Source organism: Alosa sapidissima, chromosome 20, assembly GCF_018492685.1.
Source record: "Alosa sapidissima isolate fAloSap1 chromosome 20, fAloSap1.pri, whole genome shotgun sequence".
Taxonomy (NCBI): Eukaryota; Metazoa; Chordata; class Actinopteri; order Clupeiformes; family Clupeidae; genus Alosa; species Alosa sapidissima.
In genome coordinates this window covers 1,102,211-1,174,299 of record NC_055976.1, presented here as the reverse complement: position 1 = coordinate 1,174,299, position 72,089 = coordinate 1,102,211, and the positions used below count along the sequence as shown (strand labels likewise).

At 39.4% G+C, this 72,089-nt stretch overlaps 3 protein-coding genes across 4 annotated transcripts; 2 read left to right on the top strand and 1 right to left on the bottom strand.

Moving 5' to 3' along the window:
* Positions 1 to 50,234: 50,234 nt before the first annotated feature.
* Positions 50,235 to 55,448, bottom strand: slitrk4 (SLIT and NTRK-like family, member 4). Of its 2 annotated transcripts, none has more exons than XM_042075563.1 (2): positions 54,703 to 55,448; positions 50,235 to 53,958 (listed from the first exon to the last, which is right to left on the bottom strand). In XM_042075563.1, the coding sequence occupies exons 1-2, from the start codon at positions 54,776 to 54,778 to the stop codon at positions 51,713 to 51,715; spliced, it is 2,322 nt and encodes a 773-aa protein (XP_041931497.1). In that variant the 5' UTR covers positions 54,779 to 55,448; the 3' UTR covers positions 50,235 to 51,712. The 2 variants fall into 2 exon arrangements, with proteins under 2 accessions (XP_041931497.1, XP_041931495.1); XM_042075561.1 differs by having other exon boundaries at positions 50,235 to 54,254; positions 54,703 to 54,783.
* Positions 55,449 to 60,557: 5,109 nt separating this feature from the next.
* On the top strand, positions 60,558 to 64,228 carry LOC121694999 (zinc finger BED domain-containing protein 4-like). The gene is made up of 3 exons (XM_042075469.1): positions 60,558 to 60,806; positions 61,913 to 62,550; positions 62,734 to 64,228. Exons 1-3 carry the CDS (start codon positions 60,633 to 60,635, stop codon positions 63,800 to 63,802), a joined length of 1,881 nt encoding a protein of 626 aa, XP_041931403.1. The 5' UTR covers positions 60,558 to 60,632; the 3' UTR covers positions 63,803 to 64,228.
* Positions 64,229 to 66,593: 2,365 nt separating this feature from the next.
* Positions 66,594 to 68,357, top strand: LOC121695000. Its single transcript, XM_042075470.1, has 4 exons — positions 66,594 to 66,748; positions 66,937 to 67,095; positions 67,283 to 67,381; positions 67,985 to 68,357. The coding sequence occupies exons 1-4, from the start codon at positions 66,605 to 66,607 to the stop codon at positions 68,300 to 68,302; spliced, it is 720 nt and encodes a 239-aa protein (XP_041931404.1). The 5' UTR covers positions 66,594 to 66,604; the 3' UTR covers positions 68,303 to 68,357.
* Positions 68,358 to 72,089: the final 3,732 nt, after the last annotated feature.

Sequence of the window (72,089 nt, the reverse complement as noted above, 5' to 3'; positions counted from 1 at the left end):
TCTGCTAAACCACCTATTTAAGTGTTTCATAGTTATTAATGTGCGCGTGACAAGTTTGCCGCTCAAAAAGTCAAGCTGCTAGCAAAGATCCATTAGAACACAGTCAACCGTCTCTGCCTCTAGCTACTAGCTAGCTTTCGACCTACCCTGTTAGCAACCTAAGATAATCATAGAAATGCGAACCAATTTGCAGGCTACAAACAGTTTACATTTACATTACACGACATGTTCTCTCGTGGCCAGCTAAAATAACATCGAAACTGAACATGAACCAAGACTTCTGTGCAGCAAGCTAACGCAAAACAAAAATGTGTGTCTTTAAGGCATGCTTGCCATTCGCTGCTGTAACGTTAACGTTAACCATAGCAGCCTTGGGGAGTTTAAGACAATATAAGGCTAAACTACCTAACATAAGTACACATGGACATAGAATTCTCTAGGCTTATCGAACTTACCTTCAATTTAGAGGAAAGCATTAGGTTATATCACCAGCAATGCAGGCTGAAGCTGTGCCGTTATTTCTTGCTGTGCCTCGAACACTTCGCCAAAGCCTGATGTGAAGAGCCGTTATTTCAATGCTTCGAACACGCTGAATCGCGCCAAATGTCTGACGTGTTGCCTCGACCAATCAGAGTGGCGTTTACATGATGTGTTGCTTCAGCCAATCAGAGTGACTTTGACTGTTTTTTTAAATATTTGGTTGAAATCCAAAGCCTTGGCTGTGACTTTTCTGCTTTTGGTTATTTTGAGATCAGTGGCCATCGCCCCCCTACCCCCCCCCCCCCTCTCGGCTACTTAAAATGTATTTATTAATTTAATATACTTTATTATTATTATTATTATTATTATTATTATTATTCAGTAGGTCATTTTCCTGTTTTTTTTTAACTGGTTTATAAAAACAGGAAAATGACCTACTGAATAAATAAATAGGCATGCACATAATAAATCATGTTTATAAATAATATAGGCTATTCATATGTATTAATCATGTTGATGCAACGATGTTAATTTGTAAATAAACATAGACCGTAAACTTCCTGCACCTGTCATAGACGTCCAAATGACGTCCAAAAAAATTACCCAGTTCAAAGGTCAAACTTTGAACGTAAATATGACATCCAAGTTGGGTCATGGTTGGACGTCCAAATAGTGGACCTAGTATGGACGTCGAATAGATGTCCAGAATTGGTCATGGACCGACGGACCCAATATAGACATGATCTGCACGTCTATCCGACGTCCAATGTTTAGTGGGTTCCCTTGCCTACCCCGTTAAACTTCAGGCTCTCGTGTTTTGCTGAATGATATTACTCAGCAGATCACCCTAGTAGATAACCAGAATTACAGTCTCTAGAATTGTAGGTCAGAATGTAAACTGGGCCACAGATGGTAAGCACAATTGCATTAACTTAAAACTATCTAGTCGAGTATAACCTAAAACTAGCTTAATTAAAATGCCACAGCCCATACTGATTTTTCCTTTTAGAATATAGATATTAAGAGAATAAATCATTATGCAAATACTTTTACTTTTAATACTTAAAGTACATTTAAAAGCAGGTACTTTTTACTTTTACTTAAGTAGGGTTATCATTGTGGTACTTTTACTTTTACTAAAGTAAATATTTCTCTGTGTATTTGTACTTTTACTCAAGTAGGCTACTGAGGTTCAGTACTTCCTCCACCACTGATTGGTAGAAATGCTTGTCAAAATGTTAGGAGCTGGATGTGTGGATGAATGAAGCACAAGTGTGCTTTATGTTAAGCATGCACACTGTTTTAGGCTACACGGTAAACTACAAGTAAACCAAAGTTAAATGTAACTTTTTTAGGGCTGGATAAAGTTGACCAAATGGATATAGGCTGTTAGGCGTGAATAAAGTAGGCTACTTTGTTGCTCCAACCCTTCCAAAGTTAATGGATACGAATGTTGACATTTTCCGTATTTTGCGTGGAAATCTCCCTTATTTTCATTGTTCAATGTTGACAGAGCTATGGAACGAAAGAGAACGTTATATGGCGACAGGAATCAACAATCAAACAAGCCACTTTGACTTTTTGCTGTTTTCATTAATACAAAAGATGGGTGACCCTGCCTCCTAGACAAAAAAAAGTTAGGTGACCCTCCCCTCAACAAAGAATAAAAAGACATGACCCTCCCCTATTTTCTTCCGGTGGCCCCGTTTATAAATAACGAACGGTCCCTTAGCAGCGTGAATCAAATCGCGCGCAAGGCAGCATGGGAACACCCAGGCTAGGTTTTATTTATGCACATTTGGACAATGCTAGCACTCGCTAGCAGATCTCTCAAGTCTCACGCATTGAGCGTGAGACACGCATTTCAATGACTTCACACGCTCACACGCCACACATGGCATTTCTCACTCCGAAAAATTATTAACTTGCCCGCACAGAAATTTCTAAGGGCTATATTTTACAAACGTGTCACACAACGTTGCTGTCTGTGCGCTCATTGAATGATTCAGTTCAGAGAGCTGCTGTTCAGTTAGCCTACTAACCTATTGGCCAATCAGAAAATATGATTTCTCAACCAATCAGGAAATAGTTTTGTTTTGATGTGGGTCCGCAACGTGGCGACTGCTGGTCCGCGGAGTCGTGGAGTGAAATTAGGCCCGGTGCTTCGTCTGATAATTTGCTGCGCAGTTGATCAAGATACCGCGGACCGACAAAAAAAGAAAACAAACGTTTCTGCTATCGATGTAATTAAACATGGAGCCGTACAAAAAAGTGGTGGTAGGCTGTGAGCGTTCATTCAATGCAGGCGTCTGCGCGAGAGAAACTGAAACTAATCGATAACGTATCAAAGCTCCGCTTCAACCTGTTGATAATTGTTTAACGACACTTAATAGAACAACGATGATTTTTGGAACTTCCATAGAAACAGAGCAGAGACTGTATATACACTGTATACCACTGAGTATTGTATAGTCAAATTTGAATATAACGTGGCCAAAAGCTAGCCTTTTTTCTATTAAAAGATTTGTTTAAAGATCAACAGATCAGTGATTTACGTGATATGCTCGCCAAAAAAGCTGTTATTGTGTTTCCTGAATCCTTACATTCAGGCATTCAAATTAAACTTCATTAAAAAACATGTATTTTCTTTCTCCATTTCCTACCAATGTATGATGCTTGCATGAGGGAACATCCCAAAACAATAGCACCCATATCATTCTTGCTGTTTTGAGAAGTATTTCTTTTCTTATGCAAGCATCATGCAACCATGCAAAAGCAATGAAACTAATTATATCTTACATTAGTAGAGCAGTCCTCTGATGTGCATGTCACAAAACATTTAAGTGAAAGTGCATGTATAACAATATAGGCATAATAATGATTGTGATAATGAAAATGACAATTTGATTTGGAGGGAGTGGGGTTGGGTACGTGTAGATGAGCCCTATGACCCCAAAGTCTGCCATGACTGGGCCTCAGGTCAAAGAAGTTTGAGAAAGGCTGGTCTACATAACCTGCATCAGATTGAGGTTTGCAGTGATGCGCCTGAAGGCACGGGTTGAGGACCCAGTCAGTTACGTCACAATATGCACATTTGTTTAAATTCATACCTACGTAATCACCATGCATGAACAAAATTGTACTTTTTTTTTTACTTTGAATCTTGAAAAAAAAATATTGACCTACCTACCGACCCATTTTTTTTATTTTTTGGCTGTTACTGCAAATAAGAATATTTTTAAGGATGGCCTCATGACTGTGAAAATGGCTGACATTGAACCACAGTGCTTTAAATGGGAGCCCCCAGTATCAGTCATCAAGGCATCAAAATCTGCCACAAACACTTACAACACACAACATCACTCATAAACACACACACACACACACACGGACAGAACCACCACTGTTCAAGAGACCATTTTGGGGCTAAATGTGCTTTTTCTCATTTGGTTGTTTTCCGTTTGTTTATAGAGCAGAATGAGCCACTGCTTTTCAAAGGGCCCATTTGGGTGAAATTATTATTATAATTTATGTTATTATTATTTATTATTATTTACTATAGGGTTCTAGAATAAATAAAACAGTGAAGTTTTGAAGTAATGGAATTTGTGCTCTCTCATGAAGCTGGGTCTATGGGACATGGGGAGGGTGGGTCTCTGTTGATCGGGGGGAGGGGGCGTGGCGCCACGAGTAGTTCAAGCAGATGTAGGACTTTCATGTACTTCGATCAGGGGGGAGGGGGCGTGGCACTGTGCCAATGCCACGGCCCCTCCCCCCTGAGAAACAAAGTCTCACTCCTTGCAAACTTCAAAACTTGAGAGCCCTGCTCGCTAGGCAAGCAAAGTTCATGCCATGAAGCTAAAATTAGTTGATAACAGCTACCATCGCGGCAGTCTACGACCAGTGCAGTCCGTAAATAAAACGTTATTGTCAACTCAAGAAAGTTTTATGTTATACAGGTGTAATGCACTCGCTAGCCTAGCAGGTTTTATTTATGCACATTTGGACAATGCTAGCACTCGCTAGCCAAGCTAAGTTCATGCCATGAAGCTAAAATTAGTTGATAACGGCTGTCATGTTATGGACGAAACTTACAGTACTAGCTGTTAGCCAATCAGAGTCAAGCAGCTTAGCTCGTTGAATATTAATGAGAACTGGCGCAAATCAAGCTGAGTCTTCATGCAGGCTTTCAATACCACGGTAAAATGGCTTGAAACAAGGTAACCAAGGCATGTTTTCCACAAAAAAATGTACAGACTCCATGGTAGAACTTCAGACATTACCACAAAGTAATGAAATACGTGTGGCAGGGCATCTTTAATCCATGCCTAACCCTAGCGCCTTCCAGACAGCGCTGCCTTGAAGACAACGGTGGGGGCATAAAACACCAAGAAACGTTTGGGGTGTAACATCATTTGAACCAATGAGAATGACATCTGTCATTCCCTTTAACGGTGCAAAGCGCAACGTCAAAGAATGCATCGGTGTTTTGACAGTCAACGGCACATTTGAAGGAGTCTGCTTGCGAGAGCGTATGGGACAGTCATTCCACTAAACCTTTTTTGCTTTACTAAAACCTAGCATAGCCTTTACGCATTTGCACTCGTCTATTATTTGAACTCATTGGCAAAGTGAAACTAACTTCACCATGGTGTCAGTCAACGACAAGACAGTTATATGCAGTAAGCTACTTTCCCTATTGACTGACAATGGGTTACCATTGAAAACATAGGCTGGAAAAAGCAACACTTACCCTAATATTTTTCAAATGACTGAATAAAACAACGTTTATCCTGCAGAGGAGTTGCTTACAGTAAATCTCGTGATAGTGCGTCTTCATCTGTTGCCTAATCACTTTTAACCGTCATTACCAATTTGCAAATGCACTGTGAGATAGATAGATAGATAGATAGATAGATAGATTACTTTATTCATCCCCAGAGGGAGATTATGGTGTAACAGCAGCAATTAATATAAACATATCACACATAAACATACATACAAGTTAAAAAATAAATACAATTGGATATAGTCTCTGTTAAAGAGGTTGTAAACTGCATTGTCTCTCAGCATAAGAGTTGTTGTAAATAGTTAATGCAGTGGGCAGGAATGATTTTCTATAACGGTCCTTGTTACAGCGAAGTTTGAGCAACCTCCAGCTGAAAACACTCTGTTGTTTGACCAGTAGTTCGTTCAGTGGATGTAAGGTGTTGTCCATAATGTTAAGGAGCTTTTGCAACATCCTTCTCTCAACAACTAACTCTAGGGGTTCAGGTGTACTTCCAATTATACAGAGCCAGCTCTTTTAATCAACTTGTTGAGTTTTTTGGTGTCATTTGCCCTGATACTGGTACCCCAGCAGATGGCTGCAAAGAAAATGGTACTAGAAACAGCAGACTGGTAAAACATGTTCAACATCCTGCTGCACACATTAAAAGACCTAAGCTTCCTCAAGAAGTATAGTCTGCTCTGTCCCTTCCTATAAACAGCCTCAGTGTTGCACTTCTAGTCCAGTTTGTTATCCAGATGTACACCCAGATATTTGTAATTTTCCACTACCTCCACTTCTTCCGCCATGATGGAGACAGCATTATTAGAGATGTATTTCATAATATCTTTACTGTAATTATGTTTCCCATTGTAGCCTAATCGTGGCATTTCTAATGTTTTGAATGGATTTGCGCTGGTGCGCGTGTAGCAGGGGTAATTATGCTTCCCTGAATTTCCCCATTTTCCTCACATTTTACATGCACATTTTGTAGTTTCCCACGCCTCTGAAGTACAGTAGGTAGTAGGGGGGTATGGCTTGGGTGTGGCAGAAGTTAGTTCCCACGCTGGGGACCCCTTAAGTTTTCATGTAGCCCCCTCCTCTGCCTCTTTTGCAACTGTTCTGAGGCAGTGGTGTCATATTGAAATGTGCGATCTCATACAGTAAAACTGTGAAACGTACATATTCAGTGTCTTGTACTTACTCCCCTATCTATAGCAATTTGTAACTTTACTGTAGTTTTCAAATGGCTGTACCAGTACTGTATAGTGATGTCTTGAGCATTTTCAGGTAGTGTCGCGGAGTTCTGACCTTTTTTGCATGGGAAAACACTGAGAGCATAAACTGTCGTAATGAAAACATGAGAAAGCCATTTGACTATCTTGTTCATAAACGATGGTGCCAAGACTTCTCATTTTGATGACACTGGCAGTACACTTCCAATTTCGTGCAGTTTTGACCATGTCAGGTCAGAGATATTGTACCTGCGATTACAACATCTCATTTTTGCTTTTTCATTTTTAACTAGGTGGCACTATACATGACATGAGTGGTTATGGGATGGGTTGACATAGATAGATAGATAGATAGATAGATAGATAGATACTTCAAGGTCTCAGTAGCATACAGACATCACACACAACATCTACGTACAGCAGAAAAAGTAATATAAGTATATAAATATAAAAAACTCCACTGCACAATAGAGACAGTAGCAGCTAAAATTTAAAATACTAAAATACTTACTTAAATATTATAATATACAAAAAGAAATCAAAATATCCAAATAGTGTGCTTAAGGATGATCAAGCATACTACCCTTAAGTGAAGCATTGAACAGTTCAATGGCCCTGGGGATAAATGACTTCCTCAGTCTGTCAGTTGTGCAGTGAGCGAAGTCTCCAGCTGATCAAGCTCTTCTGCTTTGTAATAGTGCTGTGGAGTGGATGACATTCATTGTCGAAGTTGTTGAAAGGTGGTCCTCCTAGGCCCTACAATTCTCGAGATATTCACAGAAAACTGTGTCCACCCTACCCTACTTTCGGGGGGTACAGTCCGGCGACGGGGTGACGGATCAAAACGAAAAACAATGGTTCCATGCTATCCTTGTGGGGCTACATGCCCACCAAGTTTCGTGCACCCCGATCTTTCAGTGTCCTAGGAATCCTTGACGGAAAATTACACATGCGGAAAAAAAAGGGGGAAAAAAACTGAAAGAAAAAACTCTGACTTCGCTGTGCGGCGGTCATAATAATAAATATATTTCTTATTAACACATTCATGTAAGGGATAATCACTGTTGATTACCACGGTGTGGAAACCGTGTGTTTAATCCTTCCCAGCTTCATCCAAGCCTGCTTTTGACATACAGTAGGCCTGGTACAATGGAACAAAACTGGTACCCTACTGATTCTGTTGTCTAATTGATGGTTTTAACTACGATTCGGATTAGGCTACACCTAATTTTAAAGGCGGAACTTTAAATTAAGATTAAAAGGTGGAACTTTTTCACCGCAAAATGTGCACTGTATCATGTAGCCATGTGCTTCTTTTTATGTTCACGTCCACATTAAATCCATTCCACTCACGTTATCAGGAGCATAAAAGGAGCCTAAAGTTTTATTTTGAACGCTTAATTTGGTCTCACTGCATCCAAATAACAGAAATAGTAAACTCCAAGTTATGGTAGGGTAAGTTAAGCTATAAGCACATAGCCAATTAAACATGAAGAAAAAAGTGAACGGGACACTTTTTGAAACTATTTCAGCTTGTATAGGCTTATCAGTGCTTTCTGAACATAGATAGATAGATAGATAGATAGATAGATAGTCTTTATTGTCATTGATACTTTTTGCAAAGGTACAACAAGATTTGAAAGTGCTGTCAACTCATGAGGTATGCATAAGAACAATAATAAATAGTTTAAAAAATGCACATATATAAAAATATAAAAAGAATATAAACATATATTGCACTGGTTATGAACAGGAATGGTTCTGTACAGATTTCACTGGTAAAAAGAACATTACTCCACCATAGAATTTGTACAGTGGGTTAGGGGCCAAGAACAGACTATTTCAAATTTGAAGAGTTAAGGGCCATGATTGCCTTCGGATAGAAGCTATTTTTTTTAAACGGTTTGTCCTGGTTTTCATTGTTCTGTATCTCCTGCCTGAAGGCAAGAGCTGAAAGTGACAGTGACCTGGGTGTAAAGGGTCCTTTGAAATGTCTATTGCCTTCTTACGGCATCTGGAGGCGTAGATCTCTTCCAGCGTGGGGAGGGGGCAGCCTATGGTCTTCTGAACACACTTTTAGAAATACTGTGATAATACCGAAAACCGTGATAATGTTGGTCACTATAACCGTGAGGTTACATTTTCATACCGTTACATCCCTATACTGTACATAAAAATGCACTGGATTACAAATAACTCAGTTATATAAATCATCAGCAAATTTTCTGAAAGAAAGATAGGTACTCTTTAAGGACTTTGAAAACTATTCCTGGTGTATAACTTTTTTGAAGAGCATATGCAGTACATAAAACTTATGTACAAAAAACATAAAACAAATTTCCTATATTTACACTGTTTTGTGTACTACATAACCACACATGTTATTTCATAGTCTGAGTTTACGAAAGTTACAAAAGTCAGATAAATAAAGGGTAGATATGCAGTATATATATATATTGTATAATAGATATATAATAATAATAATAGTAATAATAATAAATATAGTGTTGTTGTTGTTGGCGGTGGTGGCAGTGGTAAATTCGAGGGGAAAGATATTTCAAACTTGTGCTTAGTGGCATTACACTGACTATACAGAAGGAGAAACGGGCTGTGGCAGGTATGGTGATTGTAAGCAAGTCAGAGGACAATTGAGGCCAAATGAGTCTAATTATGCTGCAGTCCCCTTTCAACTAACCTAACACAATAAGGTCATTGGTCCTCAATGAGAGATGGCATCTGCTCCTGTCTGGCTCCACCACAGGAGGTGGCAAGGGCAGTCATCTTGGTCAAAGACGACAAGTGCAAAGGGGCAAGTGGGATTAAGGAGGTTTAGATTATGTATGTGCAGCTGTGCCATTATTCAAATTTACAGAAATGTAAAAGAACATGACCCAGACACTGCCTGCAAGATGATGGGTCTCTTTTAACAGACCCTCTCTGTCTTGTTTCTTCTGTTATAATAAATACATCTCATAGTATCACTTGATCCACTGGGAGATGGCATAATGACACAATCCCCTGCCAGAGAATCTGTGAGTCACCCCTACAACAGTACCAAGCTCTGCTGTAGATGTCAAAGACTTAGAGGAAACAAGACTAAGGAGAGCGACTAACCACATACCATTATATACAGATACCACAATTTCAAATACATCTCACTTAAATGCAACCAACAAATACAGGCACTCACCCAGTGTACAAAATATTTTTCTGCAGCACATATAAGCATGTAAATAGATGCAATTCATGGATGGCCCTTGTGGTGGGTTAATATAATGCCATATTTAACAAATTATGTTATGTCTCTGAAAAAAGTGATACAATTACTATAATATAGGAACAGGGGAAAATATTAATAATTTTGCTGTAGGAGTGTGTCAGGATTTAGTTTAATTAAAGCATTTTGTTTGCATCTTTGCAGTCATAAATTGGCAGTAACCAACTGAAACCCCTGTCATTGCAGACAGTGGACAGCCCAATATAGTCTTTTGCTTTTTAGTCACAATCAGCTACCCAGAAAAGTCCTGTTTTTCCACACAGTCAGCAACACTGTGTAGCCCCTGTCCTTTTTCCTGTCAGAATCCATAAGTAAGCTCTCTTTTAAAAGTCAGCTAGCAGTACAGCAAATTATTCTTTACAGTAGCTAAACCAAGTAAAGCTATTCACTTACAGCCAAAAGCTATCTGCTATTTAGACAAAGCCAATAGAGACTTCATCGATTGCTGTTTGGTGAGGGGCATCTCTAAAAGGCAAAATGTATAGATGGTGATTGGCTCACAAGAGGCGAATCCTCTGGTGGATCCCACTATGTCCCTTTATGGTGTGCTAAGGAGGCTGAAATTGTCAATGATGAAGGAGAAGTAATAGGATATATTGAAGGTATATTAGATGTCACCTTAATCGGCATTCACAAAAGGCATTCATTCACAAAACAACGATGCTGACCAAAACCCAAATGGTTTAGAGTCTTGCAAATAGTGAGAATGAAATGTAGCTAGAAATGTAGCTCTGTGCACTTAATAGATGATTTAAAGATGATTTACAAAATCTAAGATTCATCTGATAGTTTCTGCAAATGTGTTTTAAATAACTCTTAGATGATATTACATTAGTTTTGCTAACCAATAATTTCATATGATTCTAAAGGTTATTATAGCCCATACCAAATAAGCACTGTGGAATTATAGCTGTGTTTATGTCTGTGTATTTCAAAGCAGTGCTTTTCAGTGCGACATATAAATAAAAATAAACAAATAAAAAATACAATAAATCTCCAACTTTTGTGTTTAGTCTAATTGTGTCTTTTATGTTCATGTTCCTTTCAACTAGTACATACAAACTGCAATAGTACAGCAACATTCATAGTCTACTTACTGTGGTTTTACTAGAAAAGCTGAAGGAAAGGCAAATGAATGGATCGAGATACATTTTACAAACAGTACAGTACAGTGCAGTGTATAGTATGGCACATTGAAACATGGTAAGAGTGTGACTGTATTTTGCAATAAACACAAATAGGAAATAAATATGAACATACAATGGCAGAAACATGTCTGCTTTCATCTCATCAATGTACAGAGAGGAGAAATAACAGTACTTTTTGGAGTGTGTTTGGAGTGACCATTTTCGGAGTATACATTTAATAAATTTCAAAATATTTCTGATAATAACAGTAACAGTTAATAATAACAGTTGATTAAATGTGTGCTGAAAAGGATATGACACAAACAAATGGAAAATCCTTTTTATTATCTGAAAGCCATCCTTGCCCCAAAATTCCCTAATGCACCATCCTTCATCCAACCTTCTCATCTCATTATTTATCTGTTGAGTAAAGTTAAATTGAAGTCATCCAAAAATACCAATGTGACCCCGTGTTTAATTGCTTTATATTATTGGAATTTTCACATTTCTCAATAATCTCTGTGGGCAGCAAGAGCCTTAATTGAATTCTAGAATAAGGCAAGACCCTGTTTTTTCCTGCTATTGGGAATATAGCTCTTGTGTCTCTTGTTCTAGGGAGCTGTCCTTTTTGGTGATACATCTGACTTTCATTTGTGTTTCTCAGTGCAAATTGAACTAGGAGGCAAGTGGATGGGATACAGTTTTGAGTTGCACCACACTGAGGGACATTTGAAAATAAAGGTGCCACATAGCAGCTCTTAAGCTTAATCATGTGTATGTGGCTTGGTAAGAGCAACTGAAGAGGTCTGTATAGGAAAGATTTTTTTTTTGCTCATTGGACTGAAACATGCTTTGGTCTTAACTGATGCGTACATTTCTAGAGAAAAGAGTTGCTGCCTACTATGAGGGGTGGGTGCTATCCTTTTTCAAAAGCCTAAACTTAGATTGTCATTGTCACATTCTCATTGTCACAATTATTAATAATATGACTTAGCTTCTTGATAAAGTTTATACATGAGGCTGCCTGTGTAGCTGGGAAGGGTTACTAACACATAGCCTCTCAGTTCTCAGATCTTTGATATCTAAATGAACAAAACTGTTGTCACTTGTCATGCTCGCTAATTTAGCCCTAGGTTTAACATGGATCTCCCATTTTAGGACCCTATGTTGGTTAAAGTTAAAGTTAACTGATATTTAGTAAATTTATCCAAAGCAACATGGACTCACCATCAAACCAGGGTCAAGCGATTGTCAGTCAGTGACATTACCGCAGCTCCACCACGCCCGCAGGTTGTATTCTCATTATACAGCTAGATAGGTATTGTTCTGTTGTTCTGTGCAGCATTTGGTACAATACAAAACAACATTTTCCATCTATTTCAAGAGAGCAAGTGAAAAACATGTCACCATCCAACTGTCTCCAAGAAAAGAACATAGAGCCATGAATCTCCTTCAAAATAGACTAAATGCATAATAGAAGCATTAGTGAACCCATGCCAATAAATTGATTACTGCACATACTATACCATGTTGTGGGTGCTGTATAAAAAGACAGAGGTCTGCAGTAGTTTAGTCAGACAACTTCTTGTACCATCTTGTACCCTCTACAGATCTACCCTCCCTCTCCTGGCCTGAGAGATTCATTCCTCATGTGTAGGAGATTGGCCTCAGGTTTAATATGGATCACCTGTGACCCTAGATAGGCCAGAATCATTAAACTTGTTCCACAATGTTTCATAAAATGCATAAAAAAACAAATAAAAAATATATGAGGGTCAGAAACTACACTGGGCCTTGTAAGGAAAGTAGAGACATCAACAAACTACACACAGTAATCCATGCTGTAACATAAATACAGAGAGGGGTGTTTGCAATAAGCACATCTCAAAACGGATATTTGCCACTGTGACCAGTAGGCCTGGCATAATGAAACTGAAGAGGGCTTTGGAAATTATATAGTATATGCTTGAAGGTCAAGAAAGAGTGCATATCAGTTAATGTATCAAACAAAGTAAATCAGCATTAAAAACAAAGAAATAGTATAAGACATGTAAGCGTTATTGTGCAACACCAAACTAATAAGAAAAATTACAGTAAGTCCTGCACCTCCAGCTAAACCCACTCCTTGTGTTATGGCAATTAGATTAGGCACAATACCGTTGCACAATACTAAGCATCACATTCAAATTCTTGTTTCATTTAAATGTATTTATACAAGGGGATTTTTAAATCTGAAAATAACATTAAACATTCACTGAAATAAAATATTTATAATTATCATTAATTCTATGAATTCTTTAATAATGAGTACTTAATATGATTGATTAATCAGAAAATATGGATTTTTTTATTTGGTGTTCAATTGCGTATTTCCTTTATTATATTTTATTTTTTTGTTATTGTGCAACACCAAACTAATAAGAAAAATTACAGTAAGTCCTGCACCTCCAGCTAAACCCAATCCATTCATATAGCATGCAATAGAGGGTAAAAAGAAATCCAAAATGGCTGCCTATATATTTACCAACTGTTTCAAGGATACTACAGTATAAACAGAAACACTCAAGCACCTCAGGCACACCATACAATTAGGCACACATGTTCTTAGTGTAACATTACACTAAATTATATTAGTCCTAGCCTACATACTGCATATTTGCATCTATTCACAAGCACACTGGGATAATGCTGTGCAAGGCAACCCTGGATGGATTAGAATGACCACAGGCTCTGTGCACAAAATCGGAATGGGTCACCCCTCCCTCCCTGCATGCAAGCACATATTCACGCATGCAGGCAAATAGTAGCCTACAAGCCAACTCTCATAAAGAGCACACAGAGTTTACAGCGCATAACATAGAAACCCTCAATCTAACAGGCTGCAGATATGGTTTGGTGTTATTTGTTTCTCATGGATTACCATTTTGAAAAACTGTGAAAATGGTGAACAATATCCTACCTGCAACAGCTAGTGCCTTTTTTCTGACCCTCTTCGCAGAAATTTCTTAATCAGGCCAACAAAGTCCAAATTACTGAACCTTTTAGGATAGGCTATGCTACTACATTTAGGCTAGGCTAGCCTACTACAATATTTAAAACACAGAAAACTCCTAGCATAACACTTTTTTAAACTCAAATCAGCATGCTGTTTTGAAGGATCGTTCAGGGGCGCGTTTCCCAAAACCATAGTTGCTAACTAAGTTTAGGAACTTTGTTGTTTGCAATGCAATTTCCCATTGCCAACCAACTAAGTTGCTAACAGGTACAAGAGTACATTAAAACATGTTTACAGAAGTTGTCAAATAAACATTGTCAATGCTGTCACTTTTCACATCTTTTTTTCTATTGTCAACACACTCCCAACCTCTACTTCAGAACAGGGACCATATTTTCAAGGAATGATGGATGTACTAGCAATGTATTACAGTTTTTTTCTGATTGCTTAAGCACATTTTCTGTAACTATGGCTTTTTTTGCAAAACTCTACACACAAATAGGAAAACCTTTCACCCAATCAGCAAAACATTGTACTGTAGTTCTCTTGCAAAAGCTAACACACCTTGCTTAACTCTTCCCACCTTCGTAAAAATGGTGTTTTCAAACAGTAAACACAAGCCATCACAATAGTAAGCACACAATGTGCCAACTACACACTGATGGTACTGCATGAATAAAAAACACATCTGGCTTTTGCTTTCTTTGTGCACAAGGTAGACTATGTCAGTTTGAGGTCATACTTTTGTCATAGTTCTGTAAACATACAGGGATCCAAACTTCAAGTATTGGTGTTTATTTACACACATCAAAACAAACACAAGTGTGTTTTTCCAAAACAAATCAGTCTACATCGGGTCGTCTTTCTCAAAATTTTGTCTACATCACATGCGATGTCCTAGTCCAAGGCACCGGGGAAAATATATTCTGGAATGCGGTATCCAGGCCTGACATGACAATATCCCCACATGTAGACTGATTTTTTGCCTGTAAAAGGGCTATTTCTTACTCCTTGTCCTTGTCATCCTCTCCCACTCGCTTCTTCACCTCCGCGTCCTCTTCCTCCTCCTCTTCCTCCTACTTCTTCACCTCCACATCCTATTCTTCGGCATCTTCTAATTCTTACTCTTCTCACTCTTCCTGCTCCCTCCATTGTACCCATTGTACATTACCTGTGGCTTATTTATAGTGCTTAGGCTGATTGCAAAGTGAACTAATTATCTAAAACAGTTTTCACATGAGAAAGTGTGCCAAAGAGTTGGCAAAATAGTGTAAATAATAGCCATACATGTGTATAGATTTGCTAGGAGTGTGTTGATCATTTGGAAATTGAGTGTAAAGCAGTGAGTTGTGTTTACAGCTCCGCAAAAAGAGTGCTGTGCAGTGAATGGTGCCTACAGTTGTGCAAAGTGTGTGTTACAAAATTGCAAACTGAGTGCAAAGCAGTGTTTGTGCTTTTAGTTTTGCAAACTCAGTGAGTGGTTTTGCTATAAGTATTAATAGTTTTAGAAATTGTGCTATAAGAATCACGGTTGTGCTTAAGTATTCAGAAAAAACTGTAATCTCAAAACAAATTTCATATTTTTCCGTCATTGTCTTTTGATGAACAAAAAGATCAAGTAGAACTAGAATGTAATGCCAGAGGAATTACAATAGTGGATGGAAATCTGCTGGCTTAATGTTGGTGGGGAAATTCCTTGAAAAAAAACAAACAAACATTAAATCACTTAATCTTTGAGTTCATACAAACCCTCGTACCAAAAGACCTTGTGTGTCAAGGCGTTCTTGAGATATAACACTCAAGGTGTTTTTCACCTTGACATTTGACCTTTGACCTCCAACATCAATTCACTTCATCTTTGAATCCATACAAATACTCATACCAAATTTCAGGCATGTATGTCAAGACATTCTTGAGATATCGCACTCAGAGTGTTCATTGACTTGACCTTTGACCCCCAACATCAACTCACTTCATCTTTGAGTCCATACAAACACTTGTACCAAATTTGAAGCACATGCGTCAAACCGTTCTGAAGATATAATGCGCAAAGCATGAGATATGGCTGTGACTTTTATTTTGACACAAGGGAAACACTTAAACAGGATGTGTAGTTTTAGAGAGCACCAGATTGTATGCATTAGAAGCTGAGACAGTTGATTTCACAGGTGACACCTGTGTCAGTGTTCTAATTAGCCCGGGAACTACTCTGGGAGCTTAACAAGCGCAGCTGCCTTTAGGCCATTATGACATCACAGCCTTTGAAGTCTAAGGGGGAAAAATGAGCTTTTTAACATTTTTAATCCCCTATTTCTCAAAAAGTATATATTTTTTAAAAAATCTGAAAAAGTAACTCTCTTGCCCCACTCCAGACCTTCACAACGGTTATTTCAACATGTCTGTACGTTAAGCGGTTAGAGTCGCATTAATTCTTGAAAAGGTAAAAAGAAAAAAAGGTTATAATAACTAGAAAAGCATTTCCTGAAGGAAATACAGTGCATGAAAATGCAAAAAATATGATGTAAAATATCATACAGAGTAAAAACAAACTATATTGATTGCTAGGTAGATGAGGTTTAATATAGTTGGAATGACTGAACAGTTAAATAGGTGGATAGTTTATATAGTTAAATGATTTGCTTGGTAGATAAGGTTTAATATAGTTGGAATGATTGAACGGTTAAATAGGTGGATAATTTAAATGGTTAAATTATTTAGGTAGATAATTGACGATAACTGACAGTTGGAACGGCTCTAATGTTTGCTAGCAGTTATGCTAACTATGTTATCAAAGATAATAATGTTAACCAAGTTACTTAACTTAGTTAACTTAGCTAATGTTTTCATTTTTAGTAGTTATGCTAACTAGCATTATGTTAACCATGTGACTTAGCTAACCTATCTAATCATTTTTAGTAGGTATGCTAACTATTTTAACTAGCATGTTAACATGCTAACTATGTTAACCATGTTACTTAGCTAACCTAGCTAATCATTTTTAAAAGTTATGCTAACTAGCCTGCTAACATGCTATGTTAACCATGTTACTTAGTTAACTTAGCTAATTATTTTTAGCAGTTTTTCTAAAAATGCTAACTAGCATGCTAACATGCTAGCATGTTAACTATGCTAACCATGTTACTTAGCTAACTTAACTAATCATTTTTAGCAGTTATGCTAACTATGCTAACTAGCATGCTAACATGATAGCATGCTAACTATGCTAACCATGTTACTTAGCTAACTTAGCTAATCATTTGTAGCAGTTATGCTAACTATGCTAACCATGTTACTTAGCTAACTTAGCTAATCATTTTTAGCAGTTTTGCTAAAAATGCTAACTAGCATGCTAACATGCTAACTTTGCTAACCATGTTAACTACACTCTAAAAAACATTGGGTTAAAAACAACCCAATTTCAACCCATCCACTGGGTAAATAGTGGTCGAGCCCAGCACTGAGTTATATTAGCCCCGAAAATTGGGTTGTTCGGTCAACCCAATGAGTTGGGTTGATAGTCTAACCCAAACATTGGGTTATCGTAACAAAACTGTTAGGTTAAACCTACATAATTGTTGGGTAGGCTATCTTATACAACCCAGGATTTATATTATTTTCACTGTCATCTCTGGGTTATGTTGACCTAATTTATGGGTTATTCTAAGTATCTTATTTTTCTCCTTAATACAATCACTATTAATTGATAATAATTCAAATAAATGTTTGCAAATCATTAATGTTACAATATAATGTTTTAAAATCCATCCAATGGGCAACAATAGCCATGCAATGAAATAAAACAGTTCGACATTTATTTATTTGGCAGTTTATTTTTTGAACAGATAGCTAGAAAAAGCTTGTGATACTTCCATGAAGGCAGGCAGATTCCACCGTCCGTTTTGGGGATCACCCCTGTGAATCAAAGAAAAAAAAAGAGTGCATTAATCACTGTTATTTACAGAACTTTATCTCAAGATTTTCATGAACCATTATCATTGAATGATGTTGACAAACATTAAAAATCCACCAGGAGTCAAAATATTAGCGCAACACACTCGGAAACCATGACCACCTATGCAGTTATAATAACTTCTAGCTTCTAGTTCTAGGTGCTAACGTTATCTAAATGACTGTCTGATAGTGCTACTACAACCAGAGCCCGTCTTCTCTGCTACAACCAAAAACACCCAGTAACGTTAAGTTACATGGCTATAATATGAAGCTACCCTGAATGAATTAATAAGATGTTGTTTGCCATTATTATTACCGTATGTGTGGCTTGTGAGGAGACTAACATTACTTCAACTGTGTTGGCTAATATTAGCTGACAAACGTTAGCTGCAACCATAGTCTAGGCTACAACCACCACGAAGAATATTTAATTAGCATTGATGCTAGCTATATGGTCTGCTAATATCAACCAGCTTGGTATGCTCATTTTAGTTCGTTGTAAAAGTTCGTTTTGTTTCTGTCAGCAGTTCATACCCAGTGAACAAAGAACTATGTTTTTATGAGTCTGTCTTTGTGTATATTTAACATGAACAGTAATTGTAAGTTAATGTTAGCTAACGTTAGTTAGCATGAATGACACAATTGTTAACCTGTTTGAGGCTGAACGAAATTGGCAGGCAGAATATCCATTCATATCATGAAGGGTAGCTTCTACATCTCTGGGTGGACTTTTAAAATCAGTCTGGATAAAACATTTTAAAAAAAGTTAAAGATACATACCTGACGAAATTGCCTGATTTCCATTGCATGCTGACAGCTGGTGGACTGGACGGTTGGAAGAATAACGATGTTTTTTCGAACTTTCAAATAACTATGCAGCTGTGTTAAAGTCACCCAGGTGCTGGGTAGTGTACTCCACGTCAGGTGGGAGAGAGGAGGGGCGCTGTCCTAAACTATCAACCCAACAAGCTGGGTTACAGAAAATAACCCAACATGAGTAAAAACAACCCCACAAAATGCCCTGACAGCCTCAACCCAACGTTTGGGTTGAGAAAATAACCCAGTATTTTTTAGAGTGTAGCTACAGTGGGTAGGAGTCATAGTTGATGAAAAGTGTTGACAGTTGATGACAAGTTAAAAGTTGTTGATAGACAGCTAGTAAATGTATATAGTTTAAAAGTTTAAAAGTTGAATGTAGATAGTTTAAAAGTTGTTGATAGAAAGCTAGTTTAATGATAGTTTAAAAGTTGAATGTAAAAAGTTCAGTAGTTTAATGGGTTACATTGTTTAACAGTGGATTATTGTAGTGAGGACTTTTATTTTGAAACAGTCTTGGGCAGAGGAAACAGTTGAATAGGATGTGTAGTCTTAATTGACCCAGATTGTATGCTTAAAGCCTGAGGCTGCAGGTGGCCTGAACACCTGCCATAGGATTCTAATTGCTTAACGGCCGTATTATGATGTCACAATCGGCAATGTTAAGTCTATGGGGATTTTTAAAAAGTTTTTCTTTAATAGTTTAAAAAGTATAAAAGTTTCAAAGTTGAAAAGTCATACCAACCCGATCTGTTTGAAGACCTACGTTACAAAGTTTGAATGAAGTTTCTAAGTTAAACTGTTCAAGAGAAATTGCGTACGGAAAAAGTGGTAAGCGGAATAATAATAAGAAGAAGAAGTTGCCTAGGAAGAACAGTACAGTGCATTTTCATGCACTGTAATAAGAAGAAGCCTAGGAAGAACAGTACAGTGCATTTCCATGCACTGTAATAAAAAGAAGAAGAAGCCAGGAGATTTCAAGATAGTGGATTCCATCCACTATAACTACTTTGCTTTGCTCTTTGCATTTTATGTTCTTCCTCCTCCTGGTACCCCTATTTTTACAGTACCCTGTATCTCACAAACTTGTCCTTTGATTCTTGTTCTTTGTTGATATGAACTTGCAACCAGTCAAAATCTATTGAGCAGTATAATAAGCATAGAGCTTTACAGAATGCTAACTGATGAACTCAATAAAACAGTGAAAAATAAAAACTGCAGTGTTTTATATAAAGTACACTAGTGTGTTGCTGCTTATCTGAAAGTGTATTCATATGATGCACTTTGGTGATGGTGATGTCCTCTCGGGCTAGGCAACGGGGAAATTAGTGGTCATATACTTCATTCACTTCATTTGCCCACTGAAAATAATTATTCGATAGGATTTAGAAATCGGGAGCAAAGGGGCAAAGAACTGTGCACGGGTACTCAATGTAAAAGTACACACTTGAACAGGTACACAATAATTTACCTGAAGTCTATTTGTAGTGCTAAGCCTCAGACTGATTGGTGTTCAGTTTTTACCAATTACCAGATGTGCTTGCATTTTGAGTAGAAGTGCTTTCTCAATGATAACAGGATATTTCACTTTTGAACAAAGTGTCAAATGTAAGAAATCTTGTGTAGTGTTTCGCAATAAGTGTGTTGCAGAATTGCAAACAATGTGCAAAGCAGAAGATGTGTTTAAGCTAAGGTTAAACAGTGTTTAAAGTATTCTACAAGAAATTTAGGTATTGGGGCTTTGGTCTAAGCATTCATTTTTTAGTGTGTACGCAATGGGCAAAAAGTGTAACACAGATGTTTGCTGTTCAGACCTACACCACTGTTCCATGTGCTTCATTACTGCTCCTTTATACGTATTTGTAGTAGTTGAGCTGGTTGATAAACATCCTGTCTAACAACGGGGGAATGGGAAGCAAGCAGTGTACTTTGTGATGGTTGTTACAGTAGGCAATTTTAGATACTGTATATAACTGTTACTAGCAGAGTGAATGCAAGATTGTGTCATCTTTTCACATTGCTCTGGTTAGTATAGATGTGATGCTGTACAGTAAGTCAGAGGTTTTATTTCGCACATAGGTTATTTTTTCTTTATCAAAAGTGAGGGGGGTGAATGCTGCCTCTTCAAAACAGTGGGGGACAAATCCCCCGCGTCCCTGGACCTCCTGTGCCCTTGCTGTGTGGTGCTGCCTGTACTATCAAAAGAAAATAAATTACACTTCACAACTTCTTTACAACTCCTTTTACAGTTTTTTCTGATTGCTTAAGCACATTTTTTGTAACTATGGCTTTTTTGCAAAACTCTACACACAAATAGGAAAACCTTTCACCCAATCAGCAAAACATTGTAGTTCTCTTGCAAAAGCCAACACACCTTGCTTAACTCTTCACACCTTCGTAAAAATGGTGTTTTCGCATCAAACAGTAAACACAAGCCATCACAATACAGTAATAAGCATGCAATGTGCCAACTACACACTGATGGTATGAATAAAAAAACACATCTGGCTTTTGCTTTCTCTGTGTACAAGGTAGATTATGTCAGTTTGAGGTCATACTTTTGTCATAGTTCTGTAAACATACAGGGATCCAAACTTCAAGTATTGGTGTTTATTTACACATATCAAAACAAACACAAGTGTGTTTTTTCAAGTCAAAACACAAAATAGCAATTTCACTGAGACAAAAAAAGCAGTCTACATCGTGTCGTCTCTCTCAAAATTTCGTCTACATCACATGCAATGTCTTAGTCCAAGGCACCAGGGAAAATATATTCTGGAATGCCGTATCCAGGCCTGACATGATGCCTGGTCAATATCCCCACATGTAGACTGATTTTTTGCCTGTAAAAGGGCTATTTCTTACTCTTCTTACCCTCCCTTTTCCCCCTCCTCGTCCTCCTCCTTATCCTCTTCCTCTAACTTCACCTCCTTGTCCTTGTCATCCTCTCCCTCTCACTTCTTTACCTCTGCATCCTCTTCCTCCTCTTCTTCCTCCTACTTCTTCACCTCCACATCCTATTCTTCGGCCTCCTCTAATTCTTACTCTTCCCACTCTTCCTGCTCCCTCCATTGTACCCATTGTACATTACCTGTGGCTTATTTATAGTGCTTAGGCTGATTGCAAAGTGAACTAATTATCTAAAACAGTTTTCATATGAGAAAGTGTGTCAGAGAGTTGGCAAAATAGTGTAAATAATAGCCATACATGTGTATAGATTTGCTAGGAGTGTGTTGATCATTTGGAAATTGAGTGTAAAGCAGTGAGTTGTGTTTACAGCTCCGCAAAAAGAGTGCTGTGCAGTGAATGGTGCCTACAGTTGTGCAAAGTGTGTGTTACAAAATTGCAAACTGAGTGCAAAGCAGTGTTTGTGCTTTTAGTTTTGCAAACTCAGTGAGTGGTTTTGCTATAAGTATTAATAGTTTTAGAAATTGTGCTATAAGAATCACGGTTGTGTTTAAGCATTCAGAAAAAAAACTATAAACTGCAACTCCCTCTCTCCCCCTGGTTTCTCAATGATTGTTGAAATTCAAAATGTTGCTTATTTATACATATAAAATTCACAAAATGTATATTTTTACTACATCATCAAGGCACGTCTATATTACACACTGTTTATAATGTCTAGATTTTTACCATAGTGTGCCAGTATTAAAGTGCAGAGGTACTCAAATGTAAACCTGAAAGGTCCACTTATCAAATTTCCATTTACTCCAAGGTCCGGAAGAGCTACAGTAGGCTACAGAACTCCAAAAAGAGCCGGTAAATCCACATAAGTCTCAAACTACACAAAACAGTGGTGTATAATGGGAAAAGTGACCACCTGTCATTCAGAACTGTGTTTATCTCCATGAACTGTGTCATCAGATCAGATGCACCCTTTCTTGTCCTCAAAACTGCTACAGACACTTCTTAGTAGGCTTCTGCCTGGTCCTCCTGCTGAAGGCATGGAGATAATAAACAGCAACACAGTTCTGTTCAGGATGATCAGAGGGTCATAATAATGTCACCCAAAGAGAATTGTTGATAACAGCACAAGTGATAATAATAAGCTGATTGCCTGGTGTCAGGCAAACTATCTCCAACTGAATGTTAGCAAAACCAAGGAGCTAATTGTAGACTTCAGAAGGAGGCAGCAGCAGACTTATCCCCTCTCTTGATTGATGGAACACAGGTAGAGAGAGTTAGTAGTTTTAAATATCTGGGAGTACACATCTCTGAGGACCTGACCTGGGCTACTCACATCCAAACTCAGGTTAAAAAGGCCAGACAACGAATGTACCATCTAAGACAACTCTGGAAATTCAGGTTCTCCCCCAGTGATTTTAAAAACATTTTACACTGGGGTCATAGAGAGTATACTGACCCAGTGTATCACTGTGTGGTAAGCCAACAGCACTGAGAAAGACCGCAACGCCTTGCAGAGAGTGGTGCGCTCAGCCGAGCGCATCTCTAGGAATTCTCTCCCCTCCCTGCATGATGTATACATCAGCCGTTGCAAGAACAGAGCCACTAAAATCGTAAAGGACACCCATCACAGTAACTGTCTGTTCAGTTTGTTGAAGTCAGGCAAGCGCTTCTGCAGTTTGAAGGCCAAAACTGAGAGACTAAGGAAAAGCTATTTCCCTCAACATGGACATGCCAACTCTTATGAATGTCATGGTCTCCATCCCATTTTAATAACATTATTATTATTATTGATTATTATTATTATTATTCATGTCACTTTATTGTTCTATTATTTTGAATTATTTATTATTAACTTCTGCATTTAATCTTATCTGTTTACTTAGATTATTTCTACTTTACACAGTCATGAAGCTAACCAGACTTACATTTCACTGCTTGTTATATACTAATATGACTATGTATGTGATGAATAAATCTCTCTGAATCTGAATCTGAATCTGAATCTAATAACAGCTCACGATTAAAGAGATTTAAAAAAAATAACGTGTTATGCTCGGCCCTGAATCTCATAGCGATTGACGCATTTTATGCTGCCAGAAAGGCCTATTTCCCCGTCCCAAATAATGTGTTATGCTCGGCCCTGAATCTCATAGCGATTGATGCATTTAACCCTGCCAGCCAGGCCTTTTTTCCCGTCCCCTAATTCCAGTGGTGATTGCTGCTCTTTGGAATTGGGGAAGCTCTGATAAAAATGGTCAATTATTAAATTAATATTATTGAGGTGCTATATTGTTCTTTGAGGGCAAAAATGATTCCAAAACCCAGAATAGACCAAACAGTATAGAGTTCTGAGACATGGCAGCTTGGGGGGAGTTCAAATAGGCTAGCCTAGAGTTATTTCTCTGTGACTATTTTGTACATTCATCTGCCTTGCTGTTTCATTTTTATCTCCCCTGGTGGACTTTTAGCCAGGCTACACCGTTATATAGCGCGCTATCTAATTTAGCCTAAATACTGAAACAAAAGCAAGTCACAAACTCTGTAACTCCACATTACGGTTTTATTTACAGCAGACCTCTCAAGTCTCACGCATTGAGCGTGAGATACACGCATTTCAATGACTTCACACGCTCACACGCCACACATGGCATTTCTCACTCCGAAAAATTATTAACTTGCCCGCACAGAAATTTCTAAGGGCTATATTTTACAAATGTGTCACACAACGTTGCTGTCTGTGCGCTCATTCAGTTCAGAGAGCTGCTGTTCAGTTAGCCTACTAACCTATTGGCCAATCAGAAAATATGATTTCTCAACCAATCAGGAAATAGTTTTGTTTTGATGTGGGACCGCAACGTGATGACTGCTGGTCCGCGGAGTCGTGGAGTGAAATTTGGCCCGGTGCTTCGTCTGATAATTTGCTGCGCAGTTGATCAAGATACTGCGGACCGACAAAAAAAGAAAACAAACGTTTCTGCTATCGATGTAATTAAGTGTGCTTGCTGAAAGCAGCACACTTATTGTTCTTCTTAAGTTTTCTTATTCCCGTAAGCCCAATTTTTCGTCAGCTCCTGCTCCTAGACCTTTTGAGATATCGCCACCGGTCCAACTCTAGAACGTCCGGCCAGAACCGGTGTAGTGTGGAAATTGAAAAGGATGTCACTGACCCTTGTCATTCTTCCGCCATATTGGATTGAATAGAAAGCGAAACTAAAGTTTCACAGGTCACAAATTTGGTCCGAACTTCACGAAACTTGACGTACATGATCCTTGGACCAAGCTTCACAAAAGTTACAGAAAGGATTTTTGATTTTCAAAAGCGTTTGCCCGTCACAGCCAAACGAAATCGGCGGCGAAGCTCCGAAACAGGAAGTCGTCCATATCTCAGGAACACTGTCACATTATCGATACCAAATTTTGTACATGAACTCGGGACTCCAATGTGAGGGTGCATAAGCTAAAAAAAAAAAGAAATATTCCAAAAGTTTCCAACATTCAGCATACCACCTGCAGGTATTTGGTAACTATCACTCTTTCGCCTTTGCAGTTGCACTTCTATCACAATGCCTTCCAAGTATGCACAATGTCTCAGAGCAGCCACAATGTCTCATGCCCAATCATGAAATCCTTGCTCTGCCATGGGATAGTATGGACTTACGAACTGAAATAGCAGGGAGAACAGTAGCTATATATAGCTTACATAATAGAGTTGTTTTCACATTGACGGTATTCAAATTAAATTTTTCATTATTGTTAAATATCATGATGGGAGTGTTGTTTTGTTATAAAGACATGCAAGGCATTCTGGGCCGTAATGAACAGTGGTCGGCAGCACTCCATAGGCTACATATGGACCCTTTCAAGAGAGTTCCATTATCAGCATCATAGTTGGCCCCACAAGACTTCCTTTTTAACATTCCATATGTTATCTTAATGCAGAGGAAATAGATTGGGGCCCAAATAGAACGTTCAAGCATTGTTTTTGTTGTTATTGTTGAAAGGGTCTATTAATATGAATAGGTGTTTCTGTAAACCTAGGGACAATAAACAGCTATCTCTGTTACAAAAACGAGCTGGTAATCGCTCATTGAAGAGGGAACTATGATAAAAAGATTGTTTTCCTAAAAGCACTTTGTTGACGAAAGAATAAGCAAGCAATGACGCTAGGTGGCAACTTTGTATTACATTTCACTAGGTGTGAGCTTCACAAGTAAGGAAGGTGCAAATATTATGTAATTTATCATGGGAAATTATTGGAAATGTTATTTCTTGTTTATTGTAATTGCAAACCACACACATCCATTCGTAATCACACGTACGCTTTTAATACCTTGAAAAGATTCTCATTTTGTTTATTTGATGTTGCCTAGCAACGGAGCGTTCAGAGCAAAGATTCTAGAACAGAGCTTCAGAGAGACACGTTTTGAGTTCGTGGTCAAGTAGCTTCTACCTAAAATATCGGTTTCCATGTGTATGTGCTGGATGGCGTGCTTCCTTTATGAAAGTAAGTGTTTTATAGAGTTACAGACATAATGAGTCATGTTGTAGTGGTCAACATAAATGTGCCCCTTCTGTTATTAGAATGCTAAGCGGAGATTTAAAATCATTCATTTCTTGTGTGGCTAGAAGCTAGCTAGCTATGCCATAGGGAGGAGATGTTGCTGTAACGTTATGGGATTTATGTTGCTTAGCGTAATGCCATGGTCATTTGATATGAGATGCTTGTACTCATAACTTCGCCACTCGTAACTTTAGGACTCCTATTTGTTTTTACTAAGAGTAATTCAGGAAGCATTTTAGACCTAAAAGTAGCGCCTGAGTCTGTGACAGCTTAAGCGAGGACTCCTAATAAGACCGATTCACAAACAATGTTTTGTGGTGGCATTTCACGTCGCGATGTTTTGAAATGCGTCTAACAATCACGAACAATTTTGCATTGTAGGCATAACTAACCCTGCTGGCATTTCAACATTGATTCAACGGTAAATAAACGTTATAAACGTTTTAAAAAAACACATTATAACGGGTGAATCAACGTTGAATTATGTGTTGGATTTGCAAATTGAATCAACGTTGATATCGCAACATTATTTCAACAAAATCAGCCATTTCAACATTGGTGCTGATTTCCTTGATTTCTTATTTTACAACCATTTGTCAACATTTTACAATTAGCATTAAAACAGTGTTTCAACATTGACACAATAACTGACATTATTTCACCTATAATTCAACATTGATTTTCTTGACCTTTTTACAACCAACGTTGTTTCAATGTTTGTCTACATACCCTTTTACAACCATTTAGCATTAAACATTGTTTCAACATTGTTTCAACATTGACGCAACAACTGGTTATTTCCCCTATATTTCAGCGTTGAAGGTCGGTCGTGTGCCGGCTGGGAAGGGATGCAGTAACACCACCAACAACAACCAAAACTAGCCTACTCATTGTTTACATGTACATTAAATGTAACGTTTCATTGTGAATCAAATTAAAAGATTATCCTCTTTGCAAACGTTGGCATAGGCATATGGTGACAGATTAATTTAATAATGTTGCTGCGTGAATCACGGTAGGCGCGAATGAAGTGGCCACTTCTTAATGGGACTCACTGTATGGAAGTAGGCTAAGTAAAATAGAGATGTTTAAAATAAGATAAAGTTAGGATATGCCCGCTTGACAACGGCAGAGATAACTGGCCTTTGGCCATAGCAACCATCCATTTAGAACGACTGGCCTTCATAGCAACCAAGGATCTTAGCTATGATTCATGTAGCTACAGTATGCATGCATGCAATGTGATGCAAAGTATAGAAAGGTGATGAAATATACAGAGACAGGTCAAGAAATATAGTGCAATGTAGACAGTAGTATACAGTTGATTTACAGAAGGTGGTTTAGAGTAATATGAATTAAATATAAATATGTGCAGTGTATTAGCAGTTATCTCATACAATAAGTAGAATAATGTATGTAGATGTAGCAGTAACATTATAATAGTAGAAATAATAATATAGATATATGCAGTGTATTAACAGAATATAATAAAACAGAATAAATATGGATATTCAATATGACAAATATATAACAGATATGTACATAACATACAGCTATGTGCAGTGTGGAAACAGTGTCATTGTAGTGCAGAAACAACATTATAAGAGTAGTAAGAATAAGTCTATGTGCAGGATGAATAGTATAAAGATCAGTAGAATAACTATGTATAAATGTAATTACAGTAGGTCTATGTACATTTGTAAATAAATAGAAAACTATGGGTGAGAGGGATAAATTAATTTTATTTAATCGTAAAAGTAAATTGCATTCAATTAAATTGCAATTAAAAATCTTTCCAGTAGGCTTTAATGTCACGCAAAAAGTACAACCAAAGCTGAGCTTGATCACCTAGAACGTCTAAAGAACCAGAACTTAAGTGTAGTTTTTTGCTGGGTCCCAGGCCATGTTGGTCTGAGGGGAAATGAGAAAGCGGACAGTGCTGCTAAGCAAGCCCTCAATGAAGAAGTCACAGAATGTCAAATCCCTGCCCCAGACCTTAAACCTATACTGAACTCTTACATCTCAGATAAGTGGCAATCTGAATGGGATTAATGTACCAACAACAAGCAAGGAATGTGAATTTTGGCACATTTTCATGATCCACTGGGTCGTTATGGGCCACACAAAATACGGTGTTGCTAAAATTACTCCTATTGTGGCTATTAGAGACATGCGTTCATGAGTATCCAGCTACATTCAATGAGTTAAGTAAAATACATTCACACACACACAAAAAACATCACTAATGTTGTGGACATTCCTTTATTCTGAGATACATCAATAGGCTCTCAAAACAATCCCAAACAGACATAAGGTCTTTATAGAGCAAATCCATATAGATTATTTGTCAAATAAACCAGTAAAACAGAATTAGGGGATGGAATATATAACATTCACACTCATATCTCATATTTTTAAAATAAATCAGTGAAAAAGTATCCTGACAAACAAGCAGCATTTTAATGCCTTAGTCATATTTTATAATGTCAAATTTTTCTCTAGGTTACCTGATAGCCCAGTTTGAGAGGTGCAAGACGCGTGACATTATTTATTTTTGCAGCCAATCACTGCTGTTGTTTTATTTTATTGATTTGATTTTAGTCATAGAAGCTAAATTCGAAGGCAGGCCACAGGTAAAATCCAACGAACCACATTCACCCCGCAAGGCAATAGTTGAATAGAGCTTTTGAGGTATTGCCACTGCTCCAACACTGAAAGGCACTGTTAGAATGCTTGGATCAAGCCAGGTTCAGCATAGCGTATGTCACTGTCTGCTCACGTTGGTGACCGGACCAGGGCAAGCACACTTTCGCAGTTCCCGCCGGAAATGCAGTCTAGTTAAACATGGAGCCATACAAAAAAGTGGTGGTAGGCTATGAGCATTCATTCAATGCAGGCGTCTGCGCGAGAGAAACTGAAACTAATCGATAACGTTGGTATCAAAGCTCCGCTTCAACCTGTTGATAATTGTTTAACGACACTTAATAGAACAACGTTGATTTTTGGAACTTCCATAGAAACAGAGCAGAGACTGTATATACACTGTATAGCACTGAGTATTGTATAGTCAAATTTGAATATAACGTGGCCAAAAGCTAGCCTTTTTTCTATTAAAAGATTTGTTTAAAGATCAACAGATCAGTGATTTACGTGATCTGCTCGCCAAAAAAGCTGTTATTGTGTTTCCTGAATCCTTACATTCAGGCATTCAAATTAAACTTCATTAAAAAAACATGTATTTTTTTTCTCCATTTCCTACCAATGTATGATGCTTGCATGAGGGAACATCCCAAAACAATAGCACCCATATCATTCTTGCTGTTTTGAGAAGTATTTCTTTTCTTATGCAAGCATCATGCAACCATGCAAAAGCAATGAAACTAATTATATCTTACATTAGTAGAGCAGTCCTCTGATGTGCATGTCACAAAACATTTAAGTGAAAGTGCATGTATAACAATATAGGCATAATAATGATTGTGATAATGATAATGACAATTTGATTTGGAGGGAGTGGGGTTGGGTACGTGTAGATGAGCCCTATGACCCCAAAGTCTGCCATGACTGGGCCTCAGGTCAAAGAAGTTTGAGAAAGGCTGGTCTACATAACCTGCATCAGATTGAGGTTTGCAGTGATGCGCCTGAAGGCACGGGTTGAGGACCCAATCAGTTACGTCACAATATGCACATTTGTTTAAATTCATACCTACGTAATCACCATGACCAAAATTTTACTTTTTTTTTACTTTGAATCTTGAAAAAAAAATATTGACCTACCTACCGACCCATTTTTTTTATTTTTTTGGCTGTTACTGCAAACAAGAATATTTTTAAGGATGGCCTCATGACTGTGAAAATGGCTGACATTGAACCACAGTGCTTTAAATGGGAGCCCCCAGTATCAGTCATCAAGGCATTAAAATCTGCCACAAACACTTACAACACACAACATCACTCATAAACACACACACACACACACGGACAGAACCACCACTGTTCAAGAGACCATTTTGGGGCTAAATGTGCTTTTTCTCATTTGGTTGTTTTCCGTTTGTTTATAGAGCAGAATGAGTCACTGCTGTTCAAAGGGCCCATTTGGGTGAAATTATTATTATTATTTATGTTATTATTATTTATTATTATTTACTATAGGGTTCTAGAATAAATAAAACAGTGTGTTTGAAATAATGGAATTTGTGCTTTCTCATGAAGCTGGGTCTATGGGACATGGGGAGGGTGCGTCTCTGTTGATCGGGGGGAGGGGGCGTGGCGCCACGAGTAGTTCAAGCAGATGTAGGCCTTTTAATGTACTTCGAACAGGGGGGAGGGGGCGTGGCACTGTGCCCCCCCCCCCCCCCCCCCTGAGAAACAAAGTCTCACTCCTTGCAAACTTCAAAACTTGAGAGCCTTGTTTACAGTATGCTATTTACAAAGACAAATAGAAACCGACAGTATTGCTCACAAATTATGAGAATTTGAGCTGCAACTTGCCTTGCCTCTCGACTTCACCTTCCAATATTAACGTCAACGCATCCACTGAACTTACTTGAAACACTTCCTGTCAGATCGTGACATATGCTGTCAATCAAAAAGAGTCCAGCCTCTATGACGGTTCCTCTAATCATCATACAGAAGCTTGGCGTCCAGGCCATCCCACTGTCCAATTCACTCCCAGAGACGCCGGGCTTCCCTGGAAATGACGATTTTGCAGCGCTTGTCCAATAAACGTCTAGCTTTTCTGCACTGAGATCAGCCCACTCTGTAGTGCCATTGAAAGTCCTGTGCAAAACCTTATTGCTGAACGAACTAGCCATGAAGTTGAACACGTTTTTAGCATGTTGTAGTTGGAATAGTAGGCTAATGTAATACAGTATTATTTGATGCAATTTTCTGTGATATTTTAGAGGCTGAGCTTGTAGTCTTAGGGCCTTTTTAGGTTAAACGCAGAGGTTTTGCTTCGTCTTGGCCGAGCGTCCAAACGAATCCTGTAAACGCACTGCCCGAAACCGCACTTTTCTGAAACCTGGTCCCAGAGTGGAGAAATCTGAAACCGTAGCCCATTTGAGTTCGTTTAGACAGCGAAACCGCACATCCTGCTTGCGTATTGATGATGTCATCGCCACACCTTAGCTGCCCTGGACTTACACTTATAGTATTGCCTAACAATACTAGTTTTCATACATGACATTACCTACGATTACACTACGTTAAGATAAATATCACAACTGATGCTGCGCAGCGCCGATAGCTTATGACTTGGTGGACTGAACACTGTTTTTCCCGGTGTTTTTTTTAATGGATTCTAGCTACTGTCAGTGACGCGAGAGAACTTAAGTTATCAGGAAAGTGCGGTGTAAGTTTAGGCTACATTCATTTGTGCGTAGTGCCAGTGTCATTCATTTATTTTACATGTCTTACAACATATATACATGCATTCACAGTCGAGTGAAATCAGATATAAGCATACAAAGACGCTTAGAACTCACGGTAAGCCGATGGTAGCACACTGAATGCAAATGCGCGATTTGATTTGATGCAGGCAAACGTATTGTTACTAACGAAGGTTTTATAGCAATATTATAAATGTGGTGACAGAATAGCCTAGAACTTGGGTAAGCCTTGCGTTTAGTAGCCTAATTGCGGTGATAGCCAAAACTAATGTGAATCACGGACTATCCTACAACCAAAGAAAGTAAAGGTGATTAGTAGGCCTACCTGTGTTAGCCAAATAAAGGACGGGACTGCACCCTTCACAAACCGTAAAATAAAGTTTATTAGTTTTACAGTTGACAGTTCACCATCAGTCCACACAAACAATTCTGGTTTCCTTGCACTAGCCATTTTGTCATAGCTTATTCTGTCTGTTTGTAAAGCACAAACTTTGGTCAATTTCTGTAAAGAAACAGTGCCACCTATAGGCCTGGGGTATGAAGTAACGTGTTGAGTCGTGTTGAGATGGATCCGTTTGGACGCAAATATTCTTGATACGGTTTCAGGGAAGACGGAGGAAAAAAAGATTGGTTTCGTACGTGTGGACTAGCCTTTAGAGCAATCGCCTCTGCCTCATTCCTAAACTCGGTTTTCACAATCAACATTTTTTCCCTTGCTGTTGTCCAGTTTTGAGTGAGCCATTTTCACAATTTCAGAAAGAAAAATGTCAATCGTTCAGTTTGTGTCTCTCTGTGTGTTTGTGTATATACTGTATCTACTAGTGTGTGTGAGTCAGTGTGTTCATCTGTGTGTGCGTGTGTGTATACCTGTATATGTGTGTGTGTGTGTGTGTCAGTGTATACTGCAAGTGTGTATCTGTGTGTTTGTGTATACTAGTGTGTGTGTTCATCTGTGTGTGTGTTCGTGTACATGTGTGTGTGAGTGCATGCGTGTTTGTGTGTGCCTGTGTGTGTGTGTGTGTGTGTGTGTCTGTGTTTGTGTATATATCTACCAGTGTGTTTGTGTGTGTGTGTGTGTGTCAGTGTGTTCATCTGTGTGTGCGTGCGTGCGTGCGTGCATGCATGTGTGTGTGTGTGTGTGTGTGTGTGTGTGTGTGTGTGTGTGTGCATGCATTCATAGTGTGCATGCATACCTGCATGTGTTTGTGTGTGTGTGTGTGTGTGTGTGTGTAAACTCGTGTGCACTGCCATTGTGCCTGTGTGTGTGGGTGCTTTTGCAATATATGTGTTGTAGGCAGCACTAGCAGGTTTAGCACAGGGGTCGGCAACCCGCGGCCCTTTATCCACTCTCTATTGGTTTCCTGGCTTTGTTTAAAAATATAAATAAATAAAAAACCTTTTACAATTTCATTTGATCAATGCTAAGCTTTAAGACATCCTTATATTATTAACCTATGAAAATATGTACCCTATACGCCGCTTAAAATGTGTATAAAAAACATTGCCTATGTTGTTTACTTGAACGCACATTTATATGTCACATCCTTTTGTCCCTTTACCAAACTCTGCCATGGCTTGAGTGGACAAGCAAACAATGGTGTCTCTACAAACTCCCCAAAAAGATAAGTCATGGTCAGTAAAACAGATTAATTTAATGTTTGAACGAATATGTTTGCCTTCACCACCGCGACTGAAAAACCAGTGGTATGTCTGATCTATAGTACATCGAGAGGGCATGCGAAATGTAGCATTATTTTAAAGACGACTCGTAAGTATATCATTCTGAGAGCGCAGATCAGGGCTCAACGTAAACTTTTAAAAGTGGTTGCCAGCTTGGCAACCAGGCATGAAGTTTTGGTTGGCAAAGCTAACCAAACCTGGTTGCCACATGTAACAATTTGGTAGCCAAGGGCAACCAGGCAACCATAATGTCGAGCCCTGGCGCAGGTGGGCTATCCATGCAGGCCAAATGCTGTCATGAAACATTCTGAAGGTTAAAGTTGCTAGATGATTCAGAACTCAACATTTAAGGGATTCTTCCTTTGTCCTTGCTACAGCTTTCCAACTTTCCAACTTTCAACAACTTTTTTGTGTGATCCTCAGGGAAACAAAGAAATCGCCATGCAACATTGCATATGGACACTGAGCAAAAATGTCAAGGTGATTGCATGCTTACATAGCTAGCAGCAAGATCTGAATAATAATTGTATTGTTATCATTATTATTATTATTATTATTATTATTATAATGTGGAGCAACTGTTACTTAAAGAAGAAGCATCTATTTGTGACCACTCCTCAACTTGTTTGATTAGCCTTTTTGCTAATCCCTGATTCAGGTGATGTTGAAAAGCTAATTCAGACGAATAGGCTAAAGACTTCTTGCATTAAAAAAGGCTAAATATTGTTGCGGCCCCCAGAAAGTTACAATAACAATAGCTTGTGTACTGTCTTAATTGAAACATGCTTCGCACACAAATGATAGCCTATGTTTAGGGCAAAGAGAATGGACATCTCAACATAAGGATACATTAGAAGATGATGATTGGTGTAAACTTTGTCACGACATGGTAAGCAGTTCTGGCGCTTAAAAATGCAACGTTACATTCAGTCATAAATCATTGAAGCGTAGTGCTCGTCATGAAGACAGCAGCTTAATATTTTTCAGGTGTTTAACAGTAAAAGGCGCACTGTTCTTAGAAGTTGTGCTGAAGGCAGTGAGATTAGGCATAGCATCCTACAGTCACTCTGTTTGGAACATCGCAGTTTGGGTTACAAGATTGATCAAATTCAGTTAATGCATAGAGTATGGATCATCTCAAAGTTCTGCTCAACCAAACAGCAGTGTAAGCAAATCTTTATTGTTAGGTTACCATAATAGTCCATGAGCCACAGGGGGTCGTCACTACCACTTGGGGGGGGGCAAATTCTCACTATATTTTTCTGAAAGCTACATATCTCTGGAGTATAAAATGGTATGATAGCAAGTTGGATCTTGTAGCTTTGTGGCTGTACAGGCCTTCAAAGTTGACCTCTGATTTAAAAAAAAAGGAAATTCCGCCTATTGGCTTTTTTTGTTAAAACACTCATAGGAGCCCAGAAAATAATCCAAATCTTATTATTACTGATGCATATGTGGTGTTTGATGTTGGCATACATATTTTGACTCATTATGTGATTTTGCTCTTCATTTTGGTTGATAAAATTCAAGATTTATGTGCAAAAAAAAGCTAATTTGAGTTTTCAGAGCAACATGTTATGGCAATACCTGAATGCAGACCTTATTGATCATTACTATTCTAGGGCAATTCCATGCAAAGGTCATCCTTACCATGGAAAAAAAAAGTTGTGCATACGCAAATAGAACTGTTGTTAAAATCTTCATTTAGGTCTATATTTTATTGTTTGTAACTGATCTGATTGAATTTGATGGAGAATGACACTCTTTTTACATCATAAATATGGTGTGCAACCATACAGAAACAACTTTTTTTACATGGTAATATTATACTATTTCAAAAGTGGATAAATGGACCCAATGTTCAAACAAATTGTGTCATTTGACAAATTCCAGATTGACAAGGGAATGGTAGAGCAATGTCTATGCTCAGCTTGCCTTTAAGAGCACAACTCCTTACATTTGTAAGGCTTTTGTTTTTAAGTCAGCAAGTTCCATGGCCATGTCACATCCATAACGTTTTATAGGAAAAGTTTATGCTACACATACAGTGTTGATGCGACAATGTCCGTGTCTGTGCAAAGCTGATTTATATCAATGTAAAGTGTGATGACCAAATTGTGCCCCTTTCTTACTTTTAAAACCTTTAATGGTGCGTTATGGATGTGACGTTATGGATGTTACATAATGTGAATTTACAAGACTGGGGACTTTATTATACCTCAAAGCCGATAAAACGTTCTGGTGGCATGTCAGTTTCAACGCATTTCAACTTAGTGTTTACAACTGACATTTCAAAGATTATTAGGTTGATCAAAACCACAGGGAGGCCTTGCCTAACCATTAGCAAAACAAACATAATATTAAAATACCTCCAGTGATTAGCCTAGCCATAGCCTATTTTCAAGTGGCCTAATAACGAAAATCTGAGCGATTATCTTCCTGTAACTGTCATACTGATGTTGTACAGTTACTGGATTATCGTGTTAGCTGGTGAAGATGGCTGACTTTGCAGCTGGAGTTAACATAGCAACCTCCTTCTGTTGCAGATCTGTTCAGCCTGCCGTTCACGTCTGCTTAACACAGTCTAATTTTAAATGTGACGCGATATGACAGCATTTGAAGTGTCAGGTCCTCTATAGCTAATACCCACAGAGTAACATGAGTAAGGGGCAGCAGTAAACTAGATGTACTGCATAGCGGTACAAAATATGACCGCCTCTCAGTCCTGCATATTCTCTTCGCAAAAATAAATCACGCTTGTCAATTTGTCTCCATCTCCTACTCCTGCAACTTATGTGCATGTAAATGAGTGTATGCATATGTGAGTTTGCTTTTGTTTATAAGAGTGTGTGTGTGTGTGTGTGTGTGTGTGTGTGTGTCTGTGTGTGTGCATGTGCGTATGTGTGCCTGTGTTTGTGTGTTTATGTGTGTGTGCGTTTGTGTGTGTGTGTGCGTATGTGTTTGCATGCCCACATGCGTATGCGTGCCTGTGTGTGTGTGTTTATGCGTCTGCATTCATGTGGGTGGGTGTTTGTGCATGTGTGTGTGTGTGTGTGTGCTTGCCCGTCTGTATGTGTTTATGTGTGTGTGTGCTGGCCTGTCTGTATGTGTGCGACTGTGCGTGCGTGCGTGTGTGTGTGTGTGTGTGCGCATGTGTATGTGTGTGCATGTGCGTGTGTGCACGTGCGCGTGCATGTACTTTATGTGTGCAAATCACAAATGAGTGGGTATGGGTTAGGTTCATGCGGGCTCTTGAGACTAACATACCATAAATATTTTGTCATCTTGGATGCAACGGTTCAGGTAGGGCTAGTTATTTAGGGGAGTGGCCACCAAGTTTCATGTTCCCTGGTGTTTCAGTAACCCGGGAATCACTGACCAAAATTGATGACGGTAAAAGAAAAAAATAAATTTCTTATTTATATTTTAACTGACTTGTTGTCCTGATTCTTCCTGTGGATCTTAGTGGGCACTGAGGAAGCAATAATTTCATCGCTAGCTTTTCATGATTACCATTTCAATTGTTTCATATCAAAATTCACTACTTAATTATGTGTTTTATGTAGTTTGTTGAGGACTGGTTCAGACACGTCACATCCATAACGTGAAACCGTCACATCCATAACGCCAGTTTTTCCTACATAATGCATTACGAAAATGACGCATAGTTTCAAAAACACACTTTTTGTGTTCATTCAAGTCTCCTTCATAGTACATATATCATAGTTTCGGCAGTTTCCTTTAAAATTCACAGAGTTTGTAGAAAACCTGTAATCTCTCACAAAAGTGTGTCCATTTCATGTCACATCCATAACGCTGATAAAATGCCTTGTATTCTTAGGATGAAATTGATTATATGAAATTTGAGGATTTCTCAGTATTCAGAGGACAGAGGTTACATTAAAAGTTATGCAAATTAATTCACTGATACTAATTTTGCCCCCACTCTAAGGCATTTTGTTTACCAATATGAGTCCAATTGTCACATCCATAACGCTGGAATTGCCCTCTACCTTCCTTACTTTCAATTGCGAGTTGAAATTAATGTTAAATGATGACATACATAAGTCTGCAGTACAAATGTTTTTTAAATTGTAGCTGAAACGAGTACAAAGGATCTTTAATCTATTCATTGAATTCATCGTCAGAACAGGAGCACAGAGGATGCCATCTCTATGACACTTCACTCTGCCCTGTCCCACCTTGACAATAGCAACACCTATGTAAGAATGCTGTTCATTGACTTCAGCTCAGCTTTCAACACCATCATCCCCTCCAAACTGATCACCAAACTCAGTGAACTGGGCATCAATACCTCCCTCTGTAACTGGATTCTGGACTACTTGTATTGCATTCATTGTGTCTACACTTGAGATAAATAAGTTTGGTTTTTCTTTTATCACATACACATATATTGGTATATGTTTTTTCTTTACCTTGACATGTTTCGACGTATACTTCCATCTTCATCAGAAGGTCACACGGTGGAGTAGTGTGACGTGTTTTTATCAGCTGATGTTGTTACGGAGGTTTGATCCACCTGTCAGTTTTTTGACAGGTGGACCACACCTCCTGCTGTCAGTCAGCCGCCCCCCAGGACGGCACTCCAGGTATGGGAGAGCATATATGCTCCCTCATCTCTGTTCATCGTCTTTGGGCTTTCCTATTTCAATCGCCTCCTTTATCCAGCGGTGATATCGGTTGTTCTCCTGCTTAATGACTCTGGCATGCAGGAGGTGTGGTCCGGAAGTATACGTTGAAACATGTCAAGGTAAAAAAAAAAACATCTACCAATATATGTGTATGTGATAAAAGAAAAACCAAACTTATGGATTCTGGACTTCCTAACCAACAGACCTCAGTCTGTTAGGTTAGATAATCGCACCTCCTCAACCATCGAACACCAGTGTACCACAGGGATGTGTGCTGAGCCCTCTCCTCTACTCCCTCTTCACCTACGACTGCACACCTGTACATGGCTCTAACACCATTGTCAAGTTTGCAGATGACACTACGGTAATTGGGCTCATCAGCAATAATGATGAGACGGCCTACAGGGAGGAGGTCCAGCACCTAACATCGTGGTGCACTGATAACAACCTGGCTCTCAACACCAAGAAGACCAAAGAGCTCATTGTGGACTTCAGGAAGTCTAAAGCTAGTACACACACACCCATTTTCATCAACAGGACTGAGGTTGAGCATGTCACCAGCTTCAAGTTTCTGGGTGTCCACATCTCTGAGGACCTCTCTTGGACCCTCAACACCTCTACCCTGATCAAAAAGGCTCACCAGCATCTCTTCTTTCTGAGGTCCATCTGTCTCCTCAGATCCTGGTGAACGTCTACCGCTGCAACATCGAGAGCATCCTCACCAACTGTGTCACAGTTTGGTATGGCAACTGCTCTGCCTACGACGGAAAGCACTGCAGAGGGTGGTGAATGCCCAACACATCACCGGTTCCTCACTCCCCTCCATCGAGGCCATCCAGGGCAAGCGATGCTTGCGTAAGGCGCGCATCATCAAAGACTGTTCTCACCCCAACCACAGACTGTTCACCCCACTCCCCTCCGGGAGGCGTTACAGGTCTCTCCGCATCCGAACCAGCAAGTTCAGAGGAAGCTTCTTTCCTGCGGCTGTCACCCTACTGAACTCTAGCTCTGCATCCCGGTGACATCCAACAAACTAAGCCCCCATCACCCCCTGCCCCGCCCCCGCCTGATGCCTCCTTGCCTGTGCCTGTTGAGGTGTCCACGACCATGGCAACCTTGACAGGGACAACAAGGAGGCGGACATCCCCTAGCCCCCTCCCCACAACTGCACTACCCTATCCCACCCATCTATTTATTTACAAATGTACATACTGTAATTACACTTATACTGTACATAGCCATATTCTACTGCTTTTCATCCTGCACATACACTTATTATTAATACTATTGTAATGTTACTGTTTCTGCACTACAATGGTACTGTTACCACACTGCACATAGTTGTACATACTGTACCTATCTGTCTATATGGTTCATACTAAATATCCATATTTATTCAGTTTTTCTGTAATATATTCTGTTAATACACTGCATATATCTATATTGTTCTTACCACTACTATAATGGTACCGGCACTACATTGCACATACCTGTACATGTTGTTCATACATTGTTCATATTACAGTACATAGCCATATTTATTCTGCTCTTATAAGGTAACTGCTAATACACTGCACATATTTATATTTAATTTATGCTACTCTAAACCACCTTCTGCAAAACAACTGTATACTACTGTCTACACTGCACTATATTTCTTGTCCTGTCTATGCACCACCTGCCTATACTGTGTATATCACATTGTACTTTTCTGCTTTTTTGCACTTCTGGTTAGACACAAACTGCATTTCGTTGTCTCTGTACTTGTTCTCTGCACAATGACAATAAAGTTAAATCTAATCTAATTTAATCTAAAAAATGATCTGCCTCTGCTTTGCCTCTTTACGGATCATGCTATGAATAGCAGCAGCAATGTCTGCATAAGTTGAGACATTGTTATTGACCTTCTGGACCAGAGACATTCCATCAATGATTGTTGCTGTATTATATTCATCTGGAAGATTATCTGATAGTGATGCAAGTTTCTGCAAATGCTTTGCAAGTGCTGCTTTAGAGGTTTTCCTTGGGGTCCCCTCAGGTGTCGCCAATGACCATGGTTAAGGTCCAAAGGGTGACAAAAGACTTCTCTCATGTCCAGTCTTTAACATGATGGTCTTGCCATGTGCCTGTGCCCTTTCTTTTTTGACTCATGCTCGTAAATGTATTTAATTTTTGCTTTGCTTTGAGCCTGAATCAGATCATCCCTAACCTCTTGTATTGCTTTGCCTGCTGTAGATATGCAAATGAACTCATGTTCCTCTGAAAATGGATTGATCCAATTTCAGTTTCTGTCTCATCAGATCTAACTGTGTAGAATTTTTAAAACTGTTGTAAATGTATGTACTTGTAGATCAAGTCTTGGAAAATAGTTATTATTTCTTTTCAATGGAAATTATTTTAACATCAGATGAAAGACACTTTTAAGTATGATAATAATAATAATAATAATAATAAAAATAATAATTGTACATAATGATAACAATGTGTAAAGTATGAATATTTTCACCAACCAGTTCATCTACATCTCATTCCCACATTCTTACTAGTCAAAAGTACAACTGAAATGTATAATGTAGATCATTTTAGCACCTGTGATGCAATTATCATTATTTCCCAACTACTAGCTGCAGCTTATACAATGATTTTGCAAAATTTCTTCAGCTATGAGGTTAATACACGGGGGCAGTTAATATGGTATATGGTTTTGTTTCTTTTAACTTGCATAAAACACTGTCCTGTGGCTTATACACAATACGGCTAATACACTGGAAATTACTGTATGTATTTCATGTGCCCTGGACATTATACAATTATAATATTTATGTTAAGCTGGGTACATGTGGTGATGTGAACAATTTTCATATGGTATTCCTTGAATGTAAAGGTAATATGTGATTGGTAATCATGATGTTTTGATCTCTTGGAATATCTCTTATGGGTAGTTTCAATAAAATACTAATTTACTGAATTTTGGGGTGTTTCCGAATAGTACATTTACAAATAGTAAATAGCATAGCAATGCAGACCTATGTAATCATTTGTATTTCAAGCCTCTGCTGGGAGGTAGGAAGGTATAAATACATTGATTAATGAGGTAGTGGGCATTTCAATTAGTGCTGCAACACTTTGTGTCTCTGAAAACGTAGATTTGCTCATTATTACACATAAATCTTGAATTTTATCAACCAAAATGAAGGGCAAAATCACATAATGATTCAAAATATGTATGCCAACATCAAACACCACATATACATCAGTAATAATGAGGTTTAGATTATTTTCTGGGCTCTTATGAGTGGTTTAACAAAAAAAAGCCAATAGGCGGAATTTCCTTTTTTCAAATCAGAGGTCAACTTTGAAGGCCTGTACAGCCACAAAGCTACAAGATCCAACTTGCTATCATACCATTTTATACTCCAGAGATATGTAGCTTTCAGAAAAATATAGTGAGAATTTACCCCCCCAAGTGGTAGTGACACGCCCTGGCCTGTGGCTCATGGACTATAACTGTCTTTTATCTAGGCCATAAACTCATTGGTTCCTTTTTTTCTTTTCTTTCCCTTGTTCGCATGTTGGGTAGTGAAGCGATAATGCATTTAAAGTGTAATACCAGCGAAAATTGACCAAAAGGTGTTTTTTCTGACCCCTGATATAGACAGTTCCAACGAGTTCCACAAACTATTTATCAGCCTAAGTGGCCCACTAATTAGTCATTAGGCTAGGTCTACATATCAACATAAGACTAGCTTGTGCTAGTTTCCGCCTCGCAATAATGTCAATGCTTTAGCTCCGCTAACCTTTCTCTCTGCCTTCCATCCATGTGTAAAACAGCAAGCAACCACGCAAATCTGTCGACTGTTAAAATTCCTGTAGTTTTCCTCGAACTTGATCGTTTGTAGGGTCATGCCATTAGACGAGGGGCCGCTCATTTATCCCCCTACATTTCTGTAAATAGACTTGACCTGCAATCGGTTCATTGGATAAACCAGAAACACATTCCCCATTCCCAGGAGGCTTTGCTCCATTCTAGCTAGGCCTACGTTAATTTGAGAACAAACAAACAAATTAAATTATCATTTTTTTTATTTGTGACCATGAAAGTTCTGTAACGCCTAAATAAGACAAAAATAATTAAGATAAAAAATTAAGGCTAGCCTACACAAAAATCAGCATGGGAGAGATGAGTGTGCAGGGTAACCATGAATGACATATAGACAGTGAGCAAGTGGTATAAATATTGGTTAGAGTTCTTCTGGCGTATAGAACTCTATAGTGTAAATCTTGGAGATTTTCACGGAAAATTCATAATGAATCTATCATTTCGATGGCCGCGATAAAAGCTCTATGGGCCGGCCCGCACCGTGCACACTCCTCGACCGGCCAACCGGGAAAACTCCTGATCGCCCCGATTGCCACTCCGCCCCTGTTGAACATCATAGGACAGAACAGTGCATCAGTGGTGAATGTTGAAAGAAATTATGTACAGTAGTGGTTCAACTGGTTTGCCCTGTCCAGATCTCCCTCCACAGAACTGCTACTCTTCCTCAGGCCAGTGATGGTCTTCATTCCATCCCAGACCTCCTTCACATTGTTTTCCTGCAACTTCTGTTCCACCTTCTTTCTGTATTCCTTCTTAGCCTCTTTCAGCCTGGCTTTGAGTTCCCCCTGTACTTGTATACTACAACAAGTTACAGGGGGGTGGGCTCAAGAGCAGAATGGCCTTCTCCAGTAGAGCAAAAGGAAAGAAGCCCATCTCTCCAGATTCAGGTATTTTTTATCCTGAATATGCCCCCCAACCCAATAACAATGTCCTCCTTCCAGCTGGCCTGTTGCTAATTAGTCAGCTAGTGTGAAGGGATAGGTGTGAAATTTAAGTACAGACTACAGTGTAGTTATTTGTTTACAGCTATGCACAGATACTTCAGACTTGCCCACAATACAAGGATCAATTCAAACATGAATATATTACATTCATACCATACATTCAGATCACAACCAGAGGTTCTCCAATATATAGGTGTCAATTGCTTATATGGTAATTAGTTAAGCTTTGGCCAGACCCCCTATGTTGAGGTCACACAATGAGTCACACAATGAGTTGGGTGGAGTATCACAGTGTTTCTCAAACCAAGGACCACTTAATCAATAAAGTTCTTGAATTTCCCCTGGGGATCAATAAAGTATCTATCTATCTATCTATCTATCTAAAAAAAAAAAAAACTTCACGGACCACCTAGCTAAAAAAAGAGTAGACCTACTTCAACAGTTCATTACACAATAGGCTTACTCACTGAACCACCTTGCCTTATTGTCTTTGCACATTGCTTATTATGTCAGAGGATTCATATGATTTAAACTGCCATAGCTTACATAGGCAGCGTTGCAGAACTGTTTGGATTTACATACAAGTTGGTTCAATATGACAACTCATCCTTATATTTTACCACGTCTGCTCGTGGACCACTTGGGATAGCTTGCGGACCACCAGTGGTCCCCGGACCACACTTTGAGAAACACTGGAGTATCAGATGGGCCATTTGGCTATTTGTGGCCTTACAGTGTGCAAACCTGTGTGTGTGGAGTGTGGGGGGGTTGTCTATTACAATAGAAAAGTTTTGATGATACAAATGTAGGCTATGTGTTCAGTGTCTGTTTGTGCATATGTTTCTGTGTGTATGTGTTTGTAAATGTAAAAAGCCTGCACAAAGGCTTCTCCCAAACTATTTTGCACCGATGCATACGCCCATATACAGGATAGGATAGGATAGCATAGCATAGGATCCCAGCAGCTATTGAAATGTGTCAGTTGCAATTTGGTGTGCATGCAACAATTGACCCTTCCAGAAGTCCGGCCCTCCTTAGTTACTGTTGCTAGGACTGTCAAACTTTCGCACCCTGCACGTCTATTACATAGGGGGAGAACCAGAACTTTTTAATGAAATGTTATTTAAAAAAACATCGTACCACACTGAAAGCTACTATTTTGTCACTAGCAGCCTACATCTGTCCTCTGTCAAATACAGTTGCATTTTCAGCTCTGAACAAAACCGTTCATGAGTTATTTATGCAGAAGTCGGATGTGCATGTTGTTTCATTCGTCCCTCCTCGCCAGGACAAACAAAACATGCATGGGGGACGAAAGAAACATACAGTTTAAGCTACGTACTTCCCACAACTTCAATATTTGACAACATATCATGAATGGCATTTCAAATAGGTGTTATTTTAGATAGATTGCTGACGGGCTATACTGTACGTCTTGGTGAATGTCTGTTAACTTCTTGCCGTCATCGTGAAGCGCGTATCTCGGAAAATGGAAATATCATGCAATATGCCATTTTTTTATAGTTAGAACAATACGTGTTCCCAATGATGTCATGTTTCTATGGTGCAAAATGTTATTTCACTGTGTTTTTACATGGGTAAGGGCACCACACATCCAAATAAGTGTCCTTGATGACCCACAGGCCGTCAGTCTCCATAGGTTAACATGGCAAAACTCAAAAGCTTGCCAGACCTCCCGTGCCTAGTTACGGGTTGCTAAGCCACGATTGGCCTGTGGTAGTTTTCGGGCTGGCTTTGGAAGGGTGAATTGTGATAGTGATTCAGCATGTCTAATTTTGGAAACTTTGAACCTTCACATCCTAAGATATAAGCACATGTATGTCTTGATATAGTGCAATATATCAATTACAGCACCCTCTCATTTGAATCAATCTGGTTACTGAGTAACCATTAATTAATAATGTTCATGTTGTTAACAAACATGTTTTTTTCTGCCATTTAGTATAGATAAAAATGAAAAAAGGAGTAAAGCACACATATAATGCATACAAATTCACAGATTCCAAGGTCAATGTCATCGGTGGCAGCAGTCCAGGAGGTTTCAAAAAGAATGATTCAACTCCCTCTCTCTTATACTCTGTTTCTGAAAGATTATGTTTTCATTGTGTTCTACATGTTTACATATTACCATCATTGCCAATTTCAACAAATGCTAAACTATAGAATTGTGAAAACCATATCAAATACACAGATAGTCTCATGTGCAACTTTTGCATGGTTTATCTCCTTTGTGAATTTGTGAACACAAAATCAACTGCACACAAAGAGTATAATACCTACTACTGGGAAGGCAATTAGACAAAATAATACATGTATTTTCTCAGGAAAAGGATGTGTTCAGTCAATCCTCTCTGCAGCCCTAATTGTCCGTTGCAGTCTGGCCCTGTCCCGTTTGGTGGCTGACCTAAACGAGACAGTGATGGAGGTGCAGATGACAGACTGATTGATGGCTGACTAGAAAGTGGTCAGCAGCTCCTTAAGCAGATTAAACTTTCTTAGCTGTCGCAGGAAGTATAACCTCTGCTGGGCCTTTTTGTGGACAGAGTCAATGTGGGGAGACCACTATAGGTCCTGTGAAAGGGTAGTTCCCAGGAACCAATTGTAAAGGAATCCACAGTGAACACTGTCATTCTGGATGGTGAGAATGGAGAGTGGGGGGACTTCTCCTAAAGTCCACTGTCATCTCTTTCCTTTTTGTGCTTTTTCTCAATATTTTCCTCTTTTTTTTCTTTTACTAATCATTGCAAGTCAAGCTTCACAAGGTTGCATATTATGGAAATGTCCTAGGTCTGGACACATGTGATTCCAGATGAGAATGAGTCATTCAGAATGCTTCCCTTCATGTCTTCAAGGACCAAGTCTCCGCTCACAACTGAAGAACACAAGTACGAGTTTACATTTATACTGAAAGCTTGAGTTGTTGTAAATATAAAAGCAAAGCCGTCATGCAATATGCTTGTGTATGCTTGTATCACAAGCATACAAATGGGATGCTCTGAACAGGGCTCTTCAGACAAGGTTGAAAACAGTGAGGTGGTGCTTCTTCCTTTTAATATTTTGACAAAGGTATGACAGACGTTTTATTAAGACCTAAAAAAGCTATTGAGAATTATGAGGGAAAAAAAACCTTTACATGTCTTAATACATGTCTTAAGTGTTGCTTTTATATTGCATGTACCTACATGATAACATATATAATATTGCACTTTCATATTGTACTTCTACACCACATGGTTGACTTTTACAGTTTCATGTATTTTTTTAAATTATGTTCATGACCTCTTAACATTAGCCCAGGAATAGCCGATGTAAAATAGCCTTTAGGCTATTTCTGGCACATTTTCTCTGTTCATTAATATGTTCATTAATGAGTTCATTGTCTCTGTTAAATAAAGCTGACAAAATTGTCCTTACTTGACCTTACTTGTAATGGGAGTTGTCTTTAGTACAGCCACACGGCACTCCTCTATTAACTTGTATTTAATACAGTAACACGTGTGGTACAATGTGCTATTACACTAGAGCCAGTCCGATACTAGCTGCTTTGAACGCTAACTTCAGTGGATATCTGGACAACACTGGACCACTGACGTTTTTCATATTACATGATAAATAAACAGTTTGTGCTTTACATTCTGTTTTTACTTTTAGATCAATTTTGAAAGTTTTAAGCTAAAAATTCCACTTAGTACCTTTTAATAGCACTGCACCTTGCTGATAAGAGATAATGATATTAATTTCAATATCAATATACGGATATTCATTTCTCCATCAGGTCCATGACTCATTTACTAGTTTCTGTCCTTGTTTTTCATTGAAACAATGAATCCAGGCACACCTGTTTTTGGGATTAACCCTTTGAGGCCTAGGCTATTTTCAGTGTAATTTTACTACTTTTACTTTTAAGCTCTTATCTTGGTCATTGTAAGGGTCATCTATACAGTACATGTTATATATTGTTGTTTTTGTCAGGACAGTCTAGGCTACCCATAAGTATTTTGTGATAATGCTTGCATATTTCTTATGTCAGCCATTATATCAGGGGATAATCATTTGTTTATCATGATAAACAAGAATCTTTATGTTTACATGTTTTTGCATTCATGTCACCAGGAAGCATGCCAGTAGACATATCTATTCATATTTGTGTAGGCAGGATTGTCCAGAAACTGGTCAAGGATCAGGATAGTGGGAAACTCTATGGCTTAGAAATTTACAAAAATATACTGACATAAATATTTCACTCATTGTGAATTGATAATCAATCATAAGCATGCACACACTTATAGACATATGACCCTAACACACACAAACTTACACTTATAGACATCTGACCCCATATGACCCTAACACACACACACTTACACTTATAGACATGGCCCTAAATTAAGAAGTTTGGATGGGGAGAAAATTATATCAACTTTAAAAACATGTCAGGATATAGAAGGTCTAGTGCAATGCAAGGAAATCAGGTAAGACATGCTGCCATGAACGATCCAATCAATAGACATTTCAGGGGTAGGAATACAACATTCAAAAGTGATCAGGCCCATCTCCAGTACCAGTGAGTAGTGAGTGATAAGTGTAAACCACCTTAGTTGAAATTAAAGTTCAGCTATATTTAGCTGGTGTTACAAATATTAATATGTTCATCATTGATGATGCAAACATTTTTGTGTGGCCAAGTGAACTGTAGGCCTTCAACAATTGGCCATAAGCTATAGCTTACATTCCTTACACTTTCCCATAGACATTTGTGTTTGTGAATTGATGGCCAATTTTTGCTACAGTTTTTTTTATTTTGCTACATTTTCTTTTATTTTCTATAATTCCACCCGGCTTGAACATATAATTGTTGATAATTGAACATATAATAATTACTGGTTGGTTATGTCTCTTGTTTACTCCCTTTATCAATAATGTACAGATACCATTTGGAATACATAAGGCTGTTCACCATAATACAACAGGTATTGTCCATTGCTGACAAGGTCCTAAACTCATTTGGTTTAGCACAGAGATATCCCCATGAGTTACCCAGGTGTCAGTGCAAAAGGAATATTGTGTCAGTGAATTATGGCCATGGGGCAAAATATAAAATACTAATCTGACAGTTGTTTTAAATTAGTTCACTGGAAATGTTAAGATGCTTATCCATGGCATTTCCATTCATACAACAAAAACAAAGCCTAAAAATATAAGATATGGGGTGTCTGCTTCTGCTAAATTGAAATTGAAATCCCTAGTAAATGCCACTGATCCATTTACATTAGATTAACCAGACTGGGACTGGGGACACAAGGGGGAAAGAGACTAATTTATTTAAAAGAGTTGCCATGGGGAAAAGCATTCATGATTAATGTGGGGGTTGATTATGCAACCAAATGACAATAATTCACACCCAGTGAAATCTAAGCCAGTTGGTTGCTAGAAACAAATGGTGTAAGATAGAGGAATTAGTACTGAAAATGTCCATATTCGGAACATTACCATGCATTGTATAACCTATATAGCATGAGACCATATATGGCACATATGAACATTTCTGCAGATATGGCATGCCAATAAATTGCCACAACCGTAAAGGTTTTTATGGGGAAGCTCCATACAAATCTGTTCGAATTGGATGGGGTATACTTTTTTGTTTGAAAATGTGTCATACTTTATGTCTAGACCAAGTTTAAATGTTTTTCATATTTTTCATGAGTGCAAGTCCATATTTCTCAAAGGATACATTTAGAGTAGAATGAAAGGTTACCCTATGTGTCCACTGATGCACATACACTGTAGAATTGTCAACCCCAACTGCTAATACTGTAATTGTGATGCCCTCACCAAATTAGTCCCTGTCTCTATCTCTCATTCGCCAGAGACTCATCCAGGTCAACCTTAGGTTAGTTATTCCTGTTTGTAGTACAAGATATAGCATGCATAACAATTACACAGTTCTAAGAAACATTTCTTAGACTTTTTAGTTTGGCTTTGCTAATTATTACTTGGTGTCAACTCTCATGTGTTGTGCAAAGTATGTTGTAAATATATTTTGTTCATCAACAACAAACTATCCACGGGAGGCCAACTTGAATTACTTGGACAGATGAAAGCAACACCTCATGACATGAGGAAGTCATCACCTAATGACATGGACATGTATTAATAATTGATGGGATTCCGAAACACAACAACCAATCCTAACCTGTCAGGAGACATCCGTCTCTGCAGTGAGGCTGAAAGGCTTTAAGAGCATTGAAGTCAGCACAGCTCTATTTCTACAGCCCACCCCTACAGATACACTACACTAATTCATATAGGTGTGTGCAGGGTGTCTTCTGGGAGTATCCCCTTAAATGTTAACATTGACTTTTACATGGCAATCATTCCACAAATTATTCATTAGGTTCAGCTTGGTTATTATTTTTTCCAACATGCCATCATCTGCATATGATTTGAAGGTAAAGGTTTGTAAAGTTTTTGAAACAAAAACAATTCTGATATTTCTTTCATAAAATGACTAGCCAAGCTCCAGATATGCAGCCTTTTGGAGACCGCACAGAAAACTAGCAATTTTGTTGTAGATTCATTACCCTGTTCATATGTACTTGTGCATATGACTAGTATTATAATCTCTCATTTGGCGTATTGGATTTGATTGTTTTTTTTCTAAATTCCATTACTCTTGTGATTTTCTGTTTCTAATTTTTCTGTTGATTAAAAAATATGAGAAATATTAAGTGAAGTTAACACTGAAGTAATGTCCATTTTTAACTCATTCTGTCGCTGAAATAAAAGTAATAACTTTGTATTTATTGGGCAGACACATGAATGTCAATACTATCAAACACCACCTCAAAAGAATGCAAAGGCACATTAACAGATGTGTCTATGCACAGAAAATGAACAAACAAATATGAAATTATTAGCTGGAGCCACAATGAATACAAATTCATTGTGAATTAAATGATTACTACAAATTGAGTCTTCAAAAATGCATAACCTACATTACTGTAAAGCATTTCTGGAAACCTTGAAAAGGATATTTGCAGAACGGTTTCTAGAAAAAAAAAACCCATAAAGTACCCAACATTTCAGGAAGTGCCCTATATGGTTTTCAAGAGAATTTACATATTTTGAGTAGGATTTCATATGATGGGAAATAGCAAGCGTGCACACACTATCTGAAGTAACCAATGCACTAGTGATTGAGTGATTTTCTGGCACGTGTCTGTTCTGTCTTTTCATTTCGCTTAAGCATACATTTACATCCTTCATTGAAACTAAACTCCAGTAACGAGCTGTACAAATAGCATTGAAGAGGTTTTGGTATAAAGATGCTGTGGCATTATGTGGAGTGAACACATTCCAAAGACCTAAGCATGATGGAAATAACTACAGTTATCATAAGTATTACTGATATCAGTGATCAATAACTTTAACATATAATTAAACAATGCACAGACAGATAAAAAACTGTATTTATTTTTGTCTTTCAAGGTACATTCTATGTCAAACACTGGTTAACTTAACAATATCTTAAAGGATGAAATAAATCAAGTTCATGAAGATTTCTGAATATCTGAAAACCTCTACAATATTTACTTGAACAAGCAGTTACAAAAAAGAAGAATATAAGCTAATACAATTGAGCATTTTGATATTGCACATGGTGTGATATATAATTCTGTCTTCATCAGAAGCTATGTTAAACACATTGTATCTTGAATACTCCATGAATGCCCAACTGCCTTTCTGAAGTAATCAAAATAATATACCTCCTATTTCCAGTTAAAATCTCATTTCATACACTTCAAAAACATTTTGATATATTACACAAAGTTGCAGTTAACTGAAGTCCTGTTTCACAATAATTTCAAAGCATTTCACTTAAATGCACTCTTTTGGTTGCGTAAGAAACCTTTTACAACTTTCTCTGGGATGTAAGAATAAGAAAACCGTAAGACTGAAACTATGACGCATCAGCTCATGCAAACATACAGTAAAATTGAAAAATATGGTAAATTCGCATCCTCTCATTATATCAATTCCCTACAGCAACTCCATTTAAAACAAAGTTGTATGCTGATAAGTAATTCATGGCTCTATAGACAAAGCCCAAATAGTGTTAAGCATTCTATATGTTCCTTGAATATTTAAATAGTATATATTCTTTAAATAATTCTGCATAGAAAAATAAATTAAATATGAGGGTAATCACACTATGCATTTACATTTGATGGTGACCATAAAACGTGATAATTAGAGTTTTATGCTCTTGACACAATATAATTCTTCATGGGATTATCTCTTCCATTGTTGACCATTGTAATTTACAAACTCCACAACAAATACAAACAATGTCAATTTACAAAATAAATTCATATACGCTTACATGGCAAGCAGCTTTTCCACTTGGGCTGATGAAATGTCCATTTATATGCCATCCCCAAACACCTCAAGAGCAATGACATTTATGATAATAATGACAAAATGTTCCTTTGCAGAAATAGTTCATGGATTCATATATCCAACAGCTTTCTGAGTGATGACATTTAATAACTAGTATCATCTTACCAGGAGAAAACTGTTACCACGATGGAGAGATTATCAATTACCACAAGATAAAATGAACAGCCCCATATGTTAAATTAGTTACAGCACCCTATGAATTGTTCAAAAACAAACATGGTTGATATATAAATGAATTGCAAAGGTAAACACAACACACTTTCAAATATCCACTGATTTGGTGTACAAAATACGAAAGAGAAAAAAAGACAGGAAATTCAGAAGACAGAAAGTAACAGAGAAAGAAAGAAGTCATTCTGGTAGCAGCGACAACACAAAAAAATAAATGCTTGTTTCATCAGATGATTTATCATTTATAAAATTATAGAATAATTACAATGATAAGCGTTCAAATTTGTAACACAATTACAGTTTCTAACATTCATGTCCGTCAGTCATGCTCCAGTCAATTTGTTCTTTCAGAAGGCACTTTTTGACTAAAGAAAAAAAGGGTGGTTAATGACTAAATTTTACTCATGGTTGTCTGTTCTTCTAACACTTGAAGGTAGTCAGGTGTACCTTGTAGTTTTGCTTTTAGTTCATAATATTCACTTTTGCGCTGCTCCACTACTATCTTACTGTGGTTACCCCCTATCAAAGACTTTTTCGCTTTTTTGTCTTGTGTTTTCTCTGGGTAACGAATTTCAAATCCACTGACACCTATGGTATTGAAATCCTTTTTGTTCCTTAAGTAGTGGTGAAGGGACATGGTAGAGTCCCTTCCTGGAAAAAATTCATCCAACTCATCGATAGTACTCAGCCTCTTCCTGGGGTCCAGGGGAAGAGACTCTTTGTCTTTGTCAGCGCTATTGCAGAGGATTATTTTCTGTCTTTGAGAGTCAGTGAACTTAAAACTTGATTCAGAGTCTCTAATCCCACAGGTGTGACTTTTACTCATATGCTCTATGGTCTGAGGGATAAATGTCTCCCCACCTAGATCATCATTTTTGTTGTATTTATGGTTATGTCGGCGTAATTTAATTGGCATGGAGCCACATTCTTGGCTTCCCAAACCCTCTTGTCTTACAGCTGGCTTTTTGTTGCGCCTCAGCACAAAGATAAGGAGGCAGAAGGCAACAAAAACAGTGAGAATTAAAACCACCAAAATGCTAAGAATCATGATGGACAAGGGTACTGGGCCTCCAGGGGACATCTTACCCACACCCGGTGAAACAACTGATGAAGGAATTGCCATGGAACTGGTCGGTATAAGGGGGTGTTGTGCTATAAGCTTGGGGCACAGAATTTCATTCTTAAGATTATGCAATTCTATATTAAAGAATTGTAAAGGGGATGCACATTTGACCTCTTTTACAGCGACCTGTCCATCATGCTTCTCAAGCCACAGCTTCAAAGCCACTAAATCACATGAACACTCCCAGGGATTCCCTTCCAGATCTATCTGAGTGAGTGACCTCAGCTGATCCAAAACACCACTTACAGGCAAATTCATAAACTGGTTGTATTTCAGATTCAGTCGAGCCAGGGGAACATTATCAAATATGTAGGCAGGCAAACTCCTAAGGACATTATTATTAAGATATAAGAGTTGAAGACTTGGCATGGAATCAAATGTTCCAGCTAATATCTCCTTTATGGCATTGAATTCCAAGAATAAATATTGAAGGTTAGAAAGGCCAAGAAACATCTCAGGGTGGAGCTGCTCAATCTGATTTCCATTTAAATACAGTCTCCTTAGGTTTGTCAAATTTGCAAAGACTCCCTTTCGAACAGTAGCTATTTGATTACTACCCAAATGTAGTAAATCTAAGCCCTCAAAGCCCTGGAAATCAGATGGACTTAGATCCTTGATATAATTACCACTGAGATGCAACTTCTTGGAATTTGGTGGCTTGGGTGCAATATCTGCTAAACTGTTGATATTCCTCTCCTGGCAGCTGACACTAATCCCAAAGTCAGATGAATGAGCTTTGCAAGTGCATGGCTGTGGACAGGAAAGGGGTGGGACTCTGGTTTGATAGGAAATAATTGGACCATTTTTACCAAATGGAATACCAGCAACGATTCCATTGCCATAAACCTTTGAGGAGCTGGTTGTTTTGGGTACTTTGGTAGCTGTTGATGCTATTGTGGTTGATACTACATTTGATGTTGCCTGGCCATCCTCAGGATGGGAGGGTGGCATTCTGACATCAAAATCACTACCTGCTCCCATGGGACAAAGTTCTTGCTTATTTGTCTCTTTCAAAAGCCGTCCATATAAGTCAGTGGGGGTTTCACATACAGCTTCACCAATGAAAATATTATAGGGCATGTTTTCTAGCCAGGCCTTTAATGGCAATAATTCACAAGTGCAATTCCATGGGTTGTCGTCAAGCTGCAACTCCACAATTCTACCAATATGCTCCAAAAGTCCAAGGTAAGGTAGCTTTTGTATCCTGTTTCCTCGAATATCCAAATGTGTCAGGGAAGCAAAGCGAAAAATGTTCTCAGGTAAGATCTGGATGAGATTATCATTAAGTATAACAACTTTGAGTTTATGTAGCTTGTTGAAGGCTCCCTTTTCAATAAATTTGATTAAATTGTAGTCGGCCTGGAGGTATTCCAAGTTCTCGATTCCACGGAAAGTGTCAGCACGTAGCTCTTTTAATTCATTGTTATTTAAGTGCAACTGCTTTAGTGCACTCAGCCCAGAAAAGGCCCCTCCTTCGATGTTCTGTAATTTGTTGTTTCCCAGCTGTAGAGATACTGCATGCGTGAAATTCAGAAAAGAATTAGGGTAAAGAATGTACAGGAGGTTATTCTGAAAATTCAGATGGTACAGGCTAGAAGTTGCAGGTGGTTGCAGCTCTGTAGGTCTGTAAACAGTTATTTTCTCACAGTTCACATAAAGGACATTTTCAATGGACATACAAGAACAAACACTGCAGGTCTCCGTGGAAAGGCCAGAATCCGAGTTAGAAAACGATCTTGATACACAAAGTGCCAATAGAACAAACAGCAGCATTTTGCCTTTAAAATTCCCCAGTGAACCATTTAGCAACCTTAAAGGAATGAAAAAGATAAATTAATTTTACAAATGTGCATTATTTTTTCAATCAAACGAATAATATTAATACTAATAATAATAATACTAATACTACTACTAATAATAATAATAGTAATAATAATAGGTCCAGATAGAATCCACACCATGGCAAATATGTGTGTATCTGCCATTACACTATTTGAAGAGAGAGATTAAAAAAAACCTTATTAACCTGGTTGTGTCCAAAACACATTCACATGCATACACACACATGGACGTGTGCGCGCGTGTGCACACGCTCTTCACACACACACACATACACACACACACACACACACACACACACACCAGATACACAACAGCTGATACAACGTTCTCTAGTCGCATCACAGGAATGAAATGGGCATATCATTAAACTAAATTGTACGCATCTATGATTAGCTGGTAAGAAATTGAAAACTCACCCAATGAGGCTGTTATGTATTTTTCTGATCCGATTACAGCGAAAATCGGCAGAGAATAGAGACGCACTGTTCCCATTGAGACGTCAGTATCGCAGTGGTTTCAAATATCAGCCCCTGCGCCCCTTCCAGTCAGGCTGTCCTCCTTCAAACGCATATTATTGTGTAGGCCAATAACCCAGACCATTGTATGTCCTTGAGGTATTTCAGTTATAAATGCATTCAAAGGACCGTCTGCCTTGAAATACTTCGAGAGGGGTGTATTGGTTGGAACACAAGTCCAACACTCGCCAGTAAAAAACACCCCAGAAAATCGTCAAAATGATGCCCTAAAAAACAATACGTCCACGAATCTACAAAATTTTAGGATTTGCTTTGGTTAATTCTGTTGAATTCTGAAAAATCGATATAATCCTTTGCGTTTTACTCACCCTTTGCACACAATTTTTGACAGGCTCCTTATGTCAGATTCTGCAGTCTGTAGGATTGTCAGTGCGTTGTCACACTAAGGTAATAGGCTACTCGGAAAGAAGGAAAGAAAGTAGCTTACGTGAACAGACATTCAGAAAAGCAAGATAGGCGACTGAACTGACGCGGAAAATGAATTATTCAGCTTAGTCAAATGCAGACGGCTGTTCCTCCTCATATTCTAGTGTTAAAACGAGATTTTCTTTCAGCAGAAATCAGCCTCGACGAGCTTATAGAGCCTAGCTTGAAATTGTATTTTGTGTCATTCCTCCCAAAGAGTAGGCTACTGGTATACAGCTGCATTGAGCTTCCCACGACAGGAGGGGGGAGATAGAATGCAGAGATGGGGGAGGGGGCATTGAGATGGAGCAAAACGAAATATGTACATAACAATTAACATTTGCCAACTATGTTTTGTCCAGTGTTTGTTACAGTGATCGTGTTAGAGAATACCTGATAGTCGAGGAATTAGAAAAGAAGATGTTCTTACAATATTTAGATTATAAAATATGGTGATCGCGCTGTCAGAGTCAACCAGTGGTGATCTGTTTTAATATAAGACCACTGAAAACGACAGAGCGCGTGAGGTGCATTTCAAAGTGTTTCTATAAGAGCTGCAGCAGGCCTTATGTCATTCAGGGAAGAGGTACATTTGTAGGAACTTTCATTTGGCTTAGACACTGTTATTTTGCTTGCACCCTGACGTAGGCTATAGCTTGATAGTAACCATCATACAACAGGTGCTCTTTTTCCTCGTGTTACTGACATGCCATGATCAGTTATGTTCAAAATACTTTTAGCAGGCGATATAAAATGTTCATGCATTTCTCTCCGGAGGACATCATCTACAGGTTAGGACATACATCAACGGCTTTGAAGTTCTACTACCGCACCGCATGTTAATTAGCTTGCGGTTACAGGATGAAGCGTCACGATACATTTCAGTGCATAGTCGACGTCAAAAATGGCGCCCTCATCTGGTGGTAATTATTGTTGACTAGCTTTACTTTTGTGGGTTAGTGTATGTGCTGTAGGGCTGCACTATGCCCATCAAATAATTTAGCAAATCTTTTTAGCAACATTTTTATTATTATCTTACTATTGTAGGCTAAAGGTGATTTGTTTCTTGGCAGTGCATATAATTACAACAGTCACTGCATCTAAGTAGATGAATTACACTGTAAAAAAATATTAATTGATTCAACTTAAAAACGTGTGTAACCTGCATGAGCACTGAGAGGGGGCACCTCACCTCACTTTTGTTAGTTATTTGAAACTTGTGTGTGCACAACCTCTATCAATGTAAATACAAAAAAAGTAAAAATAAAAAGCCGATTAGAAGCCAATTATTATGACATTATCAATCATTTCTTATTTAAAATGTGCAAAATTGAAAATGTCCTTGTTTGAGGTATCTTGTCAAGTTACCATAGCACTGACATATTTCATAGGTCAGAGAACACAGACAATTTTAAAGTCTTCAAAAAGACTGTAAAACAGAAAAAAGAAAGGAAAATAGCAAACTCAAGTGTGAACTCAAGTCCATCCTTGTGTGAGCAAAGGAGTGTGTGTAACCTTAGCTAGTCCTGTCTCCTCAGTTGATGCCTTTAAGCAGAGGGGCTTGACCATGCGAGGGTGCCACAGACAGACAGAGACAGAGATTTTGTGCTTTATAGATAGTTAGATAGATGTCATCACAGTGTTTCACAGAAAGTATTTTACAGTATTTTGAAAATACAAAAATACACCACACTGAAGTATTTTGATACAAAATATGAAGGCATTTTCATCATCTCAATAAAATACAAATTACAAAATAGTATTTTGTATTTGAAATACGTATTTTAAATAGAAATACTGCCCGTCCCTGAATACAGTTAGCTAAATGAGGCAATTAAATTGTGTTGTTCTGTTGTGTAGTTGATCTGACAGACCTGTTCCATCAACTAAGGAGTCATTGTTAACACAACATTCTATTTAGTGGATGCAACTTCCAAAATGGTCCAAAATCCAAGATGACGGATACATCACCAAAAATTGCAAATAATCGCCTTTTTAAACATTTTAAATGTATATAGGTATTATCGTTATATACATACATTTTCTAATAAAATTGAATGACTTAGGTGATAAATATGACCATGGGTGACATGAGATGTCATGATTATCAACCAGTGATGGGTGTAACCACCATTATGCTATTTATTGGCATACCCGGAAAAACACATTGACTGATTAAAAGTTTCCTTCACATAACCTAATAATCATTTGAATTAAAGTAATGTTCTGCACTCACCACAATAGATTAGATTAGAGTAGATTAGATTCAACTTTATTGTCATTGCAGTGTACAAGTATGAAGACCACAAAATGTGGTTTGCATCTAACCAGAAGTGCAAAAAAGGAGAAAAGTGCAATGTGATATACAAAGTATAGACAGGTGGTGCATAGACAGGTCAAGAAATATAGTGCAGTGTAGACAGTAGTATACAGTTGATTTATATAAGGTAGAGAGGTTTAGAGTAATATAAATATGTAGAGTGTATTAGCAGTTACCTTATGAGAGCAGAATAAATATGGCTATGTAATGTGAATGTAACAACATACATTGGGGGGGGGGGGGGGGGTCTGCCTCCTTGTTGTCCCTGTCAAGGTTGCCATGGTCGTGGACACCTCAACAGGCACAGGCAAGGGGTCGTGCACACCTCAACTGGCACAGGCACACCCGGGGGGGGGGGGGGGGGGGGGGGCTTAGTTGGTTGGTTGTCACTGGGATAGAGAGCTACTGTAGAGTTCAGCTGCAGGAAAGAAGCTTCCTCTGGCTTAGTTGGTTGGTTGTCACTGGGATGGAGAGCTACTGTAGAGTTCAGCTGCAGGAAAGAAGCTTCCTCTGAACCTGCTGTGCGCCTTATGCAAGCATCGCTTGCCCTGGATGGCCTCAATGGAGGGGAGTGAGGAAATGGTGATGCGTTGGGCAGTTTTCACCATCCTCTGCATTGCTTTTCGGTCGTAGGCAGAGCAGTTGCCATACCAAACTGTGACACAGTAGATGGTGCAGGGGTAGAAGTTCACCAGGATCTGAGGAGGACGGTGGACCTTCTTTAGCCTCCTCAGATAGAAGAGACGCTGGTAAGACTTCTTGATCAGGGTAGAGGTGTTGACTTCCTGTAGAGGTGTAGACTTCCTGAAGTCCACAATGAGCTCTTTGGTCTTCTGTTAACAGGACTTGCCAGAAATTGTGGGAACATATGAATTTGTTGATTATATGCAAGCCTAATGCTGTCCACTACAGCTAAGTCTGCCTTCATCCATGAATTGTGACTGGTTTCAGAAACAGCATCCTCTGAACAATCTACAGAGAGTAGCTCAGTGCAATTAACACACACATTGGATAGCATCTTAATAGATGGCATGGCTGTTGTGCAGGAGATGGTTGTCAGGAAAAGTGACATAAACTGTTGCCAAGATCTGGCAAAATGCTTCTTTGAAAATGTTGAAAGTAAGGCACGAGGCTACAATGACATATACTTATTATTTAACAATATACCATCACAAACTCCATGAAAGACAGGACGAGACAGGTCCATACAATGGGAAAAGCACATGATAAGGGATAAAAAATACAAGACTCCACACCAATCAAAGACTTTAAAGCTTTCCTGGGATCGAAGGAAACCAAAGCCAACTACCTCGTCCTCTACCTTGCTCATAAAGCTGTTGAACTATGTAAACTGCCAGTCACAGTTCACACACACAAAGGTGGCAGTAGCAATAAGTCATTTTGGCAAAACCCCACATATCTACACATGTCACACAGATGTATTGGTGCTTGCCCTTCGCAGGGTACCAGCCATCAACAAAGACAGTCTCATTATCATGGCCACTGGAGAACGTCGACCAAAGATATATCTCAGCCTAGAAATCTTCAATCAAATGTAATTTGCAGCCAGGGTAGTCTAGCAACTCTCCGTTGGCTTGTGAGGTGGAAAAAACAAACTTCGGTCAGGCCAATCACATCGTGTATAGAGTCGGTGGACCTATCGGGTATCCTATTGTATCCTATCCTATCAGGAAATTGAAAGTCAACCGTTTGTCCCGCCATTTACTGTTTATCCCGTGGGAAAGGAAAGGTTTCTGTTTCAAGTCATGATGGTGTCATTAACACACTTTGTAGGCTTGTAGGTCCTCATCCATCTCCAGACGTGTTAGCTGGATGTGAGAAATTTGTGTCAGCTCCTCAAAACATGGTTTTCAAACAGCTAAAGCCCTTCGGTGGAACATGTTTAAAACTACCATCGCCTATTGCTGTCCCCATGCTCGGATTCCTGCCCGCGCAGCCTAGCGACCTACTACTTGCCCGATGACAACTCATAATTCCTATGGACAATTCATCCCCTACACTGGACTATTTGAACTTAACACTAAATAGGATTCATGTATTATCATACTGGTTATGTAACCATCCAACCACTTTGTAACACCTCAGGTGGCTCTAAATACCATGTTCTATTCTCTGTATATAGACCTTACTGTCCTGTAACTGACCCCAGGCAGATGGGTCAGGCCCTTGAGTCGTGGATCTGCTTGAGGTTTCATCCTATATGTTTCTCCAATTCTTGGGAGTTTTTCCTCACCCCTGTCTGAATGTTTAACACTCTGTAAAGCGCCATGAGACATGTGTAATGTTTTGACACTCTATAAGTGAAATTAAATTGAAATTGAAATTCTGAGAGCACACACACTGTAAAAAATCAAACTTGGGAAATAGTGGCCACAACTTGAAAAACTAATTAAGAAAGAACATTCTTACAAGTGACCGTTGTCTTAACTTGCAATCGTGTGTTATATGACTGTTTTTTACATTAGGAGAACTTGAGTGGTAAAGTTTGGAGAAATTCAAAATGTAAGTTAATCGCAGGGCAAAGTTCAGCCAACTTTTTGGGAACGAGACCACGCATGCGCAGTCGGATTCCACCGCTAATGGAGAGGAGAGGCGCGCGAGGCACAACCTATGGGCACAACGACTTTGGTAAGTTCACACACAGACAACAGGGTTCGTGTTAGTGTTAATTTCGTCAGACGAGACGAGACTAAATATGTTCGTCAACGACCTTTTTTTTCATGACTAAGACGAGACGATGACAAGACTGCACTATTCTCCAAAAACACTGACAAAGACTAAATTAACATGCATTATTGTTGACGAAAAAAGACGAGACTAAAATGTTTTGCATAAAATAAAAACTAAGATAAAATCTCTCTTCAATTTCGTCTACAATCCTCTACTTTTTCATCACGAGATAGAATATTCAACTGTTACGCCTTCAAAATATTCCGAATGAGTGCTGTTGCTGCCAGCCTGTGTAGCTGCTAGTGGCTGCAACACGAAACTACAGCCAGCACACAACACCCATAGACAGATAGCGAACACCAGAGATTTCTGTAGAGCCAGCGACCAACACATCATGCTAGGGAGAAAGAAGAGGCTCGATGTTTGGGCGCACTTTAAATACAATGACACTGAAAAAAAGTCTGAATGTGTCATTGTAACTGATGGGAAGCAGTGTGGACAAAAGATGTCGGGGAAAAACACCACTAACCTGAAGCGGCATCTTAAGGCTAACCACCCACATATTCAGGTAAGTGAAGTTAAATTAACGTCTCATAAGCTAATGTTGATTTTAGGCATCTACACTATAACGTTTAATCAACCAGTTAGCTGCCAGCTATGTTGTGGCACATACATTATGCAGGTTATATTTTATAACGTTAGCCATTATACCAGACTTGCTAGTTGGCTATCAAGTTGTGAAGGGAATAAAAAACGAACGGCAAGCTAATGTCGGTTTGAAGTTAGATTGAGCTCCTAGGATCTATGCATGTTGCACTTTTAGTTTAACATTAACTGTTAGCCTTCTAGTTGGCTATCATATTAAAAGGTTACATGCTATAAAGGCTGCTAGTAGCTCACGTTAGAATTTGTAGCAATGAAACAGGATTTAGTTTAAACACATAATCTCAAAGGCTAGCGTTAGCTAACCCTTATCAGTGTTAACACTGCTGCTTTTGCATACTTGCAAGGCAAGTGTAATGGCAAGTGATCGTTTCAGTCCTAGATTGTTAAACTAGCTGTCTAACAATCTAAAATCTTGAAAACAGCATGAGCATGGTATTGACTAGTTGCACAAAAGGCTCCCTGGTGGGCTTGTCTATCTCCGGTGGAGCGTTTTAGCTGTATTGTATGTAATATTCTTGTGTTATATTCTGCTCCTTACATGTTTACTCAGACCCTGGATACCTTGTTTGTCCAATAATAACACGTTATTCAGCGTTTTAACACACACATAAATCCTTCTATATCTTAACTGTTAATTCAATGAGTTCACCAAGAGCCACTCCTGCAGCCAACCAATTGACACGTATGAGCATGAACTTTTAATGTTACATGCGTGTGTGTGCCCTCATACCATAATCAAAATGAATGTAATTAGGCATAAAATAAATGTATGTAATAAAATCAAGTTTAACTATTACATCTAATATTACTCGAAATATCCTCAATAATGGTGTGTGCACTACCATGTATAACTTGCATTAAGTTGGTAATTTACTTTGTCATATAAAATATATCCACCTTAAGTTTTGATCTTAGGCTTGTCATTAAGTTATTTATTTCCACTATAACACTTGTGACCCTGATGTTATTGCATTAAAAGAGACCTCATTGTATTTATTCTTACCATAGATTCCAGATGTGGTCAAGCAACCAGCCAGGACTGAGGAGAGGCCATCTATGTCAGGTGCACTCTTTTCTCACATCAAGTACAAGCCAGACTCCCGGGAACAACACATTAAAGAGGAGGCTATAGCTAAATGGGTAGCCCGGACAGCCCACCCTCCACGGACAGTAGAAGATGAGGAATTCATCAACATGATGGAAAAAATAGATAAAAGACTGACCGTACCAAAAAAGACCAAAATTGCAAGTCTAGTGGACCAAATGTACCTAGCTGAAAAGGTCAAATTCAAAAACAGACTGGCTATGGCCCGCAAAGTGACCATTGGCATAGACATATGGACTAAAAAGGGGCTCACAGCCTCCTTCCTTGCTGTCAGTGCTTGTTATTTCAATGTTCAAGACAGTAAAGCTGAACACATACTCCTAAACTTAAAGCAAATGGTTCACCCACACACTGCTCATTCTATTGCTACCCTTGTGGAGGAGTGCACAGAAGAATGGGGGATCCCAAAGGAAAAAATTCTCATGATTATAACAGATAATGGAAGCAACATGGTTTCTGCATTTCGCCACGAAGAAGAAGACACCAGTTCTGATGAGAGCAATTCCCAGGATAGTGATGAAGAGGTAGAGGCAGATGAAAGGTCAGTCTGTGAATGGTGTTTGTTATTATTCACAGTAATAGATATTTCATATTGAATCTAAAAATAATCTGAAATATGTTTAATTAACTAATGTAATGTAGTGATAATTTGCTATTGTATAGAATAATAGTTATTGTAGGATTATTGAAAAGAATTGTTGTTTTGTGTTAAATTTTCTATCAGATATGGAACCTTGGAGAGGACCCCATGTGTGGTCCATACCCTTCAGCTTGTCGTCAACATGATCAAGAAGGAACAAGCAATCAAACGTCTACTGGACAAGGTCCGGCATCTGGTGAGACAGTTTCGCAAATCATCTGTTGCCACAGAACGGTTGCTGGAACAATGTGGACGCATTCTCATCAAAGACTGTCCAACCAGATGGTCCAGTTATTTTTTGATGTTGTCTCGTTTACTTGAAATAAAGGACCATGTGACATCAGTGGCTGACACCATGGGCTGGGATTGCCTACTTCCCAGTGAATGGCAGAAGGTGGCCATCCTCAAAGACTTGCTCCTTCCATTTGCAGAACACACAAAGGTGCTTGAAAGTGATACAAGTTGTTTCTCCCTGGTTGTGCCTGCACTACTGGACTTGAAAAGCCACCTTTCAGACTTCTCCCTTGTTCATGCCAGGAGCTACAGGGATGTAGCTACACTGGCACAGAAGATGTCTGCAGATATGGATCTACGCTTCAGCTGTTTCCTGGATGTGTCGGCAAGCAAGTTTTCTCCTCTTGCTGCAGCTGCTTGTTTTGTTGACGCCAGTGTGTCAGCAGAGGCCCTTATCGAAAATGATAATGACGACATACAGAATCTCCTCAGTAAAGCTGAAGAGTACATCACTCGCAGTGTACCATACCAGGAAGAGGCGACAGATGATGAGGACATTGGAAGTGCAGAGGTCTCAGATGCACCTCTGCAAAAGCGGCCTAGATTCAGGTTTTTGAGTGCCCATCGGCCATCAAGGCCAAAGACCTCCAAGACCTCAATCAGACTAGAGGTACAAAAATTCAAAGAAGCCCTGTCCCATGCAAACCCAGACAATTCGGGCATGGATTTCTGGTCTTCTCAAAGCTCCACCATGTTTCCACTGCTGAAACCTCTGGCATTAGACCTTCTGGCAATGCCAGCTTCCGAAGCCTTTGCAGAGCGAGTCTTTAGTTTAACTGGAGATCTTTCAAGTGGCCGCCGCAACAGAGCAAGAGTTACATTAGAAAGAAGTGCTTTTCTAAAACTTAACAAAGTCTAGAGTGATTAACTGCATACTGTTTTGGTTATAGTTTGGTTTAGTTTTTTTCTTCTGTTTTCACGTTTAATAACCCTCAATTCAAACACACACTTTTTTCTAGCACTCTACCTTGTAATGGATTTTGCTTACTGTTGCAAATCTTGCCTTTGAACTTGATTGTCTAATTGAGTGTTTAACCTCAAGTGGAAGTTTCAGCAGCTGTAGTAACAGCAGAAATATTCATTGTTAAGCCTTGTTAAATCTCATTTGATATTTCAAGACCAACCTAGTAAATAGGTTGTATTTTAGACCTACAGTACAGTACAGTGGGCCTATTGTTTTCAGTTTTTCTGGGTATGCTCATTTTATTTTATAACAGAATAATGAGACACAAGGCAACCAAAACAGTTCTAAAAACCTTTCTAACTTGTCAGTCGGAGTCTGTTATGCCCCAGCTTTTGAATTGTGTTGGTTCAAAATAAAAATCTCTTCGGAACAGGTTAATCATTTGTGAATGTGCCTCTTAAATCAGAAAACCAGAGTTGCATTAAAAAAAATAATTCAATAAGTGTAGTTTGTTAGGTAACTTAATTATGACATTTAAATAATATTTGAGATATGTGAAACACTAATTGACTGAAATAGTTATCAGAAATAATCTCAGAAATAATTTGTTATTTTAAAAAAGACTAAAATGTTTTGACTAAAACTTGACTTAAGATATATTGAGTTTTCTTTTGACTAAAACTAGACTAAAATGACGAGACTTTTAGTCGACTAAAACTTGACTAAGATACCTTGAGTTCTCGTTTGACTAAAACTAGACTAAAATGGTGAGACTTTTAGTCGACTAAAACTTGACTAAGAAAAAAAGATATGTGAATGACTAAATGTGACTAAAACTAACAAGGACATTTGCCACAAGACTAAGACCAAGACTAAATTAAAAATAGGTGACAAAATTAACACTAGTTCGTGTTCAAATGTAAGGCCCCCCTTAGTTCTGCCGACTAATACGTCTGTAATATCGTTTAGTATCTCTGTATGTAGACTAAGGCTGATATTATACGTAAGACCGTTGTGTTTAAAAATAAACAAAATGTTTTGGCGCGCTTAGCTAACCGCTAGCGAACATTAGCTAGCTAACGTTACCTCAAGTCTAGGGGCAGGTGATTTTTTTTTTTCTTCTGCTTGCTACTTAAGACTTTTCCTGAACTGCGTTTACGGCCCAAACATCATTTTTTGGAGCACTATGCACATCTTATTAGATGTTTTGGTCCCTTGGTTGAGTTATGGACAATGCGTTTTGAGGCAAAACACAGTTTTTTCAAAACGGTTGTCCATGATACCAAGAATTTCAAGAACATTCTAGTCACCTTGGCAACCAAACACCAGTTAATGGTTGCATATCATCTTGATTCACATCTACTAAGCCACCGTATCCATGTTGAGAAAGTGAACGCAGGCTGCATCTTTAGATGCATCGTGGAAAAGGGCTTTAGAGAGAAGGTTTTCCCACCTCGAGTCTGTGTCTTTGTCATCCGATGTTCAAGTGGATGGAATTAGATACAGAGAGGGCATGATCATTTCTGCAGGTCAGTGTGGTGGCCTACCAGAATTCCACAGAATACATAGAATTCTCGTTGCAGAAGACTTGGGGTTCCTTTGCATAAAGCTCCCGTCTTGGTATATAGAACATCTTAGATCGTATGAGTTGGATGAGACAAGTTATGCTGAGACTGACATCTTGACATTTGATGACTTAAATGACTTTTATCCTTTGATAGCCTACTCTGTCAGGGGAAAGCTTCTAGTGTCACCGAAGAAATTTCTGTTGCACTGAGGTGGTCTGTGATCACTGATATGATTTAATGCATTTGTGATTCATGAGCACTGAAATTCCAATACCTTTGTCAGAGACTAATGCTTTATCTGGCTTTCATGTTAAGTCATTCAAATAATCGCTACAATTCTTTTTGTTCTGCAGAAATTTAGAAAATGTTGCTGCGTGTCATAATATCGCCGAACAACATAAAAAAAATAAGTATGCCAGATCTCCCCAGCTCATTACAAAGCTTAAAAGAAATTCTACAAGATCAACTGCAGCTGAACAAAGGATTCATTCTCCAATTTGAGGACCCAGAGTTTGGAAATGAACTCTGCAACTTAACAGCTATTTCAGAGCTACCACCTGAGAAAGCTACCCTGAAGGTGATTTATGAGGCAAGCCCTGACCCTGATGGATCAGATGTTCCTGACCCTGATGGATCAGATGTGTCACTGTCGTCACTGGATACAGCATCACCTCCAAGTTCATGTAGCTCTCCTGGTACATCTAGACGGGTTTCTGCATGGCCAACTCCTTTTCCGATACCAACCTTTGCCTATGATGTCGAATTGCGCCTCCAAAAAGGAAATGATGCCTACAAAGAGAAGGGCATCCTGTTAGAAGCCACTAGAGACATGAAAAGTGACATTCTAGATAAAATTGCGCAAGCTGTGTTTGAGATTACTGCATATCCAGAACCAAAAGAAAGAGAGTCTATAGCAATAGCTCTTGTCAATAAACATCCCTGCCTTCGTGAACCAGGAAGCGGAAATGGGTGGAATGGATGGAATATCAGTATTGCATTCAAAATTGGAAACTACCGTCAGAAGCTGCGCAATGCAGGCTGCGAAGAAGTGAAGGTGAATGAAAGGCGGGGAAACCATGGAAGACCTTTCAAAAAAGCAAGAAGAGCCGAGGTCAATTTCCTTCCTAACCACCCCGCTGGACAGAGTGAAGACTCCTTGGAAAAGGATCGAGATTCAATAATCATTGAGATGGAAAAAAGGAATCCTAACATGACTTTTGTCAGTGGAGCTATGGATCGCACATTCTCCTTGCGAAGGAAAGAAATAGTTGAACAGGAACCCCATGTTGTATTGGTGAAAAACAGATGGCCAGCTCTCTTCCTGGAGTATCAGGTTGGTGTACTTCTCAAGTCATTCTAACTCTTACTCTGTCTGCTTTTTTCTTCCAAAACCTTTTCTTCAGCTTGCTTCTTTGGTGACACACTCTCTGATTTCTGTCTCTCATAATTTCACTAATGTATTCTTGTGTTTATTTGCTTTCTAATAGCTTTTATAAACCTTTAAGCACTTTTCTTCTATAGGTGAACTGTGAATTTCACAGATTAACGATGATTAACCTCAAGAGAACATTCCTGGAAGCTGTTGACACACACACCCCAAGACTCCTGCAGATGTTTAGAAACAGAAGAGCACATTTGGGTGAAGAGATGCAGACACTCCTTGACTCATTGGATAAGCAGGTGATAAGAAAGACATGTAGATGTAGTAGATACTGTAAATCTACTGCTGTGGTCTAAATGGCGTTTTATGGTATTTTTGATTGCCTAAGTTGCTTGTTGAGAAGTAATAGAATGACCACAACAGAAATCAATATTTGTTTTGTGGAAATGAAAGGATTTTTTTTTTTGTAATGTTTGCTTTTTTCAGACATCGGACATTTCCATGCACAGAAAGACCGTGGCACTCCGAGGGCTTCCATTGTTCCTGAAAGACTACGGAGCAGAGAAGATTCTAACAACATGCTTGGTAAGTATAAAGGAGAACTTTAACTTTTAACCCCATTATCGTTTTCCTGAGGGGTCACCCCATGCTTAGGGAAGCAAAAAACCCAGACAAAAATTAATTCGACCTAGCCATAGATGTGCATGGAGTCACTCACCGCAGATTTCCCCATTGACATATCCAGCTATCGGCTAGTAAGGGCTTTCTGCATATGTCAATGGGAAAATCTGCGGTGAGTGACTCCATGCAAAAACACAAAGTTTATATTGTTTCGCCACGTTATTTGAGTTAAACGAGCATGGTGGTGTCTCGTAAGGAACCAAATCATGTTACATTGGTGGAATGGTTTTCTGAGTGTGTTTAGAGGCTCCAAAAGCAGATAAGGGTTGCCCCCATAGGATATCGTTATAGCTATTCCGAAGCGCTGGCAGCCAGTGCAGATCTCTAGCTAGGTCGAATTAATTTTTGTCTGTTTTTTTTTGCTTCCTTAAGCATGGAGTGACCCTCAGGAAAACGATAATGGGGTTAAAAATGTACAAAGTTTTAAAGGGACACAACATCATTAGCTACACATTAATTTCTGCTCATATGTAAGAACTCATTTTTGCTTGTTTTGGTGCTCAACAGAACACTGATCCAGAAGCAGACTACACAAAAGGTGTGAAGATGGCCATCATGACTGTGATTGAAGATGATGTAGGGGCCTCCGCTTCCCCACCACACATTGAAGATTATGCCATCATACTAGAGGAGATTGTGGAAATGCACAACATCTGTGATTTGCCAAATGCATTTGCACTTTTTTTTGGCCTCTTGTACGCTCTCAATTTTCAGTACCCTAAAGAGTTGAAATACACATGTGAGGTGATTCAGAAAGTTTTCCTTGGACTTGGTGATGTTTGCTCAGCTAGAGTTCAGTCTTTCAAAAATAAACTCTTGCAGTAAACAACATGCTTACACACTGTTTAATGGCAATGTTTTGCAATACCTGTTCGACAGCCACAAGTAACATTTGCTTTGAGTGGGAATCCTAAGTTTATTGTATGGATGTTAAACCAGCAGAACATGTGCCGTACTTTGAGTATTTTATTTTTCAAGTAGTTTGTCTGAATGACTTGTGATTTACATTTCAAAGAAACTTTTGAGAGTTTGAATGTTTATTTTTTCTGTGCAATCAATAACTTTTGCTAACTTCAGATACAAACCAGCAGAAGAACCTTTAAATGCTTTTTGTGGTACATTTGACTGTTCCCTATTGTTCAGATGGTCTGTCTGAATTACCTTTTTTCATATTTGTCTTTGGCTACATTATGTTGCTACATAATATTTGAAATATGTTGTAACTTCTATTACAAACCAGCAGAGGAACCTTTCAGTGCTATTTGTGGTACTTTTGACCGTTCTGTATAAATGGTCTGTCTGAATGACCTTTTCTTTTTTTGATAGTTCATTGTTGACTACGTGCATAACTTACAAAAGATGCAAATAACTCATGTTTTCACTTTCACACTGAAAACTTTCAATAAAACCCAGATTATTTGCACAAAAACAATGATTTTGTTGTGTTGGTGTCAGACACCAAACAGGACGAGGACCACAATTGCGTCACGTTCAAAAGTTTATTTAAGGGTTGGGGGTTTCAGGGGTTCCGGGGGGGGTACAGGAGTTCCAAGAGTCTGCGTGTGTGTGTTCCCCCAGTAGCCGAACAGCGAAGGCAGGAGCTGGATGATCCGGGAAGTCCTGGGGGAAACACACACACAACAGCAATTGAAACGAAGCAGCAGTACAGTCAAGGACTAGGCGGTATTCGTAGAAGAGGGACGGAAGGCAGGTCAAGATTACCGGGGCTGGAGAACACAGAAGTAGTCGAGCGGGTCCGGGATCACAGGCAAAGAGTCAGAGGCGTTTTCAATAAACAGGCAGGTAACTGGTGCTGGTTGCAGACGATCTGACAAGTGTGGACTGAAAAGCAAGGCTTTATATAGAGGGCATGATGAGTGGTGAATGCAGTGCAGCTGGTAGGTAACGAGGGTGAGGCAGAGCAGAGCAGGAACAGGTGGAGGTCATCAGACTTCAATCAGCACGTGTTACCAGGCAGAGAGAGAGCTCATGACAGAACCCCCCCCCTAAGGGACGGCCCCAGAAGTCCCCAAGAGTGACACCACGTCGGGAGGGCGGAGGGGAGCCGGTGGAGGGCTAGAATTCCTCCGAGCGGTCCGAGTGAACATCCTCATCCTCGGAGGGAGCTGGAGGGTCGTGGACAGAAGACGGGACAGGTACCGAGACAGGGTCAGGGTCAGGCACATGACAGGAAGCCGGGCGGGCAGGACGGTTAGGGAGGGGAATGAAGTGTGCCATCTTGCTAAACCGGTCAACCACAGTGAGAATGACAGTCATCCCACCTGATGGTGGGAGGCCAGTTACAAAGTCCAAGGAGACGTGGGACCAGGGTCGTGTGGGCACAGGCAAGGGCTGGAGTAAACCAGCGGGGGGCCGAGTGGAGGACTTGTTCTGATTGCAGGTGGGGCAGGCACGGACGAATTCTCGGACATCCCTTCTCAAAGACGACCACCAAAAGCGCTGGGCAAGGAGATGGCAGGTGCGGGCGGAGCCCGGGTGGCAGGCAAGGCGGGAGTTGTGTCCCCACTGTATGACCCGGGACCTCAAATTATCTGGGACGAAGAGACGACCGTCTGGGCATGCACTGGGACGGTCACGGAGGGCCTCTTGAATTTCCTCCTCAATATCCCAGGTCAGGGCAGCTACGACGCAGGGATCGGGCAGAATTGATGCAGGTTCCTGGGAAGGGGCGTCATCCTTATGAAACTGACGGGAGAGAGCGTCCGGCTTGGTGTTCCGAGAACCTGGGCGGTATGACAGGGTGAAGTTGAATCTGGTGAAAAACAAGGCCCAGCGGGACTGTCTGGGGTTAAGACGTTTGGCATTGCGGATGTATTCGAGGTTTTTGTGATCGGTCCAGACCAGGAACGGAACTGTGGACCCCTCCAGCCAGTGACGCCACTCCTCCAGGGCAAGCTTGACAGCCAACAGCTCACGGTTTCCAACATCATAATTGCGCTCTGCAGGTGAAAGCCGGCGAGAGAAAAATGCACAGGGGTGCAACTTGTTGTCCTCCTCTGCCCGTTGAGAGAGTATGGCCCCGACTCCCACGTCTGAGGCATCCACCTCGACAACGAACTGCCGGTCTGAATCCGGCATCTGGAGGATGGGGGCAGTGGTGAACCGGGCCTTGAGGGTATGAAAGGCTGTGTTGGCCTCTGGGGTCCAGGAAAAGGGGTGTTTGATGCTGGTCAGAGCTGTGAGGGGAGCGGCGACGGAGCTGTAGTTCCGGATGAATTTCCGGTAGAAATTGGCAAAACCGAGGAATTGCTGCAGCTTCTTCCTATTCCCCGGAACTGGCCAGGAGGTAACTGCCGAGACCTTTGCGGGGTCCATCTGGATATTGCCTTCAGCGACGATGTATCCCAGGAATGACACAGTCTGAGCATGAAACTCGCATTTCTCCGCCTTGACATAGAGAGAGTTCTCCAGGAGCCGTCGAAGAACCAGCTGGACATGACGGGTGTGTTCGGACAGAGTTCTGGAGAAAATTAAGATGTCGTCCAGGTACACGAAGACGAATTTATTCAGCATGTCCCGCAGCACATCATTCACCAGCGCCTGGAATACCGCTGGGGCGTTGGTGAGGCCAAATGGCATTACCAGGTACTCATAATGGCCGGTGTGGGTGTTGAATGCTGTCTTCCACTCGTCACCCTCCCTTACTCGCACTAGGTGGTAAGCATTTCTAAGGTCCAGTTTGGTGAAAATAGTGGATCCCTGGAGCAATTCAAAAGCAGAGGTGAGTAAAGGCAGAGGGTACCGGTTCTTCACTGTGACATCATTCAGACCTCGATAATCAATGCAGGGGCGAAGAGAACCATCTTTCTTTCCCACAAAGAAGAACCCGGCACCAGCAGGAGAGGAAGACGGGCGGATGAGTCCAGCTGCCAGGGAGTCCCTGATGTAATCCTCCATAGTTTTTCTTTCAGGAGGGGATAGTGAGTAGAGGTGACCTTTGGGTGGAGCAGTCCCAGGGAGGAGATCAATGGCACAGTCGTACGGACGGTGTGGGGGCAGAGATGTGGCTTTGGTCTTGTTGAACACCTCTCGGAGGCCATGGTAACATTCAGGGACATTAGAAATGTCGTGGGCAATGCTGGGGGGTACTGAGCCGGGGGGCAGCGAGGCAGCACGCAAACAGGTCAGGTGGCAGGCATTTCCCCACTCTTTCACAGTTCCGGAGGCCCAATCGAGGTGAGGATTGTGGAGACGGAGCCAAGGGTAGCCCAGGATTAGGGGTTGGCCTGGAGAGCTGAGCAGGTGGAAGCGGATGGTCTCTCGGTGGTTTCCTGACACCATCATTGAGATGGGGGCTGTGATGCTGGTAACTGTGCCAATTGCGTGACCGTCCAGGGCCCGGGCTGGAACAGGAGTGGACAAGCGATGGCTTTCCAAGCCCAGCTGACGAGCAAGTCCTGTGTCAATAATGTTTGCTTCTGCGCCAGAGTCCACCAGGGCTGCCAGGGTGTGGGTGGAATCAGACAGGTGAAGACAGACTTGGATGAGGGGTTTACGGCTGATGGAGGGCTGAAGGTTCATTGAGCTCATCCGGATTCCTCCTACATCTGGTGAGCTCCGGCTTTTGCTGGACAGGTGGCGACTCGATGAC

Bases quoted from the DNA above. Each gene is read 5' to 3' on its own strand.
- LOC121695000 (XM_042075470.1), top strand. From the start codon at position 66,605: ATGGAAAAAAGGAATCCTAACATGACTTTTGTCAGTGGAGCTATGGAT. The intron at 66,749-66,936 runs GTTGGTGTACTT...TTTCTTCTATAG, and splicing joins CTCTCTTCCTGGAGTATCAG to GTGAACTGTGAATTTCACAG. The intron at 67,096-67,282 runs GTGATAAGAAAG...TGCTTTTTTCAG, and splicing joins TTGACTCATTGGATAAGCAG to ACATCGGACATTTCCATGCA.
- slitrk4 (XM_042075561.1), bottom strand. From the start codon at position 54,217: ATGCTGCTGTTTGTTCTATTGGCACTTTGTGTATCAAGATCGTTTTCT.
- LOC121694999 (XM_042075469.1), top strand. From the start codon at position 60,633: ATGCTAGGGAGAAAGAAGAGGCTCGATGTTTGGGCGCACTTTAAATAC. The intron at 60,807-61,912 runs GTAAGTGAAGTT...TTCTTACCATAG, and splicing joins CTAACCACCCACATATTCAG to ATTCCAGATGTGGTCAAGCA. The intron at 62,551-62,733 runs GTCAGTCTGTGA...ATTTTCTATCAG, and splicing joins GAGGTAGAGGCAGATGAAAG to ATATGGAACCTTGGAGAGGA.